Source organism: Pogona vitticeps, chromosome 5 (assembly GCF_051106095.1).
Source record: "Pogona vitticeps strain Pit_001003342236 chromosome 5, PviZW2.1, whole genome shotgun sequence".
Lineage (NCBI taxonomy): Eukaryota > Metazoa > Chordata > Lepidosauria > Squamata > Agamidae > Pogona > Pogona vitticeps.
Genome location: NC_135787.1, coordinates 188717451 through 188789539, shown reverse-complemented (window position 1 = coordinate 188789539; position 72089 = coordinate 188717451). Strand labels below are relative to the sequence as shown.

Below are 72089 nucleotides of genomic sequence, written 5' to 3'. Positions count from 1 at the left end.
AGTATACTCTACCTAAAAAACCCTGAAATGGGTCATCAGAAGTGGCTTGATGGCACACCCACTTTGACCCTCACTCAGAACTTTTGTTTTATACTTCTGGGCTTGTCTCCCAGTTGCAAAGACATCTCCCCACCCACCTGAAAGAGGTTCTTCTCTTCCCTTTGGACTTTAGGTGACCCTCAATTCCCATTTCAGATCTGAATTGTAGAAAGGCCTTGTTTTTCTCTATCCCCATCTCCACCCTGGCTTTGTTTACCTGCAGAAATGAATGAATCAAGCCCGGGAGGGGGGAGGGAGGGCTGGTAGAAATTCTTCTAGCCAAACTACACTCCAAGTGGAGGTCTGATTGACATGAAAATGTCATTCCAATGCAGTCCAATTCAAGCTGCCTCCGCTCCTCTATTGATCTTCTGATTATTTTCTCATAACTTAAAGGACAGGGCTTGTCAAACTGCCAGTGGTTGCTTGCCATTGTTTCCAGGCATGTCGGAAAGCTCTCCAAGAACATGAGGGGAGTCTGACAGTTATTATTACCTTTTCTTGCAGACATGACTGATAATGTTGCCCAACACTTACTGGTGCTAGAGATAAGGGATTAAAAGAAGAAGAAGAAGAAGAAGAAGAAAAAGAGAGAGAGAGGGAGAGAGAGAGAGAGGAATGGATGGAAACCTCTTACAAGACGATTGGATTTGGGGATGGGAGGGGGGGAAATGAAAGTCCCTGGAAGTTTCCATGTGTCTTGATAATTTAAACAGTGAATGCCTGGACCTGACAGATTATCTTGTGAGTGCCAGCAATGTGTTGGAACAGAATGAAGGATTCAAACTCTCTTGGAAAGCGGGAAAGAAATGCTGGATGCTTCAGTAATGAGCCCACTCCATTCTCCAGTGGGATGTAGCTATCTTATCAAGCAATCTGACATGAAATGAAAAGCCTCTTTTATTACCATGTGCTGATGGATCGCCAGCAGGTGCCCAGTCTATCCACCAGATGGATCGCGAACCTCTCTCCTGTATCTACTGATCAAACTAAATTGCCCTGGCTAGTCGACAGCGTGGTCACTGTAAATCCGTATTTCCCTCTCTCGAGTGAGTTTTATCATAGCACTGGTCTGGATCTGTTTCCACCTTGGGGTCAAGATGGGGTCTATTCCCACCATGGGGACAGTGGGAGACGATAGTGAGTTTGATGCTATAGGGATGATTAATCTTTTGGAGTTTTAGTCCGAGGTTTACAGGAGCTGTTCAACATGGGGAAACCTATGCCCCAAATTACATTCAGCACTATGGATAGCTCCCTAAAAGTTCAGACTAAACTCACCCAAGTGGATTCACAACCTCTGTGACATTCAGGTTGCAGGAATAGTTTGGCAACCAGGAACCACATTTCATGAGGATTTCGTGACTTGCTCAAGATACTGACTACTCTCATATAAATGATTACAGCTCCACATTCTTGAAGGAGTATCTTCTCCACTATTAAACTGAGCCTGAGGAATATCAAGGAGTCTTAACTTACTGTCTCACCATTTGCAGAGACTGAGCCAAGAGAAGGCATTCTCTGTAATGATGCTTCATTTTCTGATCTTGGGACTGCCCCAGAATGTCCCCAAAGTGGGATATAAGAATGAATGAATGAATGAATGAATGAATGAATGAATGAACGAACGAACGAACGAACGAACGAACGAACGAACGAACGAACGAACGAACGAACGAACGAACGAACGAACGAACTCTATGGAAATTCATGTTTTAGGGGCTCAAGTGTAGATCATGGGAAGAAAAATCCAAGTCAAAGAAATTCTCTGTGTGTTGCAGTTGAAATCATTTCTAGGATACCAGGCAGAGTTGGCCATAGCAGCTGGGGATTGTGGAGGCTGTAGTCCAAATCAGTTACTTGTAATAGCTGTGGAAAAAAGGTTGTGGAACACTTTTAAAAGATATAAATCTTAGGATAATGGTCCCCAACCTTGGGCTTCTAGATTTCCTGGACTAAAACTCCTAGAAGCTTTCACCACTAGCTATGCTGGCCAGGATTTCTGGAAGTTGTATTCCAAAAACACCTAGGGATCAAAAGCTGAGAACTATTGTCTTAGGCAATGAATAGTTACCAGGTTTTGGTTAAGCCTTTCCATGTCGGGCTAGCCACTGGGCTCTCTCAGTCAACAGCAAAAAGTTTTCATGATTTGGCCAGCACTCTCTGAGCAATTATGAACTTCCTGATTTTTGTTGTGCTCCTTGACTTTGACTCTTGACCCTCTTCCCTGTCATTAACTTTTACTTTGATTTGCACACCCACACTCAGCTGCAACCAATTTGGATAACTCTAGATTCCTGGCTGTAATCCAACAGTTGACTTTGGCTCTTCCCAGTCATATACAAAGGAAAGTAAGTCTCTTAACATTCACTCTGCATATTTATCCTTCCCAACTAATCTTGGCTGCAATTTAATTCAGCAACACCCTCCAACCTGTTGCACAACCTCACATCCCTTTCATTGACCTTTCTCACATGCATCAAGGTGAGATGCTTTAAAACAGGAGTTCTGGACCCTAGGTCCACAGATGTTCCTGGACTAAAACTCCCAGAAGTCTTTACCACTAGAAATGCTGGCCAAAATATCTGGAAGTTGTAGTCCAAGAACATCTGGGGACCCAAGGTTGGGGGGCAGTGCTTTAAACATTGAAATATACACCAACATCCTCCTGTTTTCCATCTCTAGAGTGACGCAAGAGCAGCAGCCGAGAAGCACCTGCATTCTCCCAAACTGCGGACAAGCGTTTGAATGGTCTGTTGGCTACTTCTCTCGGTCACGCTTTTCAACTGAAACAATTTCTAAATTAAAAGCCTTTCTCTTTTGACCAGCTGATTGCACCATATGGCACGGTTCTCTCTCAAGCATCCAGACTTCCTGGCATTCAGGAGTTCTCATGAGAAGGAATATGTGGTTAACCTTTGGTTAGCCTTTGCCACCACCGTATGTTTGAGATGATCTGACTTGCCAGCAGGACGTGCAAAGAAAGTGTAGGATTTTCAAGTGGGTTTCATGGCGTACATAAGCCACCCATCTGCTGAACCTGTTAGAAGAGCTTGTGTGATTCTAGGAGGGATAACTGAAAGCTAAAGCCCAGGTCATGAAAAGCAGTAAGCTTTATTCAGGCATTCTTGAACGGGTATAACAAATTCCCAGTGATATGAGGGAGGACAACCTTTTCTAGCTGTGAGGCTCTGCATATAGTCTAGAAAGTTGTGTTGCTGCACATACACACCCAGAGTTCTAGAACACAGGGACATATGAGTGGAGAGGTGACAGAAAAGGGAACAGAAGATGTAGAGGTAGGACTTCCTCTTTCCTGAAATGGTTGCTTATATCCATTTCATGAATGCCCAAATTGGATTATGATTCTGCTCAACTGGGGGCTGTATCAGGAAGTGATTTGTTGTTGTTGTGTAGTCGTTAAGTCATGTCCGACTCTTTGTTGACCCCATGGACCAGAGCATGCCAGGCCCTCCTGTCTTCCACTGCCTCCCGGAGTTGGGTCAAATTCATGTTGGTCTCTTCGATGACACTGTCCAACCATCTCATCCTCTGTCATCCCCTTCTCCTCTTGCCTTCACACTTTCCCAACATCAGGGTCTTTTCCAGGGAGTCTTCTCTCTTCTCATGAGATGGCCAAAGTATTGGAGCCTCAGCTTCTGGATCTGTCCTTCCAATGAAGACTCAGGGTTGAGTGATTTATGGATCATCATCATCTTAGAACCAGCAGCATGAACAACTTTGTCAGACCGTCTGGCACACGTGTGGACTGCCAAAAATGCCTGAATCTATGTCAAGTAGAAGAAACTTGAGGTGGCTAAAAATTTGGGGGGAAGGGAATGTAAATTTGAGTGTTAAATGGGAGGGGGTGGATTAGAACTGGTGGAAACGGTGCTCTCCCAAAGTTTCCAGAAACTTTTTGCCAGGAAAAAAAGCGGGCCAGGGAAGATCTAGACAGCCACATAAACTTCCTTAGCAGAAGACCTGTGGCTGATTGACTAAATTTTGTCCCTGCCCTTTGATTGCAGAAAGTGTTATGAGAGCTGAGGATGGATCAGAAGCAAGATTCGCCTTAAATGAACTGGAAAATTGTGCTTCCGACCGGAATTGCTCCCATTACATTTTTGAAAAACACTTCTTTTAAAACCTTGCATAATTCTACTGGAATCTTCAGGCCTTATTTGTTCATGTTAATGAACAAGTGTTTCCTCCTCCTCCTCCGTAATTGATGGTTTAGAACAGACATATGGACTTTTTCTTTGTTCCCTGATTGCCTGCGCTATTGTTGCAGACACCCTTAAATTGGTAGCCTTGCACTTCACTTCGCATTTCTCCCCTCCTCATGTTCCAGTTTCAGAGTCAGTTAAGTCACCTGATGATGCTGTTTAATTCGCTTGGAAATAACAGGTTTTGCAGAACGAGGGAACTGCTGCTAAGAAATTACCACCCGTTGAAGCAATTGGGTCTCTTTGGGGAGGGGGAGGATGACACATGAACATTTCTTATTTTAAAATTATTATTGTGCTCACTGCATTGCTTATTTATTTATCCATCACATACTGCGCTGAGATGTTGGTTTTCAACACCAGTTGGAAGCTGACATTTAACTGGTTTTGGCTGCAGCCTTGAATGTAACTTATTGAAATGCCTGTTCACATCGATAGGATTAAACTGTTTTAACTGTGCATAGGATTGCAGCTTTTGTGGGTGAAAAAAAAAATCCTGCTGATTGCAGTCAGAGGGTTGCTATATCCTTCGTTGGTCCAAATTGATAGCATTAGGTGGAGAGCAATGAACCAATGAACCATCTCAAAGAAGATCAAATAGGAATTTATCACACCCTAGAACTGTTCTGCAATTGGAGCTTGGGACACGAAACAAGGATATTTGGTTTCCCTGATGGGCTGTACAGCTTGCTGCATGGTTAGAGATGAGACAAAGTTACTTTTTTACCCTACGATATACCGCATATTGGTCTAGTACAGGGGTGGGCAATTAATTTCTAAAAGGGGCCACATGAAAAATCTGAACTGTGTTTGGGGGCCGAACCAACTTTACTTAAAAATGAAATAGTGATGTTATGATTGTTTTTATTTTAAACTTAAGCAACTGATCAACTTTAGACAAAAAGTTATAAAGGGTTTTGATGTTCAAAACTGCCCATGGGCCGGATAGGAGCGGCTCGCGGGCCATATGTGGCCCTTGGGCCAAACTTTGCCCAGGTCTGGTCTAGTAGGACAAAAATTCAGGCTTGCTGCAAGTACAGAGTTCTCCATGCTCAGGCAGAAGACAAATATGCCAGAGGTCTTGAAATTGACTTCAAAGGCTCTTTCAGCATCCCTCTCTCTTGCTGTACAGGTGCTGAAGCAACATTTCTGGTCTCTCCCTTAAACTGCCCTTTGAAGAACCTGAGCAAAACACTGCTATTTCCTTACCCTGTTCATGAGCTCCTGCTCTCAGGATCTCTAGGTGCTGCTAGCTCCACTCCTAATGAAAACAACTCATTTCTTCTTGTGCCGGTCACTCCTCAGCTGTAATGCCTCCCCAAGTACCATATGCCCTGATCAGAGCATACAGCTGCAATCAAACAAAAAGCCACAAAACATACAAAGTTACCAACAGTTCAGAAAAAAAACACATCAGGATCAAGGCTGCAAACACAGCTTCACAATTTCTTGTCATTCTCCACCGATCCCATGAAAAACACCCTTGTTTTTTCCTCCTGTTCACAAACTCCTACTCACAAACTCACAGGGACTGTGTGTTCACCTACAGGCTTGGCAGAGACTAGTTCCAAAAAAGTGCTATCATTAATTTCCCTGCTCTAGTGCTCCTTAGTGAGTCAATCTATCCCATATTTTGATTTCCCTTTTTTGAACTGTCTTTGGCTTGTCATACTGTCATTGTATTTTGCACCGAGTCTTGTCTTCTTATGGTACCTCCAAAGCATGAGAGCCTCAGTTCACAATGTTTCACATCTAGCAAGAGTTCAGGCTGGATCTGATTGAAATCCAGATGTTTGTGGACTTTTCAGAGGAGACTTTGGTCCAGATGGGTGGGGTATGTATAACTAACTAACTAACTAACTAACTAATTAACTAACTAACTAACTAACTAACTAACTAACTAACTAACTAACTAACTAACTAACTAACTAATTCTGTTGGTTCATGGTGTCCAGAAAGCTCCCCTACAACATTATATTTCAAAGGAATTGATTCTTTCTCCCTGTTAGTTTTCTTCTTTGTCTGTCCTTGGCCATCTGTACATTGCCATCAAGAGTGCCACAGCGCTAGAGCAGTACTAAATAAATAAATAAATAAATAAATAAATAAATAAATAAATGGGAGCGAGGGACTGGGGACCCAGCCCAGCAGCAATGTATATAGCCTAAAAAAATGACTTCATAAGCTTGGGTGCTATAAAGTAGTAAAGGATGCCAACAGTCCGCAAAACAACACCAAATCACTGGAGCATCTAGGCTTGTCTGCTGGTTGCCAAAGACAGAGTCCTACACCCCTCCATCTCTTGGTTGCCATCTTACCTCATTCACTGTTTTTAATCAGGATTCTAGGCTCCTTGACTTGGATCCCTTTCCATAGTCATCTGACCCTGAATGGCCCGTCTCTGTGACATCACAAGGGCCCACCTATGTGACTTCACTAGGGTCCTCCCTTTGGTCTCAGGTTTTGGTCCTGAAATCCTAGGAAACAAGATGCTATTAGTCTGGTTTCCCAACCTTGGAAAACCCAGTTTCTTTTGGACTGCAACTCCCAGAAGCCCTGGCCAAGGCTGGGAACCACTGCTACACACAACACAAATACAGTTTGTTTGTTTGTTGTTGTTGGTTTGTTTTTTTTTACACTGCTTTAATAGTCATGGCTGCACCCTACAGAATCCTAGGATTTTACTACAAAGATCTATTATTTTGCTCCCCCTTTAACCATTATGGCTCCAGACTATGGAATTCTAGGATTTATAGTTTGAACTCTCTGCTGTAGTTCAGGGATGTGGACCAGAGTTCTGTAGCAGAGAATTCAAATATCTCATCAGACTGTGAACCCCAAAATATCATGGGGTAGAGCCATGACAAGGTGCTGCACTACCAAACTGCTATGTCTATGTAGTTCACACAGAGTCAAGAGTCTCAGTATATGACAACACCTGTCAGGGATGGAGACTCGAGTCACAGGACTTGCTGTCAATTTGGACTCAAGTCACACTAGCAACTTGACTTGGACTTGACTTGGATTGTTTTTTTTAATGACTCAGACTCGACTTCTGAGTCGGAACTCACCCACACCTCCATTTTGGTTCTGGAGAAAAAAGCTTGCTTTTAATAGGGACTTGGACTTGGGGCTTGGGATGTGGGACTTGGTACCAATGACTCAGACTTTGGACTTGGTACCAATGACTCAGACTTTGGACTTGGTACCAATGACTCAGACTTTGGACTTGGTACCAAAGACTCAGACTTGGGACTTGGTACCAATGACTCAGACTTTGGACTTGGTACCAAAAACTCAGAATTGGGACTTGGTACCAATGACTCAGAATTGGGGTTTGGTACCAATGACTCAGACTTGGTACTTGGTACTAAAGTCTCAGAATTGGGACTTGGTACCAAAGACTCAGAATTGGGACTTGGGACTTGGGACTTGGTACTAAAGTCTCAGAATTGGGGCTTGGTACCAATGACTCAGAATTGGGGCTTTGTACCAATGACTCAGACGTCAGACTTGGACCCAAGGACTTGACAACATCCCGGCCAAATCTCAGCCATGACTTTATCTTTTGATCCTCAAATCCCCTTACAGAAGCATATTTAGCATTAAACTAGCGACACAAACCACCACAAGCACTTAGCTCTTCATTTGACACAATGCCAACAGTGCTTCTGTTACAGTAGTTTGGACCGCCAAGTGACAGCTGTGTGGGGTTTTTATCCCGAGCTCACTTTCCTGGTGATTTTGTTTCCATATTTCAGCTGTACGGTGGAGACTAAGCGTTCCTTGCAACTCAAAATATCTTTGACCCCTTTAATGACAAGGTGGCAGCACAAAACTAGTTGTATACCTTCCCCTTCCCCTTTTTCCCCCCTCCTAGCTGTCTTTGCTAGGCCTCGGAGAGTCCTGTCACCATAGCAACGTAATGACAAGCTGCTCAATTTTAGCCAATTTTGGTACATTGTTTATTTTTTCTCCCCAGAGAATGAAGAGCAAATGGGACCCAAGACACTTTGTGCTTTGTTTGTCTTGTTAAACAAAGTTTGACTAATCTATAAAACAATTCCCCTACTTCTCCTCACCCACTGTCTCACACCCCTATTTCTGCCCAGAACGTGTACAGTATTCCATATTCCATGAGAAGCTGAGGATTGTTATTATTTTAGCAACACAAGATCCAAATGAAGCAACATCCTTCATGTATTTTACTGGGAACAAGGAGACACAATTTGAGATTATGCTTCTCTTTCCAAGCTTGGAAAAGTTACTTTTCAGGCCTGAATCCAATGGGCGGTTGCAATGAGAGTAGATGCAGGGAATCAAGGAGATATACTGAAGTCCTGAAACACTGATCAACAACTGGTTCAATGGGTCTACTCTAGGTGGAACCTTCAAATGGATTTAAGTTTTGGACTGCACCTTCCAGGATGCCAATGTGGCATGGCTGATGACCACATGGACTCAGATATTTTATGAGAGCTGGGAGCATTTGGAAGGTAGAGAGACATAACCATACTCTGATATACCCTCCAAGAATTCTCCAGGCATAATTATCGGGTTCCAGCTGACAAACACATGCCTTAATTCCAGTTGACAAGGCCATGCTCTCATCCTAGACCTCTTTTTCCTGGGAATAAGCCCACAATGCTTCTTGGATGGGGGTTAGTCTTGCTGCCCTTTATGCTATACAGAAGATGCTGCCTGGAAAACTACAGTCCCCAAGAAGCATTGCTGAAGGAAATTAAGCCCAGAAGAAGGCCTAGAAAGATGACTTGCCCTTGTCCGGGTGAGTGAAATGAAGGTGTCTACAGGTATGTCTTTGTGGGCTGGAAAATGGTGCACCCTGTATATCTATATGAGAAGAGAAGATTCCCTGGAAAAGACCCTGATGTTGGGAAAGTGTGAAGGCAAGAGGAGAAGGGGACGACAGAGGACAAGATGGTTGGACAGGGTCATCGAAGCGACCAATATGAATTTGACCCAACTCCGGGAGGTAGTGGAAGACAAGCAGGGCCTGGTGTGCTCTGGTCCATGGGGTCATGAAGAGTCGGACACAACTTAACGACTTAACAACAAAGCTATATCTATCTATCTATCTATCTATCTATCTATCTATCTATCTATCTATCTATCTATCTATCTATCTATCTATCTATCTATCTATCTATCTATCTATCTATCTATCTATCTATCTATCTATCTATCTATCATCAGCCTGCCTGCCTGCCTGCCTGCCTGCCTGTCTATTATTGCTCAGATTAAAAACTCCATTATAAGATACAGACACCCAAATGAGCCATGTCTTTGGACGAATTTGTAAAATGAATCAGGAATCCTAGTCAACGTCCATGAGACACAAGGTAAGGAAGAAAGAGGACAGAGCCACTCATGGGGCAGAGTGGAAGCTTTCCAGAAATCCCTCATGTTCAATTGGGCTTATGGGCACTTACAATTGTTCAAAGAAAAAAGACACGACAGAGCTAATATCACATTGGCTGTACTGATATAATTAGAAATATGTAGAAGGGAGGGGAAAAATACACCCTATCCAATATTAATTGAGAAGTTATTTTCCATTTCAAATTACTTGGAATACACTGAAACATGCTGCTCAATGATGTGTAAAATTGTATACACACAAATTATTGTATGCTAAACAATGTTTTCTTGTGTGAAACATTATTAACTAGTCCCTTTTTTTTACTGGAGGAAGGAAATCATTTGACTTGAAGACAATAGCTGGGACGACAGCTTATGCACAATAATAAATATGGAATCAAAGCCTAGTGTATAAAATGAAATTTTTCAGAGGAGAGAATTAAATGTTACCTTTTCCTCTCTCCGTCCCACACACACACACAAAACAAAACAACAACAAAAGAAATCATTAAACAGAAAGGTATTCCCATGTGTAAATTTTTGTCTAGCCTCCAGAATGTCTACCAAACTTTCTGCCATGGCTTGTTTGGTCTACCTTTCTGTGGGCCACTGGTTGAAAGAATATATGGGAGCAGCAGAGCACAGTAGGTTAGTGCTGAGCTTATGGCTATTGCATAGAAGTAACTACTCCAGGAATCTGTAATTAAATAAAATCTTTATTGCACCAGGAATAGTAGAGAGGCAATGAGTGAGATAGTTTTTGGTTTTGATTTGTTTTGGGTTCTTTTCTTTGCTCTCTCTTGGAGAGATCCTGTACCTCCCTTGTGGGAGAAGTCAAAAAAAAAAAAAAAAAAAGGGCTGGGAGCTAGCAGGCATAAGAGGCACAGGAGAGGGCCTTCTCTGTCACTGCTCCCAGACTTTGGAACTCCCTCCCATTGGAGGCCAGGCTGGACCCATCTTTGCTGTCCTTCCGGAAGCAGGCAAAGACCACTCACTGAAGGAAATCTTACTTGAAAGCAAGCTTCCCTTCAGTGACTGGCCATCATCAAACATGATGACCCATGAACCATGAATTGCACACCAGTGGCCCAATGAATCATGAATCAATTTGTTGGTTCATTGGGTCTTTATTTTTAGACAGCCCATGGGGCTATTTAAAAAAAGCCCCAGTCTGACAGCCTGCCCCCACCCCCTTCCCACTGCCACTTACCTCCCCAGCTGCCTCCTCCTGCTCTACAGCGGCTTCCACGGAAACAGAAGCTAGACTGCTGGAACCACCATTTCACTTACATCAGGCTAGCTTTTGCAAGGAGGAGCGGGGAGGGCCTGACTGAGGCAATTGCCCAGCTGTCTTTGCAAAGATAACAGGGGCGAGGGATCACCTGGGTCCCCCTTCCCACCTGTAGCAAACTGCCCAAAGGCACCCACCCTGCTTATGCCCCAAAGAAACAGCTGATCCGTAGGGGCATCAGCAGATAGGGATAGATGAAGAGAGGACTATAAAAGGGTTATATTTGTTTCTTCGTATTTGTCGAGGTCTCTGGACCCGAAGCAACGAATATCTGACAAATCAAGAATATTCGTTGAATATCCCGATTCATTTCTATATTCATCCCCATGTCTAGTGCTGATGGAACATGTTGAATAGGTGTATTGCTTAATTGTATTATTATTGTTGTTGTTGTTCCAACTTATATTCTGTCCATAGTGCTTAGAGCACTCTCTGGGAAGTTTACAACATAATTAATCAAAGAACATTCCCCCCCCTCAGCAAGCGGGGTACTCATTTTACTAATCTCATAAGGATGGAGGGCTGAGTCAACCATGAGCAGGCTACCCAAATCTGTAGGGACTGAACTCAGGTTGTGAGCAGAGTCTTTACTGTAGTACTGCAGTTTAACTATTGCACTATGGGGCTCACTATTTGTAGAGATTGATCTAGAAATCCTACATAAACTGGCCTGGGTGTCTTTCTTGGAGACTCTGCCTTTAAAAGTAATAAATCTGTCTGAGACTCACTTTGTGCCTGTTTTTTTGATCCCTAGTTGGTGAACGGAGTTTTGTGCATTTCTGTAGATGTATAACATGGAAAAATATAACTCTTGTTTTCTTGTGTGGACTGGTAAAAGTTGTAGCGTTTGATCAGTCATTTATGCATTTGGAATGAATCTCCTTGCTCCTTTTATTTTCACTTTTCATGTACATTTAGATTCACAAAAAGAAAAGAAAAATAACCATCTGATATTGTTACACTTTTAAGTTCTATGAGGCTATTTGCTTACTATTGATGAGTCTTGAAAACACAATTTCCCCCCAAAAAGTCTCTTCTTATTTGCATTCCTATAACAGACAACATGAACAATTATAACAACAACAACATGCTACAATTTGTGTCCCCAAAGCCATGGCAACAGCACCAATAAAGGAGTTGCTGGTAGAATTTGCAAATATCAAATGTTCCTTTGATTTAAAAGTCAGACAAAAATCCAAGATATCTTCCTCAACTGAGTTGGGTATCTGTAACACAAGAGAATCTTCAAAACCCTAAAACAAAATATCAATATAATTGTATGCAATTCATAAATTCACTATGTAGATTCTCCCTCCAACACAAATATATAAAAAGTTATACCTAAAGCAATTTGGCAAGGGTCTTAGTAGTCCAACTGGCAACAGCAGCTCTAGCCATTACAGCTTTCCCACTCTTTGAGATTCAAACCTCTTAGTCACATCCCTTCTCTTTCATAGTTGCACCCAAGGTTCCTCCTAACTTGCAACTCCACCTCCCTCTGTGCAGCTGTCTTTCTCCTCTGCGCAACTATTGCATTCAACCTCTTTGGTTCCAGTTGCAACAGACCCCTGCACATGGGGGGGGAGTTGCATGTGCATAACAGATGATTCTCAAAGATGATTATTCATAAACTGTGAAGGTGCATCTCCTATCCTAGAAAGTCTCCCACACCCTACATTTCTGAGACAACTAAAACACATCTCCTCCAGTTTTTCCCCCTCTTCCACCCCTCTCTCTTTCTTTTTTTTTTTCTGGCCATATTCATGCTGGTTTCTTGGCATTGTACATCATTACACTATCTCTCTTTATTCAGTGCCTTGAAATATATTCTCTCAGATGTCAGGATTCAATCAAAAAGGGCTTGAAGTAGGAGGTGGGGTGAGAAAAATAGATGAAAATGGCATTCTGGCTAATTTGAATAATAATCAAATCCTTAATGTGAATAATAATGAAAATGCTATTTAGTTTCTGATTTAATTCTAAAAATTTTGAATACATATTACTGGTTTAATTGTCTTGCCAGGAAGGAATACATTGTACTATTATTTTCAGGGTTTTTTTTGCACCCACATCTTGCACAGTGTGGAGAGAGGGGGGAGAAAGAGAGAGATCATGGAATAAGCCATTGCCGTTTGCTTTCCCATTTTATTTTAATCTTAATTGGTTTAATACCGCTAGCTTTTCTGCTTTGCTGAAGGAAAAGCAAGAATCTTGTAACACAGACCGTGTGCCCCTTCATCTTATTTCATCTCTTGCAATTATAATATAAGAACTTTCCCAGTTTCCCTATAATCTGCTTCGTGTCACTACCCTCTGGTTGTTTGCTTCAATTTAATTTGATTTTTTAAACAAAGGTAAGTCAAATCTTGCCCTTCGTAATCACCTTTTGTTTAACCCCCAGTTTGATTCTCCCATGCTTCCTTGTTGGTCAATAATAAGAAATTGAGGGAGGGCAGGAAATCTTCCATCCCTTTATTTTTAATTGAAAAGGGCTAGATATTGTTCAAGTCATCTCTCTCCACAGATTGGTGGCTAGTTCAAAGTGAATGACTATGTTGAGCAGGGATGCTTGGGGGTTTTGGCCAGCTCACATTTCTGAGCGTACAGACCTTATTTGCATGGCCCTCACTCAACTGTGGGTAGGAACACATTTTTTTTCTTTGATTGGAGCATTTCTTCAATTCTAGAATTAACTACGTCATGAAGAGGGCAAGAGGAGAAGGGGACAACAGAGGATGAGATGGCTAGACTTAACGACTAAACAACAAATGAATACTTGCAAATTTTCTTATTCTTGACCAAAAAAGGGGTATCTCAAAACATTCAGATATTCTATGCAAAAAAATTATCAAGCATTAAGAGATTTTTGCTCCTACATCACAGAGAAAAAAGAGAAATTCTGGCGGTTCCAAAAGGCAATTAGAAAAAAAAACCATATAAATTTTTCATTGACTTGGTCACTTAAGCCCTGGCGGTGACTTCAGAAGTCTTGAACAAGACTATCAATGAAGGGTCTTTTGGAAGTCATTCATCCCTAGGGTTAACATAAGGTGGAAGCAAACTGGTGGCAGGTAACAACTCCAATATCCCAGTGTAGCATCATGGATAGAGAGACAGATTAGTTCGCTGGAGAACAGGTTTCAAATCCCTGCTCAGCCATAAAAACTCACTGGATAAGTAGAACTGGTGAAACAACTCCTTAAATATCTCACTTACCTCAAAAGATCTATTAGTGTCACTATAAGTCAATTCCAAATTGAGGGCCCTCACTAATGGCACATAACAACAAAAAAATACATTTTTAATTCAAAAAATGCACTTGCCATTTTTTCTCAAATTAAGTGTCAAAGTACAAAAAATGCACTGAAAACGAATGATCTGGCCCAGCTTGGATATACTTAAGAACCTTTCATTCATTCATTCATTCATTCATTCATTCATTCATTCATTCATTCAAAATATTTGTACCCGTCCTTTCTCCTTAAAAAGGACCCAAGGTGGTTCACATCAATACATGACAATGTTCGATGCTAAAACAGTGAATATACAAATACTGAAAATGATCAAACAAGTACCATTTCAAGAAATGTTAAGCAAAAGCAATACCAAAAAATGCATTCAAAGCAGTAAGGCATGCAATCCATTAAAAAAAAAAACCCACTCATGCAGACAGTCACTCAGAGAAAGCTTGCCTGAAGAGAAAGGTCTTCGCCTGCTTGCAGAAGGACAGCAATGATGGGGCCAGGCTGGTTTCCAGTGGGACGGAGTTCCAAAGTCTGGGAGCAGCCACAGAAAAGGCTCTCTCCTATGTCCCCACCAAATGCACCTGTGAAGCTGGTGCGACTGAGAGAAAAGTTTCTTCTAATGATCCTATCAGTCGAGCGGGCTGATAAAAGGAGATGTGGAGATAGCTTGGGTCCAAGCCATTGAGAGCTTCATAAATTAGAGCCATCACATTGAATATGGCCCTAGTGGTTAGACGAAGAAGGCAGCCTGGGGGGTTGGTTGCTTTTGGGGTTTTTTTCCCATTTTTGATGGGTCTTGGGGGGTTTGGTTGCATTTGGGGGGTTTCCCATTTCTGATGGGTGTTGCATGCTTCCCTTGCTTTTTCCTTTGTTCTCTGTGCATTTCTGAACTGCTCTGTTTGTTTTCTGTGCATTTCTGAACTGCTCCCTTTGTTCTCTGTGCATTTCCGGTCTGCTCTGTTTGTTTTCCGTGCATTTCCAATGGGTCTTGCACACTTGATTGCTTTTCTCCCCTCACCTCGTTCGGCCTGAAGGGATTAATCGGGTCTCCAATGAGTCTTGCAGTGATTTTTTTTGGTGATTTTTTTCCTTCGGCCAGAACGGATTAATTGCATTTCAATGCATTTCAATGGGATATGATGCTTCGACTTACAACCATTTTGAGTTACGTCCATCTTCTGGAACAACTTAAGTTTGTAGGTTGAAGCACCACTGTACCATTTCAAGAAATCTTAAGCAAAAGCAATACCAAAAATGCATTCAAAGCAGTAAGGCATGCAACCAATTAAAAAACCCCACTCAGGCAGACAGTCATTAAGAGAAAGTCTACCTGAAGAGAAAGGTCTTTGCCTGCTTGCGGAAGGACAGCAAAGTTGGGGCCAGCCTGGCCTCCAGTGGGAGGGAGTTCCAGAGTCTGAGAGCAGCAACAGAGAAGATCTTCTCCTCTGCTCCCATCAAACATGCCTGTGAGGGTGGTGGAACTGAGAGAAAGGTCTCCTCTGATTATGTGAGCAGCCACATAAAGAGAAACATAGATTTTGAGATAGCTTGCGCTATATAGGGGGAGTTAATATGATCCTTGTAACCAGCCCCAGTCAGCAATCTGACTACCTATGAGAGTGAAATAACCCAGATTTACATCCCCTAGTTGTGATACAGCTTTAACTGAAAATACATACCAAATGCTGTATACCAGAATATTTATTCATCATTTTGAAATGCTGCCTGGTTGAAAGAAACCCAATATGTCTAAAAATGACAATAATATCTCCATAAAATAGGGCACTGTGAAATCCAATCCTAAAAGTCACAAATAAAATTAGAAATCAACAGTGAATGCATATAATATCAACCTGATGTAGAGTTATGAATCCCATCCATTTTTTACTATGCAGTGTTCAGCAGGCAATGCATATTTTCTGGGGGGGAAATGTGTGTAAAACTGTATGTCTTGTCGGAAAAAAAATCTTTTAAGATGTGTAGATTTTCCTACTGGTGGGGAAATGAGAGGTGTATGAATGGAGCTGCAAGAAACTAATGAATAAAAATATGTTAAACTGCAAAGTTCAGGAAATAGATGGACCTATACTTGTTAATTTGAATATTTATATCGTGCCTTCTATCAAAAGATTTAACTGAAGTAATTATAATAAAATGTTATACTGTTTAAAAGCATTAAAACCAGTTTAAAGTGATTTCAGCAAATTTGTTATTGTTGTTGTTATCATTTAGTGGTGTCCGACTCTTCGTGACCCCATGGACCAGAGCATGCCAGGCCCTCCTGTCTTCCACTGCCTCCCGGAGTTTGGTCAAATTCATGTTGGTCACTTCGATGACCCTGTCTGACCATCTCATCCTCGGTCGTCCCCTTCTCCTCTTGCCTTCACACTTTCCCAACATCAGCGTCTTTTCCAGGGAGTCTTCTCTTCTCATGAGATGGCCAAAGTCTTGGAGCCTCAGCTTCAAGATCTCTCCTTCCCGTGAGCTGTAATTCAGCAAATTAAAATACATTAAAATTGTTTTAAGATTTTAAAACATTGTACACAGCATGTGTTCCAATTCCCAATTCCAATTTTCAGCCTTTAGAATCTAAGTATCGTTTGGCCATCTTGTGTCTAGCCATAATGAGTGTATGTGGCAGACACAACGCGGTGATCCTTCATTGCCTTCTGCACCTTGGTGCTATAGCAATGCTACTGACACAGCTGTGATTCTCCATAGCTAACCCAGCCTAGCATTGGTTGCCTTGGGCTTCTGGCTGGCAATGATGTTGCTGCTGTCCAAACTCAAGTGGGTTTTAGAGGCAAGTTCCTTCCTGAATAGAGATGGGCACGAATGGAAAGCTGGTGTTTTGTGCTGGTTCGTGGCTAACCAGGAACCACCATGAACCCCTGGAAAAATGAACCCGTTCATGGTTTGCTTCTCCAGTTCGTGCCTGCTGGGAATTCCTGCTGCCTTGATTCCTGCCACTGCGGGTGGATGCTCAGGGGTGGCAGCAGACGCCTGGCACTCACCCATCAGCTGGGCCCACTGCCTGTGAGAATGGCACCCATATTGGTGGCGGCAGTGGTGGCACAGGAGATAGATGGAGGTGACGAGAATAGTGGGAAGGGGTTGGGCAGTCAAGTGAAACAGCAAAGAGGGGTGGAATTGGCATTTCCTTTTGCTTCAGCAAAATGGGGTTCCCAAAATGGGTCATGCAACGAATCACGAACCAGCCCAGTTCTGTTTTTTTGTTTGTTTTTGGTTCGTGGTTCGTTTCATGACCATCTCCAAAATCCTCCAGGCCAAGATCAACAACCTGAAGTTGCTGCTTTCTCCAGGAATCAGGTTCATGATCAGCTGCCTGATACTTGGTGGGGCTGAAGCACGGAATGCTGCTACTCTCTAAAATTAGCTTGGAGAGTAGACACCACTGAAAGACAGGGATAAAAAAATCTACAGTAGAGTAAAAGAAATGGAAAGAATGAATATTGAGATGGTTGAATGACCACAGGACTATGTTGCCCAGGATTCAGCCACGTACAGACAAAAGCTGGACATGCTGGCTGAAATCCTGTTGCTCAGTTACAGAATGTGTAACATTTAGAAGCATTTAGATTTCTTAACTTATGGCATTTGGGTCCAAACATTCTGCCATTTGCTTAGCTGCGCAACAGGATTTCAGCCACTATATTTTATTTTCATAATAATAATGTTCAGCACTTAGCAGAGTTATAATTACAGTAATATAGACAACAAGTGCAACTTCTATTAATTATCTTGGGTATTCAGATTGAACTAAATGCAAATCAAAGAAACATCAGCATCCAATATTCGAAATGTTGATAAAGACAAAGAAAACATAGCAAAATTTTGTAGAGAATTCCAAGCTATCGCAAGAGCTGTAAAGCAAGACTACACTTCCTAAAGGGGGGATTGAATCCTAAAACAGGGAAGGGTTGCACAAAGATTTTGGCAGAAAATATGGAGAAGGAATAGGATATGAACGTGGAAGATGAATGATACAGGTTTGTGGAGAAAAAATTTGTCACAACTAGAGATGGGCAGGAACCGCTGTTTTGGTGCTTTGTGCTGATTCGTGCTGATTCGTTTAGTGACCAAATAAGTGTTTGGCACCTCAAAGCTCTGCCTCACCTGGCAAGCGCCCACTCAGAGCCAGTGGCCTGGCTTTCCTGCCCTGCTTCCTCCAGGTGATGCCTCTAAGTGAGCGCCTGCCAAGGGAGGCAGGACTTTGAAGCACCAAACTCCTTTTCAGCTACTAAACGAACCGGCATGAACAAACCAAATGTCATGTCCATCTCTAGTCATCACTGACCCTAACTTCGAATGACCACTGAGGAGTCTGGAAATCTCAGTAAGTACTGATGAGACTAGACATGGGGACGAATGAAAAAAAATGGATCACGATATTCGCCAGAAATCGCTGATTCGTTAAATATTCATCCCTTCTTATTCATGGGTTCCAGAGACCCCCACAAATATGAAGGGATGAATATTTCCCAATTTTTATTTGTCCGCCCTACGGGGGGGGGGGGTAAAGCTATCCTACGTCTTTTAAATTATGCCTACTGGCCTGCTGATTCGTGAGCCAATAGGCAGCCATCCACCCCCACAAGCTGAGGCACCATCACTACTCCCCCCAAAAATGCTATAGAGGCATTTGGAACATGACTGTTTTAGAAAAGTCTCAAGTTTGCAATCACGGCCTGTTTCGACTGATGTTTCAACTTAGGATAGCATGAACCTTTTACTGTTATGTCTGCTCAACGCCACATAAACGGGTGCTCCCTTTTGCAGCATTAAAAACACATGTGGCTGGATGGAGCAATCGAATCTGGCCAGCGGGGAAACATCTGTTACCTATGGAAGGATTAATAACTCAACCCTAGCCAAATCAACGATGGGCTTTATTTAATAAAAGCAGAAGCAATCACGTCGCCACTCTAACAGGGCAGCGGCCCAAAGAGTAATGTTCCACCAGTGAGCGAGGGTGTTTCGCTGGCTCAGATGGGCTCTCGTTTTCTTTCTGAAGCTGGCCATAAATTAAGCAGAGAGGGGAGAATGGCTCTAAAAGGCGCAGCTCAACGGAGCACCAAAAATTGAACGCCTGGGCTTTGAAAGACGGGCTGCGTTCCATAGAGTGCACCATTCAGCCCCATTTAATATCTTGGATAAATGACCCAGTTGAGCAGTTAAAGGTAAAGATCTATTTAACACGTTAACAGCCTGATCCATTAGGTGTGAGTCATCCCCCTTCTCGGCGTAGGCCCTCTTCACTGGCATGGAAAAACCCAGTGCTTGGCTTCTCATGGAAATCATAGAATCATAGACTAATAGAGTTCGAAGGAGTCTATAAGGCCATTGAGTCCAACTCCCTGCTCAGTGCAGGAATCCATGTCAAAGCAAATACCTAAGAACACTTCTTGCTCCCAGGGTGAGCTGAGAATTGAATGGCTGCATTTATCTCTGCCTAATAACTGAACTGGTTCGGGACATCCACTATTTTACTGTTATGTCTCCTCAAGGTCCCATAGCATCAAGACCCCGTAAGCTGTTGTCTGCTTATGCAACATTAAACACAGGTACAGTTTCACTGGAAGTGCTCACTGGAAGGACAGATCCTGAAGCTGAGGCTCCAATACTTTGGCCATCTCATGAGAAGAGAAGACTCCCTGGAAAAGACCCTGATGTCGGGAAAGTGTGAAGGCAAGAGGAGAAGGAGACGACAGAGGATGAGAGGGTTGGACAGTGTCCAACATGAATTTGACCCAACTCTAGGAGGCAGTGGAAGACAGGAGGGCCTGGTGTGCTCTGGTCCATGGGGTCACGACGAGATGTCCTCTCACAGAATGTCATTCTCATTTTTGAAAAATATATTTGGGCATGAAATACTGCCTCCTCCTGATGAGAACTGCCCAACCTATTCGGTCTTCTTGGGTGAGGAGATTGAGACTACTGACCAAGAGATAAGCCTGGAAACAGAAGACTAGAAACTGGGCCTTCTCAGTGGTTGCCCCTCACCACTGGAACGATCTCCTGCCTGAAATCTGTCTGTCCCCTTCACTGGGGATTTTTAAACAATCTTTGAAGCCCTGGCTCTTTAGGCTGGCTTTTCCAGAACTGCCATCTGAATAGCGGGTTACACTCTCCAGATGTTCCGCCATCTTACCTTTTAACTACTTATGTCTATGTCAATTTTATTTCACGGTGTACACTTTATTTTTTATTTTCATTTGTGGTTAAACTGCTGTACTACAGCTAAAACTGTGCTCACGACCTGGGGTTCAATCCCAGGTAGCCGGCTCAAGGTTGACTCAGCCTTCTATCCTTCCGAGGTTGGTAAAATGAGTACCCAGCTCGCTGGGGGGCAATGTGTAGCCTGCATAATTAACTTGTAAACCGCCCAGAGAATGCTTGAAGCGCTCTGGGGCGGTATATAAGCAGCATGCTTTGCATTTTGCTTTTGCTTTGATTTTGCTTAATGTTGAGTTTGTATTCACCACTGATGATTGTAATTTGACAAATCTTTGTCTTTCTTCTTCTTCTTCTTCTTTATCATCATCATCATCATCATGATACATGTCCCTCCTGTCCTCATAATGATAGGATCAGCATGCTTCCCTGATTCCCTAAATCTGAACCAGATGTTTTACCTTCCATAGGCTGGCGAACAAACAATAGATAATAATACGGACTAGAACATCTTAACAACAGAAGATGTATTACTAATGGGTGCTTTTTATATTACTCTCATGGCAGAATCCTACTTGCAAATGTGGTGTGTAATACTTCCACATTGCTTGAGCAAGCTCCAGATTGTGGTTACACAAGCTGGAGACCATCCCACTGACACAACCAGGGTTTTCTGTCATTATAATGTGTTAGTATATACCTCCCTTTGCAAGTAGCAAGAGAGGAGGAATTGTATACGTGGTGGACAGTTATGTGCACTATAAAAGACAAGGGAGATATTCATGCTAAGCATGTTGCACTACAAGGGAATGGTCTAAGAGTAATCATTTTGGGTCCATCCTCCCCTATTTTAATTTGATCTTGGCCCTTCTTGGTTGATGGAATTGTTAAGGTTAAGCAAAGAGGGATTGACTGGGCAGATCTATGGAGTGGTGAATATCTCATTAGGTCAGAAGGTGGGGTTTGCTAATTTGAAAGAGGTTGTGAAGTACCCTCTCCTGAATAGGACATCTCTTGACCCAGAAAACGTCTTCCCTGTGACAAGCGTTCCCCTTCCATACAAGGTGCTTGAGCGATTGGCAGCCAGATGGTTTCATATATTCTCGGATGAAGCAGAACATTTTAATTTGGCTTCACGCTGAGGTTTCTCACACGAACAGCTTCGGGTTGCCTGTGCTGTTGATGTTGTTGTTACATGCCATCGAGTCATCCCCAACTTATGACAACCCTACAAATGAGTGATCTCCAAAATGTCATGTCCTCAACAGCCCTGGTCAACTCTTCTCAACTCTTGCCTTCCGTTGTGGTTGCCTTTACGAATAACGACTCTCTCTAGAAGAAGGATGAGGAGAGGTGTCCTGTTGATTATCCTGAGCCTTTGAGCTGGTTTTGATGCCCTTGACTTTGGTATCCTTGATGCCCTTGACTTTGGCATTTCCCGGAGACCAGGTCTGCTTGATGAGAGAAGGAGGCATTTGGTTCCCCTTTTCCCTACAGTGCTGGATCCAGGGAATGGGAGTGTACCTCTTCGGCTCATGATCCTTCAGTTGTGGGGAGATGTAAGCGCAATCCATTCTATCCCCCATGATGTTCAATACTAGTATGAAGATGCTGGATGAGGTCATCAAGAGTTTTAGCAAAGGGTACCTTCAATAAACTATTGATACCCAGATCTTTTTCTCCTTGCCATCTGATGGAGAGAATGTGCACACACTAAATTGATACTGTGCCAATTTATGGTGTACTATGCTAAATGAGGGTCCACACATTGAAGTGGAATGAGACAGGACAGAGACTCAATGGGTGGTTTCAGCGTCTGGTTGGGTGGAGGAGCATTCTGGCCTGATTGGAGAGCCACTTGCTTGAGGGTGCACCGTTTAGGAGTACTCTTGTACTTATTTTTTCTCACTGAAGGCCTTACTGACTCCATGACTCAGAGTGTTTGAGTCCAGCTTGGCTAGCCCAATAGTAAGAGTGTTTCCTGTAGACAGATAGTTCACACACTGGTAACTTCCCATTTAGACTACAGTAATGTGCTCTATATGAGGCTGAATACATTCATGATTGTTCTTGTTATAGCTCTTACACACCAGTGGCTTGTGAGCAGGCATTGGAACTTAGAAACATTGCTTGTTCATCACTGATCATTACTGACTATGAAAAATAAATCATGCATACAAAAAAGTGGTCCTTTGCTCACTCCATGCCAGTTATGTTGTGTTATCTGGTTCAGCAAAAACAGCCACAGAAAGTCTAGTGGTACCTTGAAGACTGGCGTGATTTATTTAAGGTAAGCTATTCTACTTGTTCTGTTCTGTTCACTGGAAGGATAGATCCTGAAGCTGAGGCTCCAGTACTTTGGCCATTTCATGAGAAGAGAAGACTCCCTGGAAAAGACCCTGAAGGCAAGAGGAGAAGGGGATGACAGAGGATGAGATGGTTGGACAGGGTCATAGAAGAGACCAACATGAATTTGACCCAACTCTGGGAGGCAGTGGAAGATAGGAGGGCCTGGCGTGCTCTGGTCTATGGGGTCACAAAGAGTCGGACATGACTAAAGAACTATACAACAACAACAATTCTACTCATAGATCAAACCAACTCCTCTTGGAGTTTTTACAACCTCGCATGCTGCTTGTAATTCGTTTGGCTGGGAGGGACCTTTCTGGCCTAGGGTAGCTGTCAATCTATCCAGCAGTAACCAATTGTTCCTTGAATTCAATGGAAGCTCTGCCTCTCTGCTGTTTTTATTCGCCACTCCTCAGTTGGAAGTCAGTTGAGCTGTATGCTGTTCCCAGCAGAATGCTTTCCTTTGTTTCACCAACAAATGTCTCAGAGTGAGTTATTGAGATCAGTTAATGAGAAAGGGGTGGTCTCTGGGAAACTTGTAGCTATTCTGCTCTGTGAATCTCTGTACTCCTACTGTGGAGCACAAAGAATTTTTACCAAAAGCACAAAACTCTTCAACACTCCAAAATGAATTGATGGATGGTGCAGTGTTTTAAATATCTAACCTTGGAGCCAGTGGTTGGGAGTTTGATTTCTCCTTGGCAGGGGCTGGACTCAGGGCAGATGATAATGATTATAACATGCTTGAGGACACTTTTATGGTGAATGCAAAATCTGTCCTTCACCACCCAAATTAACTGGCCTGCCTTCATGAAACGGAGACCCTATGCATATATGGCACATTTGATGGTGGATTTTTGCATAGGTATATTGTTAGTCTCCGTTAGATTAGAGCCATGGAATCAGTGGTTCCAGTGTTAAGGACTGGCTTAATAAATCTGATTCATTCCAATCTACCCTAGTTGGCACAAACATCTGGATATAGTGTAAGGTTCTCCCTGCCCCGTTCCACTGCGCTATACATCTCTATACATCCCAGCCCCCAAAATGATGAGCTTTTGGCCACACTGCATAAAAGCGACATGCTAATTTGTGCTTTGCAGCTAAATTATATAAAAGCCCAACAATCTTATGTAACCACCGCTTCCATTCCTACACCCTTGTCTATTTAAAAATCCTGACGAACAAGGGGAAGATGTACAACCGAGTATGGGGATAATGTTCCTTGCACTATTAATTACTTAATACACCTTTTGCTATCATCTCTCTTGTTAGTCTTCTTTTCAAGTTAAATAATCAATCATAACACATTTAATCTCTCATCAGTGGAAGCCACTGAATGCTGGTAATCATTTTTTACTGCCCTTCTCTGGACCTTTTCTCTTCCTAATTTATATATTTTTGAAGATGACGTGATCAGATCTGAATGCAACATTCAAGGTGGGTGAATAAAATTGATTGGCATAATGAGTTGGTATTTTCTACCCTTATCTTACTGGAGCCTAAGATTATTACAGCTTGTTTTAAGTGCATAATTACTCAACAACGCCATGCAGACAGCTATCAGAGGTACCTTGTGGAGAATGTGTGGGCAAGTTGGTACATGGCAGAGATATATGAAACAGAAGTACGGGGTCAGCTACTTGATCAACTAAACAGCCTAATCTCATCTCATCTTGAGAGCTAAACAGAGTTGGATCTGGTTGACAGATGGATGGGAGACCACCAGGAAACATTATGTGTTGTATTGGATCAGGGTCATGGCTTGGTGGTAAAACATATATTTTACATGAAGATTTCAGGTCTAAATCCCCAGTGTCTCCAGGTGCAGCTACTAAACATGCTCTAGAAGGCTCAACTGGCTCTAGTTCATAAGCTATTTATAGTTGCAGTATAGAACTGCTAGATAGCTTAGTGGTTTAGCTATCTGGCTATGGAGCAAGAGGTTGGGAGTTCAATTCCCCACTGCGCCTCCTTGACAGGGGCTGGACTTAATGTCCCATAGGATCCCTTTCAGTTCTGCAGTTCTAAAATGATTACGATGCTGATAATTATGAATCATCACCATCATCCAGAACATGTCTGAACATCTCTGATTTGGGGATTTGCACAGAGTTAGGCCCACTTAGAACTTGGGTGGGAGACCATCAAGGAATGCCTCGTTCATTTCGTTTAATCGTTTAGTCGTGTCCGACTCTTCGTGACCCCATGGACCAGAGCATGCCAGGCCCTCCTATCTTCCACTGCCTCCCGTAGTTCTGTCAATTTCATGTTGGTAGCTTCGCAGACACTGTCCAGCCATCTCATCCTCGGTCGTCCCCTTCTCCTCTTGCCGTCGCACTTTCCTAACATCAAGGTTTTTTCCAAGGACTCTTTTCTTCTCATGAGATGGCCAAAGTACTGGAGCCTCAGTTTCAGGATTTGTCCTTCCAGTGAGCACTCAGGGTTGATTTCCTTTAGAATTGATAGGTTTGTTCTCCTTGCAGTCCAGGGGATTCTCAAGAGCCTCCTCCAACACCCCAATTCAAAGGCATGAGGAGTCTGCCCCAGAACAGTGACTCAGGAGGACAACTATAGCTCATAGCTGGGGTGGGAAAGTCTCCTTAGCATTTCTGCTGATATAACTGATTACAAAGCAGCTCTTGTACCACATGCTTTCCCCTCCACTATCCCCAAGGGTGAAACATCAGTTTGCCTCTTCTCATGAGACTTTCCAATCAGTTCTCTCTGCCTACAATTTTCCCTTCTCCTTTTCTCCAGTGTCTCAAATTCCCCTTTGCCTGCCCTCACAACTCTGTCCTATGTGTTCAGCCACACCTGTAGTTTGTCTCTCATTGCTGGGTCATGCTGGAGGACTGCAACTTTCGTGCTGAGGTGCCGTTTCCAGCTTCCCCTGTCATAGAATCAGAGAAAAATTGAATTGGAAGGGGCCTCTAAGTCCATTGAGTCCAGTGCAGCAATCCCAATCAAAGCAAATCCAACAAACGGTTGTCCAATTTTCTCTTGAATGGCTCCAGCATTGAAGTGCTCACCACCTCCCAAGGTCTTTGGTTCCGTTGTCATACTGCTCTAACGGTTAAGAACTTTCCCCTGACATTTGACCTAAATCTGGCTCCCTGTAGCTTGAGCCCATGGTTATGTGCTCTTGATCATACTCTTGGATGATCGAGAGCAGATCCTGCCCCTCCTCTGTATGGTAATAACCTTTCAAGTATCAGAGAAGCGCTATGATATCTCCCCCGAGTCCTCTTTTCTCAAGGCTAAACCTGCCCAGTTCTTTCAGTGTTTCCTCAAAGGCTTGGTTTCCACCTCCCTGATCCTCCTCGTTGTCCTTCTCTGAACTTGCTCCAATTTGTTGACATCCTTAAAGTTTCAACAAGTCCTGCCCAGGGCTCTTCAGTAGCTATGTCAGGATGGAAACAGATGAGAATCTCTGTTGCCTTGGTCCAATAGACCAGTAATCTGAACTTTTCCTATGTTTCTATGTTCTCTCCAGAAACAGCTACAATAAAACTGCTGGGGGACACCATGGCCCAGGGTACTATGGGCCATAGGATACTAAGCCATTGTCTTTTGACTACTGACCAAGGCCTGGAAAGGAAAAAAACAAAAAGGAATGACCATCACCTTAATGGCCTTACTCTGCACTTCACAGCCGCATAGCTCAGAGCTCTCGGAAACTGAAGGCTTAGCTTGATGTCTTTGGACAGGACCAGCTGAAGGCTAGGGTTAAATTATCTTTCCAACCAGATGCATTGGCTAGCATGGCCAGTTATTGGGATCATAGAAGTTGTAATACAAAACATCTGGAGGATGCTTGCTAGGAGAAAGTTGAGTTAGTCACCTTCATCTAATCCAGTGGTCCCCAACCTTGGGCCTCCAGATGTTCTTGGACTTCAACTCCCAGAAATCCTGGCCAGCAGAGGTGGTGGTGAAGGCTTCTGGGAGTTGTAGTTCAAGAACATCTGGAGGCCCAAGGTTGGGGATCACTGATCTAATCCACCTCAGTCTACATTATTGCTTTCATTATTTTCAGGTCCCATATTACGAGGGAGGGACCATTTTCTTCCTAAGAAGTTGGTCATTGATGTTCCTTACTTTCCAACAAAGACGTCAGAGAAAAAGCATCATGCTCCAGCTGTGTATCAACTAATAATAATAATTAAGTGCTGTCAAGTCAATTCAGACATACGGCAACCCTTTTCCAGGGTTTTCCAGGTAAAGAGTATTCAGAAGTGGGTTATCATTCCCTTCTTCTGGGACTGTGCAGCTTGCCCAAGGCCACATAGCCTGGTTCTTCTCCCTGGAGGTGCAGTGCAGAATCAAACTCCCAACCTCTGGCTCCACAGCCATATATCTAAATTGCTGAGCTATCCAGCTCTTTTTCCCCCCGATAAAAATTGTCACAGTTTGCAGTGTTATCCATGGAAACGTCTTACAGTCTCAAATCAAGCCTCATTTGATGTTCAGAGTCATCGGAAACAACTCCCTTTCCGATGTTCTCCACAGGAATTAAGGATCATTTGATTTACAACATGTTCTGTGCTTGTCTTTGCCAATCTGCCCAGCTACTAGTCCTCATTCAAGAGGACGGTAGCCAACACACCTGTTCCTCCCTTTCAGAAGCAGGGTCCTTCAGATGATGGCCCATTCCTTTTTTCCAGGAAAATGTCCAAAATCTAGCAAGCTGATTCCTGTTCAGACACAGCCTGTAGCAAATGCCTGCAATCCATTTTCCTAAAGCTCATTTATATTTGGGATCTCTAAGAACAGATGGAAAGAAGCAAAGCTAAGCTAAATGAAAGCAAGTTTGTTTCATGGTCATCTCCTCCTACAGCCATTACCTGGAATCAAAGAAGCCTAAATAGTAATAAACGGCCCTTCCCAAATCTTCTATAATATTAATATTCAGTAACCAGATTAGCTTCTCAGAATACAATTGACACAGACTCTACATTGGATCTAAAATAGAGTAGAAATCTGGGAATCTCAAACTCCCACAATGGATCCAGAAGGCAGAGTGTCTTGGTAGAGTGTGAAATTTTGGCTGACAAACCTGTAGCCATGTATCAGAAAGTACTGGAACCTACAGAGCAGAATTAGCTTCAAGTCTTCCCAGAGTAGACCATCCCTTGTTGGTTCTCCTCAACTGGAACTTACAGTTTCAACAACTCACTCTGATACATTTGGTAAGAGAAAGAATAAATGATTTCAATTTACTCACAGCTCTGATTTTAAAAATGCATATTGTAGAAAAATGACTGTTTACATGAACAGGCCTCATTAACTCCATAGTGACTGAATGACTGAATATGACTAACACTAACCTAGTACTGACTGAAAAAGGAGGGCAAAAAATTCTTAAGTATTTTTAAGATTCAGTTTAATCCTGAAGCTGAGACTCCAATACTTTGGTCATGCCATGAGAACAGAGGACTCCCTGGAAAAAACCTTGATGTTGGGAAATGTTGGCAAGAAGAGAAGGGGATGACAGAGGACGAGATGGTTGGACAGGGTCATCGAAGGTACCAATATGAATTTAGCAAACTCCGGGAGTCAGTGGAAGACAGGAGGGCCTGGCATGCTCTGGTCCATGGGCTCACAAAGAGTCAGATACGATTTAATGACTCAACAACAACAAGTTTTAAGACGTTTCAGAGAATTCCCCTTATCCTTGCCCTGTGATTCTTAACTAGATGTTGTACTGGAACTATAAGCTGAAAACGCACCTCTAGCTCTCACCAGCTGAGCACCTAATCTTTTTCTTTCTCTGAAAATAAATTTAGTGATTAAAAATAAATATGTTGGCTGGCAGCGTGCTTCTAAACCTGACATTTTAATGCAGGAATAGAATTACTCACATGTAATTAATAATGGTACATCATTAATATTCAAGGAAGGTGCCTCCACTGTTTTACAGGTCTGGAATATTAAGGATTCCACATGAATTTTTGCCAGTTATTACCCTGGAGCATCTGAAGTCCTTCCGGGGGATAACTTATTCTGCTTTATGTATACATAAATGTCCTTTAGGGTTCTTTTTTATTTCTTTTTGAAGCCATATACAAAATAATGAGGTCCCTAAAGAAAGCCATGAGTGTCTCCTAAATAACTAAGGAAGATCACCATACACAGCCTTATGAGCCCTTGTGAAAACAGCAATTTGTTCATTAATCATGGACGTAAAGCTTCATCATTAGAGAATTCAGCCGGGCTCTGTCTGTGCAGCACAGAAATACCTTCAGCGTGAAAGAAAGCTGTGAGGAAAAGTGGAATGGAATCCACGTCGTCTTTTTCGGGCGCCAGAACAAATTTCTCTTTCACCCCCCAACTTCACCTTTAAACTCCGATGTGCTCATTACGGCTCATTTACATACCTAACCAACATCTGAAAACAAAACATCCTATCAAATTAATGAGGAGGAAATAGAACACAAGCAGGCAATGTCTTCTCATCAAAAACCCTCTCCACAAAAATTTGTCATGAGGAAAAACTCCACCGTTGCTTCATACACGTTATTTTATCCGTGAAATGACTGGATTTTGCTGCTTTTTGAGGGCCAGCTGCTACTTTATTTCTTTGCCAGTTGACACGGTCACTTCGTTCCGGGAACAGAGCCATCCATGACGTCTGCCTTCTTTTATTATCAATATTATTAATCTTCCAATGTTTTATTTGTCTTGATTGGCAAACTCGTTAGCCATTGGAGGCTTGATCCATCTGTATCAAATTAACAGACAGCAGTAGAGATGGACATGAAATTTGGTGGTTCGTGCTGGTTCAGCCGATGGCCCAAAAGTTGTTCTGTGTTTGGGCGGCCTGCCCCCTTTGGTAAGCACCCACTTGGAGATGGTGCCCCAGCCTCCCTGACCCGCCTCCTCCAGGCGCTCCCTCTGAGTGGGTGCCTGACAAAGGGGCGGGGCTGAGAACTTCAGAACACCTGTTGAGCCGAGGGCCGAACCAACAAACCCACCAAACCGGTAGTTCATGCCCATCTCTAGTCAGCAGCCATAGACGTGTGCAAAAATTCGTTGGGCAAAGTAATATAATAATCACCTTAGAAGTGCAGAGCTGGAAGGGGACCCTATGGATCTCAACTCTGTTGGTTTCCTGATGTTGTGGAACAATTACCGCTTTTGCACTGCTCAAGGACTGAGAGAAGGAAGTCAGCTCTCTGGTGTCTTGATGAAAGCTTGCACATTGTATGATTTCTTATTATTTATAAATGTTCTTAAATTTGTGTTTTGCAATGGCCACGCGGCTTCCCCCTTTTATTTCAACGGAATGGTGAGGCTACCAAGAAAGAGCCCCCCATCCCGTGTACGAAGAAGAAGACGCATGGACTCTCAACCGAGCAGGGCTGCAACCACTAGGTAATATTTTTTCTACTTTACTCTGACCTCAGTGGGCTAGACCTAGTGGGCTTGCTAAATTGTACCCCAATTTCCAGATGGAGGAAGATGGGTTTTCTGCATCAACCCTGGTCAAACAGGAACATGTCTGTTTTGAAGAAGAGCCCAATGGAGAGGAGATGGAGGGGTATGTGTGTGTGTGTGTGTGTGTGTGTTTGTGTGTGCGTGTGTGCGTGCGTGCGTGCGTGCGTGCGTGCGCACACACAGTTTCAACATGTTTGCCTCCAGAGAGAGTTCAGCTTCATTGGGCGATAGCCTTTGCTCTTCTGACTTCTGCTGTATAATGTCTCCTGCTGCCATGGAGTTCTGCAGGCCTGTCTCTTGGGAAGGAGGCAGAGCAGCAAGAGGTGGGAAAACCTGGGATGGATTTGGAAGCCCTGGAATGGAATGGTTAAAGGAACCTCCGACCATTGGTCTCCATCTCAGCCTTCCACAACTCTTTTAGCAATTCATGAGGACACAAGGGGAGAATAGGTACATACCAGCAGACCTTTCAAGAATTCCAGCAACTGGCAGATACTGCTGAATATCTCAGTGTTTTTAGATATCCGGCTGCAGTGCCAGAGGCTGGGAGTTCGATTCCCCCACTGTGCCTCCTGGACAGAGGCTGGACTCAATGATCCATAGGGTCCCTTCCAGCTCTGCAGTTCTAAGGTTAGGATAGCCTGGAATGGGACCAATGCCTTAAATAATAACCTCCATTCATCCACATGGCTCTGCTGCCTGAGAATGAGCACAATGTAGTTTTAATACATCTGCTGGGTACCACATCAGAGAAGGATGCTGTATCTATAGCTCGGTTTTCAGCCATGTGATGTTGAAAGGTCTGGAGACAGTGGCTTCCACCAGAATTGAGCAATCACGGTGTACACAACACTTCCAAGAATGATGCCCAGAGACCCAACTGCTCTTTTGATAACATTTCAAAGTTCTACTTTAAGTCTACATGTAAGCATCAATATTGTGTGTGTGTGTGTGTGTGTGTGTGTTTGTGTGTGTGTGTGTGTGTGTGTGAGAGAGAGAGAGAGAGAGAAACTGTGTGTGCCTGTACAATTGATTTCTCCCCCTCCTTTGCATTGCGATGCCTGCCAATCCAAAAATTGTTTTCTCTTTGATCATTCAAAGTGTACTTTAGAAAATAGATTTTATAGGTATTGATTTTTTTTTCTTCCTTGCCATTTTTCTTTCTTTCTTTAACATGCCGGCTTGTTTTTAATAAGTTATGTTTGCAATGCAAGCGTCTGTCCATCTTCATGGGAAAAGAACATAATTTGAAAGGTAATCCCAAACTTTTTATATTATGATGGTTGTTGTAGTTTTTTTGGGCTCCTTGGCCGTGTTCTGAAGGTTGCTCTTCCTAACGTTTCACCAGCATCTTCAAAGGACAGGAGTCAACTCTGTGCTCTGGTGCAGTTTGTTTGGATAGTTGAGTATTTATAGCTGTGGGATCCGCTTTTCTCCTTTTCAGAAGATGGGTGATTATGGTGAACAGCGTGTTTTTTGTTGTGTCTGTATTGTTGTGATAAAAGGGAGAGATTATCTATCACTGTGATTGATGGGTGTCATTGGCTGGTCTTTTCTGTGCAGTGATCACCGATCCTTGTATCTGGGTAGAATTTGTTGACATTTTGCAGGCTATATTTTTTAGTGCTGGGAGCCAGGCTTTGTTGAGTTTTAAACTTTCTTCTTTTTTGTTGAAGCTCTACTGGTATTTGTGGATTTCAATGGCTTCCCTGTGCAGTCTAACATAATGATTGCTGGTGTTGTCCAGGACTTCTGGTAAGCCTATGGTGCTGGCTGGGTAGCTCAGTGTTTTAGGTATCGGGCTGCAAAGCCAGAGGTTGGAAGTTCAAATCTCCACTGAATCTCCTGCGAAGTAGAGCCAGGCTGTGTGGCCTTGGGCAAGCTGCACAGTCATAAGTCAGAATTTACTTGATGGCATATGATGATGATGAATTGAAGGCCATGGCTTCCTTCTCCGAGTCAGTCCATCTCATGTGAAGTCCATAGACTTCTCAAACTCAAATTGTCAAGGCGGTTGGGGTTATGGAATGAGCATCCCCTTATCTTACTCATAAACCCTGTGCCTCCTGCTGACCATCTCAGTGTCCTCCAAGGTTAGATTCTCCCATGACTTTTCGGAAAGTGCTCAATACACTGATGCTATGACCATCCTAGTTTTTATGGGTATTCCATGCTAAATCATAGAATCATAGGGCACTGAGATAAAGGAGGACTATAAGAGCATTGAGTCCCCTTCTGAATGCAGGAATCCAAGTTAAAGTAGACAGCTTCTGACCAAAGTTTAGTAAAAGTAAAGGTTTCCCTTGACAATTTTTGTCCAGTCGCGTTCGACTCTAGGGCGCAGGGCTCATCCCCGTTTCCAAGGCATAGAGCCAGTATTTTGTCCGAAGACAATCTTCCGTGGTCACATGGCTATTGTGACTTAGACACGGAACGTTGTTTCCTTCCCACTGAGGTGGTCCCTATTGATCTACTTGCATTTGCATGCTTTCGAACCGCTAGGTTGGCGGGAGCTGGGACAAAGCAATGGGCGCTCACTCCGTCACGTGGATTCGATCTTATGACTGCTTGGTTTTCTGACCCTGCAGCACAGGCTTCTGCAGTTTAGCCTGCAGCACCACCACGCCCCTTGTAAAGTTTGGTAAGTAATACTAATTTTCAGAGTAAGTACCTCTTTCAGCATATGTAATAGGATCGATGTGTGTGGGAGGACAACTTCTTGAAGATCAGGGAGCTACCGGCTGGATAGCTTTGTGGTTTGATATCTACTTGTGGAGTCAGAGGTTTGGAGTTTGATTCCCCACTGTGCTTCCCCGACAGGGCCTGGACTCCATGATCCCAACAGTCTGCCATTCTGTTGCTATTATCGCTGTTTAATGGGTGGGAGGCGACTCAACAGTTATATGAAATTGCATGGGTGTGGTTTCACTCTTTTTTAAAACCTGATTTCCCTGTTTTTGTTTGTGAGATGCCATCAAGTAGCGACCTCCAAACGGTACTGCCATTTACACCCTTCCTCAAGTCTTTGGCCTGTAAATGACAGGAACCAAGGGCTTTCAAGGCAAGCTAGATGTTCCACACGCTCCCCCCCAGAAATCTGAAGATCAGACCGCTGATTCCTAATCTGTCATACTATCCACTACATCATGCTTGGTGCCTGCCACACTCACTCTACCCCTTGAAAAAAAATAAAGCAATGCAAATAGCAATTTTTTTGTCTTCTCCCTAACATACTACCTTGCAAAATGGCTACCAATCACAGAAAGAGGTGCTTCTCTCCAAGAGACTCCAGGACTGGGGTTTCTGGGAGAGCTCGGACTTTTCACCGATGTTTGAAGAGGCATCAGTTTTGGATGTCCTGTTTCTTTTATTTCAGGCAAAATCCAAAGAAACAAAACAAAGACAACAACGTCTGGTACCTTAAAGACTATGATATTTTAATGTAAGCTTTTGTGGGCACGTCAGTCATAAAGAAACAATGAAATGGCACGGAATGTAGATGAAATCTCAGTTTCACATTCTAAGCGTTCATTGGCTACATGCAGCATTTAGGCTTATGTTCGTTTGAGGGTCCTGTTGTAAAAATTCTTCAAGATCCTCAGTTTGAACTGAGCGCTTTGGGCTTCCCCACTTTACCTGAAGTCTGGCTGAAAATCAATAATCTTGCTTTACTTCAGGTAAACCAGAACCTGAAGGACATGCTCGGCTGACACTATGGCCCAATCCTTGTATCGGCTGGATTCATGAGGAGATGTGGAAAAAAAATGATCTATTTATTCACTTATATTTTTGCCTTGTCTTTCCAATAGAAGCACGAGACGACAAATGTGAAGGTAAAAATACCAAGCAGCTGCAACTACTCTGTGTGTAAACAGCTTCCTCGGCTGAGTAGCTTCTTGTATTGTTCTTATTGGACAATATATTTTCCCAGGTATCTAAAAGCTAATGAATTTGACCCAGATCCGGGAAGCAGTGGAAGACAGGAAGGCCTGGCGTGCTCTGCTCCATGTGGTCACAAAGAGTTGGACACGACTTAACGACTAAACAAAAAAAAAAGCTAATGATACAACATTCTTTAGAAACACTTTTTCTGAAGGCCGATTATTCCCAGATTTCCCCGTCCCTTTCTTTTCAAAGACTGAAAGATGTGTTAGACAACGGCATCCCCATCACTTTAATGGCAGTTTTTTTTTTTTTAAAAAAAATCTCTCTTTGTTACTTGGAAACCATTAAAATATTGAAATGTCTATAAAAGCAATGAAATTATCACAGAGGTATATGGTGATATTTAATTTTCCCGCAAGTTAAATATCACTGATAATTAACTGTTAGAAGTTTATTTTGAAATGACATTTCACAAGAATATCAGACCTTTACAGCATAATTAAAGAATTTCTCATTGTAATGGTGTGCAAACCTTCGGATCCATCCTCTTCAGAGATGATTCGGTAGGGTGGTAGAAAACGTTCTCTCGCCATCCGTTTTTGCCATTTGTTCCCATTGCTTGTTTCGCTTTAAACAAGAATGAGCCGAGCATCTGCTGTTCTCTCCAGTCTTTTCTGTATTTCGTATCCTGACACAGAAGTGAGTCTAATAGGGAGGACGTTTGAAGCAGCCTGATGATAAACTTAATGTCACTGCAAGCTTTTGTCAGTTTAATTGGGATATTAATCAACCAAGTTGATTTCTCAGAGAGCTGCAACATTTAATTGGAGGGCGGGAAGTTAAACATACTTGTTTATTCTGCCAAGGTTACTTGTCTTCTGGTTATTACAAATATTTTTACCCCGCCTTTCTCCTTAAAAAGGGCCCGAGGCAGCTTAAAGGCACTGAAAGGCAATATTCAAAGCTGAAAGCAGTGCTTTCATGGCCGGGATCTGATGGCTGTTGTGGCTTTTTCGGGCTCTTTGGCCGTGTTCTGAAGGTTGTTCTTCCTGACGTTTCGCCAGTCTCTGTGGCCGGTGAAATGTCAGGAAGAACAACCTTCAGAACACGGCCAAAGACCCCGAAAAACCCACAACAACCACTGAAAGCAGTGAGTTTACAATGGTGGTTTCACGTCATCAAAAGACAATATTTAAAGCCATGAACAATAGATATAAAGAGGTAGCTTACATAATCAAAAAGCAACACGAAAGCTAAAAGCAGTAAGTACCCAAACTCTAAAAAGGAACGACAAATACCACTTTGAGAAACACAAGCAGCAGCAAAAACCCAGTCAAAGCAGTAACCCACAACAATTCATCCAAAAATCGCACCCACATAGCCAGTCACTGAGGGAATGTTTGCACGAACAGAAAGGTTGCCCACAGAAGGACGGCACCCTCGGTTTTATTCTGAGGAACAGAAATGATGGAATAACCAATGTAAAAGGAACGATTCCAGAGGGCATATGCTGTGGGGTTTTTTTAAAGTCATGACCTTCAGACATGTGATGAACTGTGGAACATTGGGAGAAACAATGAGAGAGATGAACATTTGGGAACCTAAACGCCTCACATGTTCAGTTGGTGCGCAGCTATGCTAACTGGCCACTAGAGGGGGACAAAAAGGTGTTGTTGTTTTTTAAAATCTTAAAACTGCTGCATTAAAAACCACACCAAATTCCTCATACGTTTTATTAGAGCCTGTTTGTGTGTCTACGGTGTGTTGTGTTGCTAGGAAACTACTTACGGGTCATCCTGTTATTGTCTGTGTTGTCAGCTTGATTGCAGTGCTTCACACGGTGTGTCTGTAGAGTTGAACGCCAAAGAGTATCGGTGCGAGCTGGCCTGAAAGCTTTTTAATTTAGCAATTTAAAAAAATATATAAACGACCTTGGTGCCAGGTTTGGAGTAGAAGAGAAGCAAGGCCGAGTGGAAGAAAAACAGGCAACGGGGGAAGGGCTGGCTTGTTTAGTGCAAAAAAAAAAGTGTGAAGGAAAAAAAACTAAGAAGGATGTGCTTCAAAATCCAGAGAAACCTCATTTTGCTCAATGTAAAGGCCTGTTTGCACTCTTTGCATAATCCTGCATGAACTGCATGCTGGAATAATTGAGTGGCCATACCCTGGTGGCTTTGGTGTTTCAGAACATCCTTCTACTTGCGCCAAAGTGCAAAAAGCACCACTCTCTGCTCTGGAGGGTCCTGCAGTACTGAAGAGTAGCTTCAATCATCAGTCGAAATGGAGACTGCAGCTAAGATATGAGAAGAAGATTGAGACTTTGAAGGACAGCAATGAAGGAACTAGAAGAAGCATAAGGGCGTGTCCCTGAGAAAACAAGACCAAGATCATTCACACGGTTGTGTTTCCGATCATATGGATGTGAAAGCTGGACAGTGAAAAAAAAATGGCAAGAAAAATTTGATTTGTTGGAAATATGGTGCTAGACTTGCCAATGTGTGGGACTGAAAAAAAAAAGAACATGTCAGTCCGAAATAAAACCAAGCCTGAATTTTTGTTTGGAAGTAAAAATTACAAGCCTGAGGTTCTCCAGAAGAGACTTTCTGGAAAAGACTTTCTTAGGAAAAGTTGAAAGCAGCAGGAAAAGAGGAACACCAAGTATGAGAAGGATGGATTCTAGAAAGGAAAGCACAGCCTTAGGTTTATAGGAGCTGACCAAGGTTGTTGAGGACAGAATATTTTGGAGGTCACTCATTGATAGTCACCCTAAGACAGAGGTGACTTGATGGGACGTAACTACAACATTATCTGAAAGATTTCCATACATTACACTGCTATTTTAATTGCTGAGAAATTGTAACTTTTAAAAGCTACCTTTACATTTTAGGGATGCTTAGCCCCACTAAGAAATGGAGGAGGAATCTAACATGGTTCAAGGTCTGTCTTGTCCTCCTGCTTCTGATTTGTTGTGGGTAGTCAGGCAATAATAAGGTGGTTAGGAAGAGAATATGGTTTGTACCACAGGTAAGCAACCTATAGAATTCAGTTTTTAAAAAAGGATAACTACACAGTAACTTTTGAGAAATGGGGAAGTAACGAGTTACTTTTAAAATGTGTTGCTATATCTGTAACTAAGCTACGTGATAAGAAGTGGAACTCTCTGAAGTAACAAAAACTACACTCTGTAGTTTGCAATTTAGCTTGCTTTTGATTTGTGGTTGGTCATCACCAGCTTCATTTGCATGTCTGACTGTGAGCACCAGCTTCATTTGCATGTCTGACTGTGCTTTGAAGGAATTACATGCCTGGATGGAAATCTTGCTACCACAGAAAATAGACATCTCCTTTATTGTGCAATTTTGATGCTAACAAACTGGGGAAGTCGGATGATTAGGAGGGCAAAATACTTTTTTAAAAAAAGTAATTCTCTAGGTTCTGTCAATGCCCCCTGACTGAAAGGAATATTCATTCTGAACCAGTGAAGTGTGAAACCCTTTTGCTGAAATTGAAAAGTTTGCCACCCAAACAGTTTTGGCTGTTGTCAACGATCCACAGATGGTTCCACGTACCATTTTCTTCACAGAAATTGCCTTCAAACACAAGAGGACGTGGCTAGAAAAATGGTATGCTTCAGGACCAACACTTCCTGCCTCAACGACTTCATTAATCTTTAAAAGATAGAATGATTTGCACAAATGCATCTGCTTGAATGCAGTCATCCCACACTATTTCGGTTGGAGATGATGAAACCAAACGAGGTATGAGCCTGACACCTGAAATCTGGTAGCCACATTTCAGTAGCTTTACCTGTTGAAAACTGCTCTTAGCTGTGGGAAATAACCAGGGAACTGTTGCCAGGCCTGCCCAGCGACAGTTGATAAGAGAATTCTCTGATAAAAAAGACACTGCAGACTTTATCTTGTTAGTATTCAGGTACCGGTAGTGAAGAAGAAGAATATGGCTACCTTCTTCACCCCAGACGCTTTTATTAAGCATGCAAAACAAGCAAAATTAGCATAAGATAAGAATTTGGCCATAGAGGTGTCGTGTGGTTATCAGTCTTAAGGCATTCCACGCTTGCGCACAACGAGAATCACATAACAATGGGATGATTATAAGGAGAATCACAGGAGAATGCATGATTATACTAAAATAATGATTATGTTAAACATCACTGATGTATCCCTAAACAACCACAAGATGGAGCTCTAAACTCCAAAATCCCGACATTCCCTCCGTTTTTATTTCATTTTGGATGAGCAAGGTGCTGCCAGTTATAGACATCAGCAGGCTCCGAATCCAAAGAATGACGTTGTTGATGGAGGGGAACATCCATGGCATCCCATCCTGTAGGTGGTGCATCAAGGGCAGGAAAAAATTCTTCATCATCTCTAGAATGCAATACATGATATTTGATTTGATACATTTGCTTAGCAGATAAAGACATTGATTTCACAGATTTGCGGCAGCACTTAAGGAAAACATGAATCAATGAAGGAATACATTGCAAAAAACAGCAGATGACAATAGCAATGATCAAGAAAATGATACCATACATCAGGAGCATGCGAAGCCATCCGAGATCTGGAAGCCAGGACCACAAAAAATCCCAAAAGCCAGTCCACGGGGAAGTGTAAATATTATTGGTAATGGCAGCATGTAAATCAGCTAATTCATGTTCAATTGAACGATTCAAATTATGAAAGCGAACAATACATTGAGTACCTACTATTTTGCAAAAGCCTGTATGAGAGCGTGCAAGCAAATAATCAAGAGCCAAACGATGCTGCAATTGGATTTGTTGCAACTGTTCTATTTCATTCTGCAGATCTCTAATAATTTTCGTAGTAGCATTAACTGTTTTTTCCAGGCGACAAGTCAGGCCCAAAATGCTATGCCTGTTTTCTTGTGCAATGATGCCTGGATAGGATCCTAAGGTGAGCATACCTGTAACTGACCCTCCTCCAACACGGCCTGCATCAGAGGATGACATTTGTGCTCGCACTATCACTTCATCCTTGCAATGAGGACCCAATGGTCCAAAGTGACGGTCCTTGTGAAGATTAACTGACCGTCTCTTTCTCCTCTCACTAAAAGATGAATTAGAATAGGCAGGAGGGGAGGAAGTAGGATATGGAACAGAAAAAGGTAGTGTGGAATCAGAAACTACATCATTAGTAACAGTCAGAGGATCGAATACTTGTACAGGGAAGGTTAAAAACCCTATACCTGCACAAGCGCCAGAAAGATAACCAGGATGAAAATTTGTCGCATACTGATCAAAAAAGAACCATAAATTCGGATCTTTTACAAACATGTGACCACAGATTGAACCTGATCCTGTAAAGTTAGCCTGCATGAAAGGAAAATCAGGATAAATGTCAGCCAAGGTGGAATGTTCCGTAGAGACATTCACAAGGCCAGTGGGATTAAGGGAGGCATTCATATAACCAAATTTGCCTCCGTGTTGTGCTGAGAGCCAGAATTCATTGTTACATGCTGTATAATTTTTTAAAGCTTTAAAGCGGTGTGCAGATTGATTGAAACCTGGAACCTTGGTATTCCAGTTCCCTTTATGTGTACAACAGAAACACAAACCATGAGTATGGCGAGTGAATTGAAACCATCTAACCTTTGACATCTTAGGAGTAGGAGGAACAGCATGGAAAAGAAGTTCAGATTGACCAGGTTCTGAAATACTTTGCAAAGAGGCAAGAATCAGGGTTGGATCATTAATAAGAGCAGGCAGCAGGCTCATGGAACCCACAGCTATAGGGGATTCATACACAAGAGAAACATTCTGTCCATGAACATCAAACATATACCGAGCATGTTGTACCCAAGAGTTACCCCCCGTGCCCGGGGCAGAAATATATGGAAAGAAGAACAGTTCAAGCAGTCCTAAGAGTTGGATTGCGGAGGTCCACGCCATGGCCGAACACATCTCGCTGGAATCCAAGCAGCTCCTTTGTCCAAAGCGACCGCGGCGGATCCTCTTCCCCAAGTTATCAAAGGAACCGGGCCCTGCCACTCTGGATTTGGCGGCTGGCGGTAGGAGACCAGTGGTCGAGGAAGCGGCTCTTCGGACCTGAAATGAAGTTCGACTGGAGTGTGAGCCCTGTTATGAGGGAAAAGCAAGAAATTTAAGGTATACAGAACTTTTGCAACAACCATTGGAACATCTGCCACAGAAATCCCTTTGCCGGAGGTTTGCTTCTGCAAAAGAGATTTAAAGGTTAAGTGTGCTCTTTCCACAATCGCTTGCCCTGTGGAATTAAAAGGAATTCCATGCTTCAGTTGGATGCCCCATTGAACACAAAAATCTTGAAAGGCAGATGATGTATAGGCCGCTCCATTGTCCGTTTTTAAAACCTTTGGACGGCCCATTACAGCAAAAGTTCGGATGCAATGCTGAATGACATGTCTTGCAGTCTCTCCACGAAGCGGAGTAGCCCAAATAAAACCAGAGAATGTATCCACAGTCAAATGTAGTTTAGACAACGGAGCTAAAGCCTGCACTTGTGTGACGTCCATTTGCCAAATTTCATTTGCTAGTTCCCCCCTGGGATTAACAGCATCATACTGTAGGTTTAAGGGAGATCTGCTGCAGGCAGGGCAGGCTGCTACAATGTCTCTTGCCTGTGTCATGGGGATAGAAAACATTTTGTGAAGAGTTTTCGCAGACTGATGAAACATTTCATGTGAAGCAAACGGATCAGAAAAAATATTGAAGGCACATGCATTCTGCTTGAGAAATGAATCAGCAACAGCATTCCCTTCAGTTATATATCCAGGAAGTTGAGAATGAGAACGTATATGTGCAATGAAACAAAATGTTGTTCTGCTCTGAAGTAACGATTGAAGCCGGGAAAAGAGAGAATACAGGTTCTTATCCATACAAGGAGAGAGATAAGAAGAAGGCAGATTTATGAGGAGTTTATAAACATATTGTGAGTCTACAATAAGGTTAAAATCATCATTAGAAAAAAGTTCAAAGGCTAATATGACAGCAGCTAATTCTGAGCGCTGGGCTGAAGATTGCGTGTCTGTGAAATTCGATACCCATTGTCCTTCATGATCCTGCCACACGACAACACCTCGAGAAGGCGAACCATCTGTGAAGAGAGTGCGTGCATGGGGGAGAGGCTGGGGAGAAAAACAGGAGGTTAATTTATAAGAAACACAGGAAAGGAATGTCAAGCGTTTGTCTTTTGGAGGGTTAGGCAAAATTTTTCCAATGAAATCTGCAGAGGCGATTTGAAAAGAATGTGATGTTTGTAGCAGCTTGTCAACATCATCCTGTGAAAAAGGAAAATAAACAGAGTTAAGATCTGTCCCTGACAGTTGGCAACATCTGGAGCGAGCTTTGGCAAATAAATCTGCCACTGCGTTGACCCAGGGGTACAAGTTCCTTGAGGGAGTGTGGGGCAAGTGCAGCCATTCAATAATTGCAATTCTATCCTTCTTGTCCGGAGCATATAGGACTGCAGTTGGCAGCAGTGGTGTAGCTAAGATAGCACATGAAAGGAGAGTGTCTTTTGTGGGCAGACGATCCACAGCCTGCAGACGAAATCTTTGAGAGATCAGCTGTAATGCGGCTTTCATAGATGCAGTAACAGGGATTACATCAGCAGGAGAGGTATGACCAGCAAGTGCAGCAAACAGTGGTGAGAGATCATTGGTAGACAGTGCCAAAAAAGGACGTGCCCAATTGATGTGTCCCAAAAGGCTCTGAAGTTCCATTAGCGTAAAGGAAGAAGGTATTTTAAGCTGTGGTAAAGCAGGGATGGATGCTGTTTCAGACAGCTTGTGGCCCAAATATAGAAATGGAGGTACTGTTTGAACCTTATCCGGGGCAATACAGAGTCCAAATGATGTTAATGTAGCAGTGAGGAACTCCATATGCTGTGAAGTAATTTCTTTAGCAGATATCAAGATATCATCCATATAATGATATACCAGTATGTGAGGGAAGGCTTTGCGGAATGGTTCAAGGGCTGTAGCAACAAATAATTGACACAAACTGGGGCTATTTGCCATTCCTTGTGGGAGGACACAAGGTTCAAAACGTGGGGTTGGACGGTCATTGTTATACACTGGAAGTGTAAATGCAAATTTTTCCCTGTCCTCTGGGGCCAATGGAATAGAAAAGAAACAGTCTTTGAGATCAATGACCCTTAAGTCAAACTCAGTTGGTATCATGTTAGGATTAGGCATACCACATTGCAATGGTCCCATAATTTGCATTTTTTCATTGACTTTTCTTAAGTCCTGTAACAATCTCCAGTTGCCAGACTTCTTTTTTATCACGAAAATAGGACTATTCCATGGACTGGTGCTGTACTGAATGTGCCCTAGTCTGAGTTGTTCCTGAATAATGGCCTCCGCCGCTCGCAACCTCTGTGACGTCATAGCCCATTGTGGAACCCACACAGGAGTAGTGTCCATCCATTTAATGGGCAGAGCGTGCAGCGGCGCTGAGGGGGAGGCCCTTACAATAAATTTGTATGAATAACAGCTCCGAGCTGAGACAGCAAGTCTCGCCCCCACAGTGTTATCGGAATGTCCATGACTAAAGGCTTCAGTTGCACAGCCTTGTTTTCTGACTGAAAAATGATACTGTGAGCGCTCTGTTCTGCAGCAGTAAAACCTCCCACACCATACACTGCAGCTGCCTGTTGCAAAGGTAAAGATGCTGGCCAGTCCCGTTTTGCTACAACTGTAACGTCGGCTCCTGAGTCCAGCAAACCACGGACAGCTTGTCCTGCCATTGTAATTGTTAACAAAGGTCTTTGATCAGAAAGAGCAATAGTGGCCATAAGCAAATTATCAGGCACTTTCACAGGGGTGGAGGGCTTTTCATTAGAAGCATTTGGAAGCAAAAACATCTTTCCAATTCCCATCCCCACCGGGAGGTGTAAGGGAGCAGATGAACGAACATGAATCACAAATGTGGAGGAGTCAGAAGGAAAAAACATCCCCGGAGTGACCTCCAAATTAGAGTTAGGCTCAAGTGGCAACAAAAGTCCCATAAAGCCTGAAGGAATTGGAGCAGGAATGCCAACTAGCACTGGAGAATTTATCCCTGGGAGGTTTAAAAACACAGGATCTGCAACTTTGACTATGATGCCGTTGTTTCCAGCTGTCTGAGCAGTATCCACTGACCACCCCCAGTTTGCAGCCTCTCTACGATTGCATATTTCTATCCAGTCTTTAGCAAGTGGTGGTATGTAGTCTTGGGAGCCAGTGTCCTCATTTGGGGTAGGATTATCCTCATGTGGGGCCCCTAATTCTTTTCCTGGGCCTGGGGCTGGCCCGTCTTGGCGTTTCCCTGATTGTTTGGGCGAGAACGGCATTGATTAGCCCAATGAAATCCTTTATTACAAAGGGGACATTTTCTGGTAGGGCGGGCACCCTCTTTAGGGGCGGATCTGCAATTTGCCCGAAAATGCCCCTCCTTTCCACAAGCGAAGCATTTTTTGCCAGCAGCAGGGTTTGCTGCAACTTGTACTGCAGCGGCAAACAGCTGTGCTTTATGGGCATGAGAGCCTATATTTTGGCATACCTTCAGCATGTCCTGAATGGTGGTATCAGCTTTGCCATAAATGGATGCCAATGCCTGCTTGCACTCCTGGTTAGCGTTTTCAAATGCCAATTGCTTTGACAGCATTGTGCGAGCTTTAAAGCTCTCCACCTGTCTATCCAGGGCTGTTAGGAGGCGATTGACAAAGTCCACATAGGGTTCTTTAGCTCCCTGGTGTATGCCAGCAAATGTGGAGACAGACTCTGCCCCTGTCCCTGGTATCTTTCTCCAAGCTTTTTGAACAAGCTGACCAGTCTGAGTAAGGGCTTGGTCAGTTAAAGCAGTTTGTTGCTGTATTGTAGTAAAGTTGCCTTCTCCTATTAACATATCCCTAGTAATTGGGATAACAGGATTAGCCCTTGCATTCTTTTCATGTTGCTCAGTGGCAAGGTGCTTCCACTCCTCTATGCAGAGGAGTGCTTGAGCTGGGGGCCATAAGGATCGGATGAGCAACTTCCAATCAGCAGGAGTTAGGCGCTGCTCAGATAAGTTCTCCAAAAGTGCCTTGGTGTATGGTGCATGAATTCCATTTTCCTTAGCACTACGCTGCAGCTCCTTTAACATCTGATAGCTTAGGGACTCATAACGAGCAGGTCCCAGCGCCCCATCAGCAGCCGGGGGTCCCCTGATTATTGGGAAGGCAGAAATCATGTCATTGCCTGCATCTCCTGAGTCCATAAGTGCTGCAGCCAGAGTTGCAGAGAAATTTTGGGACACAGGGACTGAAACTGTGCTTGTAACCCCCCCGTGCTGAATGTCAGTTGAGAAAAAGTCCAGGGGATTGGAGTCCTCATTGTCCTGTTTATCTCTGTCTGGAGGCTTTCTTGGCAACAGCCATTCCTGCTCATTTGGAGGCGGCAGAGCCGAAGGAAGAGGTGGCGGCAGAGCCGAAGGAAGAGGTGGCAAAATTTGAGGCAATGGAGGTAATTGTCCACCCCCGCATTCCAAGTGCTGATTGAATAAGATGTTATTCGGTGTCAAGTCTTTTAAACAGGCTCTGACTTTACACCAAGTGAAAAGCACACGGGAGTGAACTTTTGGATTGCTTTGAAAGCTCGTGCCAATTTTAGTCCATTTCTCAAGATCAAAAGTACCGTATGCCGGCATCCAAGGACAAACCTCATCAATTGCCCAGATAAGGTTTTCCACCTCCTTTTTTGTGACTGAATGCCCATTTTCCGTCAGGAGATGAAAGAGGTCGTTGCAAAATTTTTGTTGTTCATGAGACAATGAGGACCCCATTTCTTTGTGTTCTTACTTGACCGATAACACTCACCCGGGATCTTTTTAAGATGTAAGCGCGCAGAAACCCATGCCGGGCGTGGATGAGAACGAAGAACCTTTCGTCGAGGAACCTTTCGTCGGTCGTTGAAACCCGTGTGGCCTCACACGGGGCACCAGATGTGGGAAATAACCAGGGAACTGTTGCCAGGCCTGCCCAGCGACAGTTGATAAGAGAATTCTCTGATAAAAAAGACACTGCAGACTTTATCTTGTTAGTATTCAGGTACCGGTAGTGAAGAAGAAGAATATGGCTACCTTCTTCACCCCAGACGCTTTTATTAAGCATGCAAAACAAGCAAAATTAGCATAAGATAAGAATTTGGCCATAGAGGTGTCGTGTGGTTATCAGTCTTAAGGCATTCCACGCTTGCGCACAACGAGAATCACATAACAATGGGATGATTATAAGGAGAATCACAGGAGAATGCATGATTATACTAAAATAATGATTATGTTAAACATCACTGATGTATCCCTAAACAACCACAAGATGGAGCTCTAAACTCCAAAATCCCGACACTTAGCCAAAGCAGTCTCATAAACACCAGTGGCATTTCTCCATGTGGAGGAAGTTTATGTCCTGTCCCTGAACAAGCATTGTTTTGCATTAAAAATATATCAGTTGTATAAATTTGCAGTTCCACAACCAGTAAAGCTATGGCTTTTCCCACTGTTGAATTTTCATGTGGTAAAGAAACAGAAAGTGATCATGAAAAGCTTGGGGATCCTCTGATTATGGGACTATTTAAAAGATCTTGAAAACTTGCCTAGCTTTTAAGAACTCTCTCTGTGTGTCTTTTTTCCAAAGAAAATTAAAACCAAATGCTATAAAAACCCCTCAGTAAACATTGAGTGGTTGTGTCTTACACATGGTATGCCAAATGCACCTTTGAGGGATTCCTGATGGAACCGTCCAGTATCCCCCTCTGATGCTCGCTAGTGTGGGTTAGTCCCCTGGGTGGGAATAGACACCAAAGGGAAATGCGCTCCATAAAACCCTAACTGTGATTGGCAGATGTTTTCATCGGGTCATGCCTACCCCCACAAGCAGTAGCGCATTGAAGGAATAAAGATCTAGAATCCGATTCACGATACATAGAGGGCACTGTTGCAATAGGTTTCATAGACCCTGTGCGGTGACTTTCCGTGTTGTGCATGTGGGATACATTTGCACATGCTCAGCGGAGAATGGCATGAGGTTACTTTAAATGGAAAAGCGAAGGTGTGTATGTGTGTCATATTCTCCTGAATTTCTTGGGTCTGCCTATACAAACATGGGCTCAAGCCAAAAATCCATAAATCTGCAGGTAATGATATTGTTTGCACATGAAGTTCTTCTCTTGCTAAGCACCATATCTTTTAATTAACCTAAGGGGGTTCTACATAGACATTTAGGCCACTGCTTAGTCCACTACAAGGGACAGGTTGGTTCACTTCTGAAGCTGGCGGTCAGATGATATATTTACTGGAGTGAACCAGCCTGCTCCCAGAGCAGTCCTACCTGCACTTTTCTGGTACTACTACTACTACTACTACTACTACTACTACTACTACTACTACTACTACTACTACCACCACCACCACCACCACTACTACTACTACTACCACTACCACTACTACTACTACCACCACCACCACCACCACCACCACCACCACCACTACTACTACTACTACCACCACCACTACCACTACCACTACCACTACTACTACCACCACCACCACCACCACTACTACTACTACTACTACTACTACTACTACTACTACTACTACTACTACTACTTTCTTCTTCTTCTTGGGGAGGACTGTTCCATTTTGGTTTGTTTCCAGCATGTGTAACTGTTGAAGCTAATGTATTCTTGAAGGCTTTCACGGCCGGGATCTGATGGTTTTTGTGGGTTTTTCGGGCTCTTTGGCCGTGTTCTGAACAACCACCAAGTTGAAGCTTCCTGTTTTAATTTGCAGGCTGGTTTCTATTTCTCTGTACCATTAGTGGCTTAAACAGACAGTTTAATTGCTTAATGATATGGGGCAATTGGGAAATTAGAAACATCCCCTCTTTCTTTGAGGAGCAGAGGGAGAAACAATGTCTTTTAAAGCCAATCAGGGAAGTGCTCATTCTCTGCCCCTTTTAGAAAACATTAGAGAAAATGTAGAGAAAATGTTAGAGAAAATTGAAGGCTTCTTCGAAGATATGGGAGGAGATCGGATGGGGGCAAGGAAGGAGATTCCTCCCCCCTTTCTTTATAGCTTTTCTGTTCCCAGGAAAACAAGTCAGCATCCCAGCCCATAAAGAAAACAAAAGAAAAACTCCCACCCTGCCCTCTCCTGTCTTCTCTCATTTCTGGCAGCAAGCTTTCATTTTTTAAAAAAATTAAAAGATGGTAAGGTAAAGTTAAAGGTTCCCCTTGATATTTAGTGCAGTCGTGTCCAAACCATAGAGCCAGCATTTGTCCGAAGACAGTTTCTGTGGTCACGTGGCCAGCGCGACTAGACATGGAACGCCGTGACCTTCTCACCGAGGTGGTACCTATTTATTGACTCGCATTTACATGCTTTTGAATGGCTAGGTTGGCAGGAGCTGGGACAAGCGATGGGAGCTCATTTTGTTGCATGGATTCGATCTTACAACTGCTGGTCTTCTGACCCTGCAGCACAGAGGCTTCTGCCGTTTAACCCGCAGCGCCACCACGTCCCCAATTTAAAAGGTACAGTAGACCAAATAAGGTCATCACACCATGTGGATGGATAGCTCAGTGGGTTAGGTATCCAGCTGCAGAGCTAGAGGTTGGGTGTCTGATTCCTCAACTGTGCCTTCTTTACAGGAGATGGACTCAGTAATCCAAAGGGTCCCTTCTAGCTTTGCAGTTCTAAGATGATGATGATGATAGATACAAAGATTGCACCACACAATGTATGCGAACTCCTCTGGATCTAAGCAACCCTTTTTATACTTGAACCAGCCTGTGCCAACCAAGCTGCATAGACAAGACCGAAGGGATCCGGAAAAATATGTTGTTAGTTGCCAAAGAGGATGTTATAACCCTAAGGGGCCAGTTGTCTGCTCTCCCTGGAAAAGTATCATTGTCATACTATGCAGATGTGGGATATAACACAGCAGAGCGTCTCATATTTAGAGGACTTGCAATCCCAAACTCTTTCAAGGCGGGCGGGCTGAGTACTTGTTTTATCTTGGAACGCAGCTGGATTTAGTCTCAAAGCTATTTGCCATGGCCATTACATGAAACCCCCATGGAGAGAGGCAGTCTATCTTGGGAGAACAGGTGTTCAGGACAAGCAACTGGTTTAGTTTGGAGCCTTCTAACCCTGCTTTTGAAATTATGGAGCCGAGCCATCAGCTTAGTCAGAACCTTGGGCTGAATCCAGCACAGCCATTCTAAAACCAGAATCCCAACTTGCTTATGGAAGCATGTAAAGACAATCCTGAAAGTATCACCCCCCCCCACCCTGGCTAGTCATGAGCTGGTTGTGAGGATGAGTATACAACTACTTGCATGATGGAGGAGCTTCCAGAAACGAAAGAGCACAGCACAACTCCTTTTAATGCACATATGAAGTTTTCTCATAGTTGTTGCTAGTGGTCTCTGTGGTTGCATAGTGGCTCTGTTGCTAGTGCTTACATAGTGCCATCAAGTGGTCTCTGACTTATGGCAACCCTACAAATGTGTGCTCTCCAAAACATCCCATCCTTAACAGCTCTGCTCAGTTTATGTAAACTCAACCTTTGGGAGCCAAGCCATCTCGAATGTGGTCTTCCTCTTTTCCTGCTGCCTTCAACCTTTCCGAGCATTATTGTCTCTTCTAGAGAATCCTGCCTTCTCGTGATGTGCCTAACGCAGGACAGCCCCAGTTTCAACATGTTTGCCTCCATAAAAAGTTCAGGGTTGTTCTAGGACCCAGTCGTTCATCTTTCTGGCAGTCTAGGATTTCAAGGAGTCATAAAACTATGGAGCTGGAAGGGGCCCGTAAGGCCATCAAGTCCAACCCCCTGCTCAAGATAGGAATCCAAATCAAACCAGATCTGACAGATGGTGGCCCAATTTTCTCTTCAATGCCTCCAATGTTTTTTCATAGTACATCCTTGCCTAACCATCTTACATATTTAGTCTCTTAGCACCATCTGCATTTTAAGCAGGAAAAGGATAAATCAATTCTTGGGAAATGAAGAAGCATCTTGTACACCTCCTGAATGGAAACGTTTTGGCGCTTCTTGTTTTCAGAGAAATCTGAACCCCGTGTCTCAGGCAAAATACTTTCTCCTTCATTCACGACACTAATAGTGATCGGTAACGGTAATGCTGAGGGGGAAAGTGTTTTGTATTGTCAAGAAATACGGGGGAAATTGTTCTTAAGTAGTTGCCAGGATTTTATTGTTCAAACTCCTTTGCCACACTTACACCGCAGAATGTGTGCGCACCCGTAGCACATTTACTTCTCTCTGAACAAGCTTTGCTATAGCAACACACTCCACAATATCATAAACATCAGCCTTCTCAGAAGCCCAACACACAACGACCTATACAAATGCAAAGGTCTCTAATAGCTAGCAATGACTCTTTATATTCTCTCGGTGAAAAAGAGGGTGGGGTGGGGAATCATAGGAAGGATTTACATCATGGCCCATTAAATGAAAGCAACCAACCACACCACACGCAGTTTAAAAAAAGGGTTCTATTTTATTTTATGCATTTATTTACAATGTTTTTATTGAATCACTGTATATTGTATTTAGAGGTGGCACTGCAGGTTAAACCGCAGAAGCCTCTGTGCTGCAAGGTCAGAAGACCAGCCGTCGTAACATCAAATCTATGTGATGGAGTGAGCTCCTGTCACTTGTCCCAGCGCCTGCCAACCTAGCAGTTCGAAAGCATGCAAATGCGAATAGATAAATAGGTACCACCTCGGTGGGAAGGTCACAGCATTCCATGTCTAGTCGCACCGGCCACGTGACCACGGAAATTGTATTTGGACATACGCTGGCTCTATGGCTTGGAAACAGGGATGAGCACCGTGCCCTAGAGTCGGACATGGTTGAACAAAATGTCAAGGGGAACCTTTATATTGTATTTATATGAAAAATCTTAGGTAAAAGCCAAAAAAATATAAACTAACTCGTTTATTTTCTCCTAGACATTCAGTCATTAAGGGAAAGCTTGCCTGGAGAGAAATGTCTTTGCCTGCTTGTGGAATGACACCAAAGATGGGGCCAGCCTGGCCTCCAGTGGGAGGGAGTTCCGGAGTTTGGGAGCAGTGACATAGAATGCCCTCTCTCCTGTGTATGTACTATTGTGAGGGTGCTGGGACTGAAAGAAATGCCTTCCCTAATGATCCTAACACCTGAGAAGGCTCATAAAGGGAGCCATCGTCTTTGAGATACCTTAGACCCAGGGCTCAATACACGAAAGACAGGATTTTGAATTGTGCCTGGAAATGAATTGCCAGCCAGTGGAGCTGCTGTAACAGGGGTAACTGAGGCTTGTCCATCATTTCACCCTTACAGGTCAGAACAAAGAACTTTAGCCATTTTCATCCCACTGGGTGAGATTCTAAGAGTTTTGTGCTTTTTGTGTGTGTCTCATTCATGCATTTTTCTTTCACCTCCCCCACCCACCACCCACAAGCATGCTTTTCATGCAAAAAATAACAATGGGTGCAGAAGAACCTAGTATTTGGTGCTGAAAAAAATTCGCATTTTGCACAGATAGCCATTTTGTGCAGGAAAGCTTTGTGTTTTGTGCAAAATGCAGGGGTTTCAATGCAAAATGAAAGCTTCTTTTTTGTACAAAAGTGACTGTTCCTTGTTAATCCTGTGCAAAATCCGGTGCTGTTTTCACTCCTGTGCAAAAGTGCCGTAAAGCAGTGGTCCCCAACCTTGGGCCTCCAGATGCTCTTGGACTACAGCTCCCAGAAGCCTTCACTACCACCTCTGCTGGCCAGGATTTCTGGGAGTTAAAGTCCAAGAACATCTGGAGGCCCAAGGTTGGGGACCACTGCCGTAAAGGTTGTCCATATTTTCATTGGGATGTCTCAATGTGTCAACGGCTTCTTTTTCAACGAAGACCATTTTCCTACAGCCCTTGTTTTCCCTGTTCTAACCATACACACAAATATATGCCCAGTTTTTAAAAACATCAGATAGCATCCAAAAAAAAGAGTTTGTTCTAGATCCCAGAAGGAGGGTTTTTGTGTAATTAAAACCATATTTTTTTATCGCACTGGCAATAAAACTCATCAGAAATATAAACATCTCGAAGCAAAATGTCCCAACGTTCCTCTTGTGTGAATCAGAGAATCTTCCAGCTGCGGCAGGCAGTTCTGAGTGATAGATCATAGGCATGGGTCCCCTGTTGCAATTTGTTTGATTCTTTAGTGGCCCAATAAAAAGTATCACCCACTCAGTTCTGGTCACCACAATACAAAAAAAAGAGCCTGAGGTCCTGGAAAGGGCGCAGAGAAGAGCAGCAAAGATGATAAGGGGACTGGAGGCTAAATCCTACAAAGAACGACTAAAAGAACTAGGTATGTTCAGCTTAACGAAGAGAAGACCGAGGGGAGACATGAGAGCCATCTTCTAAGATCTGAGGGGTTGCCACAGGGAAGAGGGCATCGATTGATTCTCTGTTGTGCCTGAGGGGGTAGGACAAGAACCCAACGGTGGGAACTCTTCAGAGGGAGATCCATCCTGGAAATAAGGAGGAATTTCCTGGGAGTGAGAACCATGAAGCAATGGAACAGCTTGCCTCCCGATGTGGTGGGTGCCCCATCGCTGGAGGTTTTCAAGAAAAGATTGGGCAGCCATCTGTCTGGGATGGTATGAGGCCCGCTACAGTCCTTGAGCAAGGTTTTGGACTAGAAGACCTCCAAAGCCCTTTCCAACCCTACAATGATTATCATCATCATCTTAGAACTGCAAACCTGGATCATTGCGTCTGGCCTTTGTCAAGGCGGCTCAGTGGGGAATTGAACTCCCTACCTCTTGCCTAAACCGCTGAGCTATCCAGCAGTTCTTCTCAGCTACATGTCGAACACGTGCTCTTAGGTGAATTACAAGAGCCTCGTGGCGCAGTGGTTAAAATGCCGTACTGCAGCTAAAACTGTGCTCACGACCTGGGGTTCAAATCCCAGGTAGCCGGTTCAAAGTTGACTCAGCCTTCCATCCTTCCAAGGTCGGTAAAATGAGTACCCAGCTTGCTGGGGGGGCAATGTGTAGCCTGTATAATTAAATTGTAAACCGCCTGGAGAGTGCTTGTAACACTATGGGGCGGTATATAAGTCCAAAAAATAAATAAATATAAATAAATAAATAAATAAATTTACACCACCGAAAGTAGATTAGGACTTCCTGTTTGAAGCACTGTTGGATCCGATAAGTTCTGCAGAGCTGTATTCTCGAAGGCTTTCATGCCTTCGCTTCATGCCATCTCCAAAACCACTTGGAGAGGTTCGGTCTCAATTGGGCCAAGAAATATTTGACTACAGATTGTTGGAGTTTTATTTGCGACCTCACATGCTGCTTGTTGTGTGTTTTGACTGGGGGGGGGGAGAGAGACTGTTTTGGGCTGAGATAATTATATATGTCCGGCACTAACCAATTGTTTTTTTTCTAGCCTTTGATTTCAAAGAGAGCCCTTCATGTCTCCCTCTCTTTCTTGGCTTAGTGGCAGTTGTTTGTTTGCTGTTGATCTGTTGGGTTGGTTGCAAAGTATGCGTGCCATGAAGAAAGCAGTATGTACAAGTCTGAAATTTCTAGCAACTGTAAGTAAAGAAATGCTATTTATTCTTTCTCCTACAAATGTTTCTGAGTGAATTATTGAGACTATAATTGCCAGTTAATGAGAAAGGGAACTTGCAACTATTCCCCTTTGTGGATCTCTGTAATTCTACTGCATAGCAAAATGAGTTTTACCAGAAATTCAAAATTCTGCAACACAGATCAGCTTGGGAGCTACCCTGTTTCCCCCCAAAATAAGACCTAACCTGAAAATAAGCCCTAGTATGATTTTTCAGGATGCTCGTAATAGAAGCTCTGCTCCAGTTAAGTGAAACCCCGCCCTCCACCTTTGTGCAGCAACTAGATGATGATGACACGACTGTATTTGAATAAATGTAGATGTTTGTACATGAAAAACATGAAGCATCCCCAGAAAATAATTTTTAGAGCAAAAATTAATATAAGACCCTATCTTATTTTCGGGGAAACATGGTATTTGCATAGTCCTAATATAATCCATGTGCAACTAAGTCAGATCTAATTGTATTCATTTACCAAATCATTATATACTGATGTTATTACCATTTTACTGCGCTTTTTAACTGAAAAGATTTCCAGAGTGACTCAAATGGTCCAATAAGAACTTAAGGAGCTGTCCTCACCAGAAGGCTTAAGATAAAAAATGGGAGGGGGAGAGAGAAAGGAGAAAAAAGGCAAAGAAATAGGTCTTGAAGTGATTAAGTACATGTAACGGAACTGGAAACAATTCCAGGAGAGAACAGCCAAGGAAACTGGGCTCTCGGTCAAGCTGATGGAATGGTCCTGCTTCCCATCTCTGCCTCGGCCGCTGCCTGCTGGAACGCCTAGTGCGGAGGGAGAGGAAATCACAATGAAGCTGCCATGGGCATGACCTTCTTCCACCAGAGTTGTAGGTTGTTTCGATCCCCCCGGGCCTTCCTCCAGACAGCCAAAATCCAGATGGCGCCACTTTTAGAGGCGGTCCATGACTGGAGAGTATTGTGCACACACGCAGACACCATATTGTGCCACCACGACACTTCCCTAAAAAGAAACTGAAAGTTTGTGCTTTCAAAGGGGTGGGGGAGGAAGATAGAATAGACAGGGAAAAGGAAAATAAATATGTTCTATATATTGAGACTCGGAAGGGCAGCAACGGAGGAGTTAGAAAAGATCATCAGGTGCAAGGATGTGTCATTGGAGGCCAAAACCAAGATCATTTATTTATTAATTCATGAATTTCATGTATACCCTGCCCATCTACTAACAAGATGCTACTTTGGGCAGCTAAGAACAATTAAAATATTACAACCCAATACTACCTACAAAGACATAAACAGAGAATGAAGAAACATTAAAAACCCAAGGGATCGCCCCCAAAAGACAGAAACTTGGAAATCATCCACACTCTTGTATTTCAGATCACTGTGTATGGGTGTGAAAGCTGAAGTTAAGAAAGCTGTCAGGAAAAAAAAAACTTGATTTGTTTGAAATATTGCGCTGGAGGAGAGCTTGATGGATACCCTGGACTGCCAGAAAGACAAACCAGTGGGTCCTAGATCACCTCAAGCCTGAACTCTCCCTAGAAGCAAAAATGGCAACATTGAGGCTTTCATACTTGGGGTCCATCATGAGAAGACAAGATTTACTGGAAAAAGCAATAGTGCTGGGAAAAACTGGAAGGCAGGAGGAAAAGAGGAAGACCCAATATGAGATGGATTGACTCCCCTAAAAGAAGCCACAGGCTTGACTTTGCAGGAGCTCAGTAGGTCTGTGGAGGACAGGCCATTTTGGAGAGAGCTCATAAGGGGCTCTATAAGTTGGAGGCAACTTGACAGCACACAACAACAACAACAACAACAACAACAACAACAACAACAACAACAACAACAACAACAACAACAACATATAATGACTGGGTGAGGGGCAACCCTCATAGGAGACAGCTCTTGGTGAAGAAGAGCAAACGATGGGACATTCCTGACATGCAGATGATACATCCATGTGATATGGTTGCAGATGAAGTTCTTTTATTGTTTCTTTTATTCTTTATTTATTTATTACTTACTTTATTCTTGTATTATAATTTGTTACTGGTTGTCTTATGTAATATTTTTTGTGTTATTTTATTGTATTTATGTCATACTGGAAGCCGCCTAGAGTGGTTGTATAGACCAGATGGGCGGGATACAAATCAAATCAAATCAAATCAATCAATAAAATAAAATAAAGTTAGTTCTGGGGGGAAAGGAGGCAAAAGTTCATCATCATCATCATCTTTGAGCTGCAGAATTGGAAGGGAATCTATGGCTCATCGAGTCCAGCCTCTGTCAACGAGGCACAGTGGGGAATCGAACTCCCAACCTTTGGCTCCATGGCCGCATCCATAAACTGCTGATTTATCCAGGACATCAGTTCTACAAAGTGAGGAGCCAAACGTTAATGAGTAAGGATGGGGCTTTCGGAGATGGAGGATTTCCAGTCGCATAATTTGGCATGAACTCCCGAGTCGAATTATGGGAGTAAAAGCCCCCAACCCCAGGAAGAGTTAATGCGGCCCCTCCATACTTTCCCTGCACCACTGCTTCTTCAAACAGTAAAGAAAGTGTCCTGCTACACTGTGTGTCTTGTAAGGATCTCTGCGACTCGCCCAGATCCAGGGGAGGGCAAGTCCCAATGCCCAGTGCACTGTATCAAGGCAGCCTCCCACAGAACCACCTCTCCCACGGACCTCTTTTATGTAGCAAAGATCTTTGAGACTCCCAAAGGGAAGGAAGGAGATTTTCTCACCATTTGAAGCAGTCGTGGCATGGGAATAACATGAAAGTCGAGAGGGCTCTTCTAAGTCCTAATGGTCTGGGGCCTTTCATTTCCATAATTCTGCCTGGGGGGGGGATGTTCTGCTGAAATGATAAGGCTGGAAATCCTCAGAGATCTGAAAGTCCCATCTCTACAAATTGGTTCTGGCCAAGCTGATGGAGAAGCAGTTGAGACTCAACTTTCTCACTGCTCAACAGGAGCCCGGGCTTACCAAGCCATGCCCTGTTTTGGGCAGAGCTGCAGACCCTGGAGAGCTGGTGGCACATGGACCATCTCAAACCAGCGTGGCCATGTCCCTGTGGCTCTCACCCAGAGGAGGATGCTGGGGCAGAAGGCTGCGGGGGTGGGGGTGGAGTCCTCCTTCCCATTGGCTTCTCATTGGCCAACAGGGAAGGGAATGTCCCCGCCGGCTTTACACAGGCCAGCGGGGAAATTCAAAAGTTGGACTTTGAGGCAGACAGATCGAGAGGCAAGAGTTTTAAATCTGGCCCTCCTGTCCAGCATAAAACTGGGGCAAGGGACCACTCTGCTGCTCTAGGAGCAGTTTGGGGCTCTGGAACGGACCCAGATGGTATGAGCATTGCAAACAAGAGCCTCTTCATCCAGTATGTCAAACAAATCTTCCCAGTGGCAGAGCCACGGTTTGGGAGAATTGGCCTGGCCTTGCCATCCAGTGGCAGAGAGTCATGGATTGGCCTACGCCCGTGTCGTCTCCAAAAGATGGCCACTCCTGGTGGAACATTCAGCAGCTGCTAAAACAGACAGTGGCAGGCATCAGGGGGCTTTCAGACCTCCTGATGAACTGGATCCAGTCCCCCCAGTGCTGGCCAGGGACTGGTGTTGTAGCCAATAAAGATGTAGCTTTTTCTCTCCAAAGACGTTGTATGCTGTATTCTTTGTGTGTACGTTCAGACCGCTCGGGGGCCCAGTTCAGCCATAGGGAGGGTCTGCTGATGATGTCAATTAAGGAAGGGGAGGAGTCAAAAAGCAAGCGGTTACTATTGAGAGAGACAAAAAGCAGACGTGGAAACGGTTTAGTGGAATGCCAGCTGCTAAGTGTTATGCAACTTACATCATGCACGAGGCATCTAAAAATTAGCTTGGTGAGAATTTTAGACCAAAAATATTGTGCAGAGGGAGGTCCATATGGCCTCTGTGTTGATGACTTTTAGATAGACCCTAGAGTGTTATCATTTGATATTTTAGTAGTTTTATGTTTAAACTCTTCTGTTTAAAACTAATTTTGCTTTCCTGTTGGTTTTTTGCATTTTATATTCTTATCTTTTCTCTTTCTCTCTCTCTCCTTCCTGAAACTGTTCTACTGGTGCTATTATAATGTTCCAGCTGTCTGAGTACTTTATAGTTTGTCGTTTTCTGGTTTCTAATGACACTATGAATCCGTGAGCCCATTTTATGTTTTAATATATTGTGAGCCACGTTGGCAGGGCAAATCACTGAGTGTCAACCTGTAAATTTCAAAACACAGCAAAATGAACAAGGTGGGCTCTTGCATGCTACGTTCTCCATGGGTCTCCTTAATCTGAGATAGGTAGAACTTTCTTAGGTTAATTTATTTTATACTGTGTTTCCCCCCAAATAAGATGGGGTCATATTAATTTTTGCTTCAAAAATGCACTAGGGCTTATTTTCAGGGAATGTTTTATTTTTTTCCCATTGTACAACCATCTACATTTATTCAAATACAGTGGTGCCTCACTTAACGTGTGCCTCGCTCAACGATGAATTCGCATAACAATGGCCTTTGCTGGAAATTTTGCCGCCTCACCTAGCGATGATTCCTATGGGGGATTTTTGCATAACGATGTTTGGGACCTTGCTTCACTTAACGATGACAGTTTTAGGTCCCCTGTTTCGCTTAACATTTTTTTTGACAGCCCTGTTTTTGCTATTTTAAAAATATTCTAAAATGTTTTAAAAATGTTTTAAATGCTTGGAATCATTAGTGCACCTAATAAAACCTTCGTTAAAGTAATTTGGCTTTGTTCTGAGTCTTTTTGAATTTTTGGTGATTTTTTTTCACCATTGAAATGTATTGAATAGGCTCCTATTGGAACAGATTAACCGGTTTTCAATGCATTCCTATGGGAAATGGTGTTTCGCTTAACGATGTTTTCACATAACAATGTTTTTAATGGAACCAATTAACATTGTTATGCGAGGCACCACTGTACAGTCATGTTATCTTCTGGTTGCTGCACAATGTTGAACAATGGTGGAGGGTGGGGTTTCACTTAACTAAGGCTTATTTTTGGGGTTGGGCTTATATTATGAAATGGGGATGAGCACCACCCCCTAGAGTCGGACACGGCTGGACTAAACATCAAGGGGGACTTTTACCTTATATTACGAGCACCCTGAAAAATCATAATAGGACTTACTTTTCAGGTTAGGTCTTATTCTTGGGGAAACAGGGTATTTCTTAAACTTATATACCATCCTGTTAGTGTGATGCACTATTCTGGGAGGTTTACAGTAGTAAATGACACATACTATAAAATACTAACACATACTAAAAAGCTGAAACATGAAGCAAACAAAAACAAACGGCACAGGCTGTATTTTATCTTCTTGGATAGGAGGTACATTGTGGAAAATGGGGCATGTACTTCACATTCTAAATTTTCCTGCAAAAGGAAGTGAATAGGGGGTATTTGTCCATTTCCAAGCCAACACAAAGCAAAGGGAAGATAGGTAAAGGTAAACGTTCCCCTTGACAATTTTTGTCCAGTCGTGTTCGACTCTAGGGGGCAGTGCTCATCCCCGTTTCCAAGCCATAGAGCCAGTGTTTGTCCGAAGACAATCTTCCGTGGTCACGTGGCCAGTGCGACTTAGACACGGAACGCTGTTACCTTCCCACTGAGGTGGTCCCTATTTATCTACTTGCATTTGCATGCTTTTGAACCGCTAGGTTGGCGGGAGCTGGGACAAGCGATGGGCGCTCACTCCGTCGCGTGGATTCGATCTCATGACTGCTTGGTCTTCTGACCCTGCAGCACAGGCTTCTGCGGTTTAGCCCGCAGCGCCACCACGTCTGGCAGTAACAACAACAAAAACACTGCTTTTCTAAAGTACATAAACAAAGCAAGTATCTCCATGTTTTGTACTAGAGTAAGAGATCCTGGATACTCCTAGAAACTGAGTTTTCCTGAAAAGAGGGTAAGCGGTCTCCCAGCACCTGGTTCACACCAAAAAAGACCCCTTTGCTTTGTTACCACCATGGCCGTTTGAATGACGCTACCCACAAAATGGCGGAGGCTGCAAGTGTAAGGGATGAACCCAAGAAACAGACACAATTTAGCATCCATTACATTCCCAGCTCTGCCTCCTCGCCTTGATGATCCATAAGGCCCCTTCCAGCTCTGCAGTTCTAAGATTATTACAGTATATAATTCTTTGCCAAGAATTCAAACATTTCTTTGTCTCACTCCTTACATTTCTAGATGCATTGTGATAACAACAACTTATCTGGAATAAGTTATCTGTGAAATGGCTGGAGGGGAAAAACAGAAACAACAGGTAGTTCTTAATGCTCACAACAACCGAGCAAATGCTTTAGCACTTAAAATGTTAGCAACAGCCCTAGGATCAATTCTCCTCCCTTGTAGTTTTACATCCTGGTTTTTCAAGGCGTATAAAGCCAGCCAAACTGACATTCTATTCAGATTATTATTATTATTTTCCTCCCTCAATGAAAGTTTATTTCATTTATTTTTCTTTATGTGCTGCTTTCTTGAACAAAGTAGGTTCGTCTCCGATGCTTCCCGTAAACAGGAAGCTAATGATTTTCTTCCGAGTATAATATGTAGATAATTAAGTTAATGTTTCTCTGCAATCGGAGTGTTTTAACTGCCTTCAGACAATATACATCTCTCTTTTTGCGCTCAATTCGTGTAGTTAATTTAACCGTGCGGCACAAGTGCAGAAAGAAATACGATGGTTGGCATAATTTCCGTGCCATGTTCATCATTAGATTTCAGAAACCATTCCTCTAAATCCTCGGCTTCGTAATTTCCTTCATAGCTGGGCAATTTAGGTACTTTTCTCCTACTCCCGATGGTATTAAATGTCTGGTTTAAGTATGAAGGATTTGTTCACAGCTTCTTCTGCTTGTTAAAGTCTAAGTTGTACTGCATAAACTTCTGCATGACCGGGTAGACGTTAACGAGTGGCAGGCTACGGTGTTGACTTCCTGTTACATTTTAAAGAGGATTTCCCCTCCCCCACACAATAATTACCTCACAAGTCTTGCAGTGGGGTGGAGAACCTTTGGCCCTCTAGATGTGCGGGACTATAAATCCCATTAACTATAACCATTGGCTATGCTCGCTCAGGCTTTGAGGAGTTCAGGTCAAAAGCATGTGGTAGGTTAAAGGTTCTTGACTCCTCCTTCAGACATCAGTTGGCTCTCTTAGAAAGTTATGCAATATGGTGGTTGGAGTGTTGGATCTGGAGACTGAATTCATTTTTTTTTATCAGCCATGACGTTCACTGGGTGAACTTCGGGCAATTATCTTACAGGATAATATACATACTTTACAGGGCTGTGGTGAATCAAAAAGGAGGACCACCATATATACAATATTCCTTGAGGTTTTGCAGCAACCAAGGTAGCCAGCCATCTTAGCTGTTGGAGTAGCTTCTGCTCAACAAAACATTTCTGCCCTTGATATGAAGAAGTGTAACATACAACGAGGCCAAAGAAGCCAACACGAGGAAGTGAGCTTTCTCAGCCATGGGCCCTTCCCTCTGGAACAAGCTTACTACAGAGGTTCACTGGGCACCATCCCTCGGTTTTTAGGAAGCTAATTAAGACTGGGACTGCTGGCTGTATACTGTAGCTCAATGATTTAGATATTCAGCTGTGGAGGCACATGGTGGGAATTTGATTCTCCACTGTGCCTCTGGTGAGTATAGCCAGCCTGTGTAGCCTGGGGCAAGCTGCACAGTCCTAGGGCACCGCTCGAAGAAGAGAACAATAAACTGCTTCTGAGTACTCTCTACCTGAGCAAGAGCACAATCTTGTCTCCATTTGGGCCCAGTGCTCTTCCACTTCTTGATACATGACCTGGATGAGGGGATTGATGGAGCACTCATCAGATTTGCTGATGACACCAAGATGGGGGGAATTGCTAATGCTTTGGAAGATAGACTCAACCTTCAGAAGGATCTAGACAGACTTGAACTTTGGGCCCTATCCAATAAGATGCAGTTCAGTGGCAGGAAAAGTAAGGTCCTGCACTTAGGTAGGAGAAACCAGATGCACAGGTACAGGATAGTTGGTACCTGGCTCAACAGGAGTACCTGTGAGAGGGATTTAGGTGTCCTGGTGGACCAGTGCCTAAAGATGAGTCAGCAGTGGGCGGCAGCTGCCAAGAAAGCCAACAGAGTCCTAGGCTGAATCAACAGGGGATATCATCAAGGTCATGGGAAGCGATAGGACCACTCTATATATACCACGCTGGTGACGCCACACTTGGAGTGCTGTGTCCATTTCTGGTCACCACAATACAAAAAAGAGGCTGTGGTCCAGGAAAGGGTGCAGAGAAGAGCAACAAAAGTGATAAGGGGACTGGAGGCTAAATCCTATGAAGCACAACTCAAAGAACTAGGTATGTTTAGCTTAATGAAGAGAAGACTGAGGGGAGACACGATAGCAGTCTTCCAATATCTGAAGGGTTCCTAGAGGGAAGGGCATTGACTGATTTTCCATTGTGCCCGAGGGTAGGTCAAGAGCCCATGGGTGGAAACTAGACGTGAAGACAAATATAAAAACAAATCAGGATATTCATTAAATACTGTATCCCTGATTTGTCTGATATTCATTGCTTTGTATTCTTGGGATCTAGAGACTCCAACGAATACAAAGCAATCAATATAACCCTTTTATATTCATCCCTTCATTCCCTATCTGCTTAAACCCGTGTGGATGAGCTGTTGCTCAGGGGCATAAGCAGAGAGGGGTTTTTCCCTTCAGGCGGCTTGCTAAAGTCTGTCCAAAGGGAATTCCACCCCAAAGGCTAGGAGATGGCTTGGTTTCCCTTCCCTTGTCTTCCTAACCCTGATGTGCTTTCCTACTTGTTTTGTCTGTTTATATGCCTTGTTTTCTGTTCCGCATCTTATTTTGCAACTTATGCCTCTTGGGGGTTTTTTAGTTTTGTTTATGTGCTATATTTATTGTGTTTTTATCTTGTTGTAAACTGCCTGGGATAGTGCACAGCACTAATGGGGCCATATAGAAATGTAAGAAATAAATAAATAAATAAATAATTTGTGAAATAAAGGGCTACTCTGTTGATTCAGCTGAGAATCAATGGCCAACATCAATCTGGCAATTTACACATGCATAAATGAAACAGCGTAAGTCATGGTAGCAAACTAATTGCTAATTAATGAGTGGCTGATGGTGTTCCTAGGCTTACATCAGATCAGGCATGCACCCAAGAAGGAAACTAGCACCCCATTAATTAGCAATTCATATCCGTGACTTTCATTTTTTTTCACTTACACAATCTCAAATCACTAATTGGATTGCTTTCATTCTAGATTATTGTTACTTTTCAAGGATATTTTAAGGTCTTTTAGAGACCATTTGAAAGGAATTTTGCTGATTTTATACAATTCTTTTATCTGTCCTAAGTGGAAGAAGAGTTATCTTTGGCTTTCTCATTTTAATCTCCAATAGTGCAATATTGGAGGCAGCCACTAGGGGGAATCCAAGAGTGTTTCCCTCTAAAATATATATAACTTTTCCTTTTAAAATGCAACATTGCTGAACCCTTCAAATAATAAATATATTTCAGAAAGCATTGAGGGGGGTTGATTGCATTTTTAATGGTCTTCTGACATAAAAAAAATTGTGTGTGTGTGGGGGGAATCCCTATATTAAGTTTTAGCTCACCCCAAATATATGGCTTGTTTTTGTTGTAAACAAACAATCCACTATCAGAATACTTTCTGCCACTTAAAATAGGGTTTGGCATATCTCTGGCATTGATACTGTTTTGAGAATGTTTGGTTCTATTTATTGTTTTATGGGATAATGCTACTAGTTTGACACTCCCCGAACTCTGGGGACTTGGTAACTGACAGCAAATAAAACACTCGCTTGTCTTTTGCTCTAGGATGGAATTTTCCCTGTTGGTGAATAAAACATTTTTATTTTAGAGTTGTTGTTTTTCTAACAGTTCTGATGCTATCTGAACCATAGGAGAGTGGCACACTGGGGACAACGCCAGTGATAAAATGTATCCCCCCGGTGCATGAGAAAGCATTCCGACTTTTGTGCACACAGATCTGAAATATATGGCGGCTGGATGTCAAACCTTCTCCCAGAGACCAAAAGGCCTTTTAAAAGAACTTGGGAAACTAGGACAAACCAGCTTTCCAGCTGATCTAACATAACATAATATCTTGCCAGAAAGTTGTTGTTTTTTTTAAAGGTTGGATCTGCACAAGGAATAAGAAGCAATAAGCGTGGTTTCTTATTTAAAGCAAGATGAGCATTCTGTGCAGGGGGCAAAAAGCAATATGTAAACAGGCCAGGACAGTGGTTCCCAAACTTGGGTAACCCAGATATTCTTGGACTGCAATTCCCAGAAGCCTTCATCCCCAGCTGTGCTGGCCAGGAATTCAGGGAGTTGCAGTTCAAGAACACCGAGGTTACCCCAGGTTGGGGGCTGCTGGATAAGGGATTAGTTCCAAAGGAATGGCAAGGATTGAGAGGTGCAAGGGCTAAACCTAGTCCCCCGGCACAGGGGAAAGTCCAAAGGAGCTAAATAAAGGTAGTTGTGTGTTACTGGAGAAGATGCAGGGTAGTTCAAGAGGCTCCATGCATGCTTGGGTCACATACGGTGGCCCTACAAGTTTCTTCTGGCATTTTGTCGTAATTGTTTCAACTTATACACTGCTCTATACTGGTGAAGGGATGTGGTGGCGCTGTGGGTTAAACCACAGAAGCCTCTGTGCTGCAAAGTCAGAAGACCAGCAGCCGTAAGATCGAATCCACACGACGGAGTGAGCTCCCGTCGCTTGTCCCAGCTCCTGCCAACCTAGCAGTTCAAAAGCATGCAAAAAATGCGAGTAGATAAATAGGTACCACATCAGTGGGAAGGTCACAGTGTTCCGTGTCTAGTTGCACTGGCCACGTGGCCATGGAAATTGTCTTCAGACAAACGCTGGCTCTACGGCTTGGAGACAGGGATGAGCAACACGCACTAGAGTTGGACACGACTGGACTAAATGTCAAGGGGAACTTTTACCTATACTGGTGAAAGCTCTCTCTGGGCACTTTACAATTTAGTTCATCAGTCAATTCCACCCTAATTTCCACTGATTCAAATGACCTTATTCTAACTGCAAGTAACTTTAACATACACTGTCATAACTAGAGATGGGCACAAATCTAAAACAACAACAACAAACCAACCAACCAACCAGGAAGTTTGTCAAAACTCCTTGGTTTGTTGGTTCAGGTTCGTCAAAAGAGACAAACCAAAATGAACCAAACCAATGAACTTTTAGAACAATTTTTGATTCATTTAGAATTTTTTGTCCATTTTCTCCCCCCTTTGCCACCAACCGCCTGCTTCGACCAATCAGAAGCACCAGGCAACCCTGGAAGGGAGGTCAGGCAGTCAAACACGTGGCTCAGAGAGAGCCGCTTGTTCTTATCTGTAAGACTGACCCACAGGAGGCATTTTCACCTCAGAGCTACTTCTCCTATTACCCTCCAAACCAGATTAGCTCAGCTCTCCAGCAACACATTGCTTCCCTTCCAGGTAGCCTGCCTCTCCCCCTTCCCACTGACCACATAACCACCTCTGTACATCAGCTCACACTTTTAGTGTGACATTGTCCACATGGTTTGGGGAAAGGCCATTGTCCGTCCCCAGTCTACCTCCTGATGACCAACACCCTCTGTCAGGTTCCCTGGCATGAACCACTGCTAGAATTTTCCCCAAGCCAGATGCTGAAGGACACTGACCTGATGGGACTTGCTTTGAGGATGTATTACTCGTATGTTCACAAAACTTGGAGAGGTTGTAGAGGAGAGTCAGGGGAAGTTTTGCTGCAATTTTCGTGTACCCAGGTGGCTGTTGGGCTGTTCTAGGGCTCCCAAATTTCTGAACCAAAAAGAATCAAGTTTGTGGTTCGTGGACTTCAATGAACCACAAGCCACAACAAACCACCATTTTGCTGGCTTGTGCTCATCTCTACTCATAACCACAGGATGCTCCTTGGAATCAATTAAAACCATGGAGAAGCTGATTCACTTAATCCCATTGATTCAATGAGACTACTCTTGTGTGAGTTACTATGTAAAGCCATAAGATTTGGGCCAGTATCTGACTGGAAGATTGATCCTGTGTGTTTACTCATAGTATCTTTCTTAGGGGTGGTGCTAGATGATCTCAATTTTTTAAAAAAAATCCATTACAGCAGCTAGTGAGTTCTGTATATAACAACTTCTATACTTTTCCCACTCAAGCAAACTGGTCGCTTTCTATCTTTTCCTTCCCCTCATCTTCTTGGTCTATACTCTCACCAGGTCTTTAGATTAGAAATTCCCCATTTAGTGTCACCGCCACCTCTATGTTCAGTTTGTGCCACTTCTTCCGTGGTCTCAATCTGCTTTTCTGTTGCTCTCGTTCCTCTCTCCCTGACCTCGGTAACCTCCGAAGCGAATGAATCTATTTTTTGCCTCTGAAGATCTGATCGCAGATAGCACTGTTATTAAGAATTGCTTTTTCTTGCTCTAATAATGACAATTCAGCCTTCGAGATATTGTCCTGGGGCCCCACATTGTTCTCTACACTAAGAATTCTAATATGTTGTTTCGGAAGGGTTGAGAAGTCAAAGTTAACGAGTCGGACTAGCCACCAAGAGTTAAACGCGGATCCTCGTCTCTTAACAGGAGTACTTGTGCTCAAGTTACGCTTCACACTGCTAGGCCACAAGAACGCTATCAGCCGAAATTGAGCAACATTTATCTTGGGTCTACAGCTCCCAGAATCCCACATTCGCTCACCCTCCGTGCTAATGGATTGTGGACACTGTAGCACCAATCACTAACTCTGCAAATTTTTTCTATTAGCTGCAAAAGCTGAGGTTTTCTCCCAAATTAAGCCACCCCAGTTGCAAGAGGGGAAGTTGATGGATTGTTTTAGCAACGGTGGGTGGTGCTTGTAATGAGTGTGCTCAAAATGCAAAGAAAGGCAACGAAATATACTGGCATTTGTCATACTTGTCATTGTGGCAACTAGCAAATGTTCAGTATTGATAAGCATATTTGCACACCTTCAAGTCAATTCAGACTTGTGGTGCTTCTTTCCAGGGTATCTAGGTAAAGAATACTCAGAAGTGGTCCACTGTTCCCTTTTTCTGGGGCGTCCTAGGACTATGCAGCTTGCCCAAGGCCACATAGGCTGGCTCTTCTCCCAGAAGCCCCACTGGGGAAATGAACTTCCCACGTCTGGCTGCACAGCCAGAGACCTAAACCACCAAGCTATCCAGCCAGCTATGGTTGGATGGCAGTAAAACAAAACAACAAAAACTAGTGTGTCTTCTCAAAGGCTTTCACAGCCAAGCTCCAACGGTTGTGGTAGGTTTTTCGGGCTGTTTAGCCATGTTCAACCATCTGAATTGGGCCCTTGAAGCAAATGGCTAGTCCAAGAATGAAATCAAAAGAGCCATCAAACTGAGAAAACAAAACCAAACTGAAGAGGAAAAACAGCTACCCACAAATAAATTATTTCTGCCATATATCATAGGGGTCATGGACCGCATGGGGAAACTTTTGAAAAAAAATGCAACCTACAAACAGCATTCAGGCCCACTACAAAAATACAACCAATGTTACAGTCAGCAAAGGACAAAAGGGACCCCTCACCACTGCAAGAATATACCGGGTACCTTGCAGTTTTGGCCAAGTATATATTGGAACCACAAAACGCAGCATTCACACCAGAATCAAAGAACATGAGACACACTGCAAACTAAAACAACCAGAAAAATTGGCAGTAGCTGAACATGCCCTGAAACAAGTTGGACATGAAATTCTATTTCAAAATACTGAAGTACTGGACAACACCAGCAATCATTATGTTAGACTGCACAGGGAAAGCATTGAAATCCACAAACATCAGCAACAGCTTTAACAACAACAAAAAAGAAGAAAGTCTAAAACTCAACAAAGCCTGGCTCCCAGCACTGAAAAATACAGCCTGCAAAAAGGTCAATGAACTCTACCCAGCCACAAGGACCGGTGATCACTACACACAAAAGACTAGCTAACAACACTCATCAATCACAGTGACAGATAATCTCTCCCTCTTATCACAACAGTACACCCATACCCAAAAACAAAAAACAAACATCCTGATCACCATAATCACCCAATCTCCTGAAAAGGACAAAAAGCTGATCCCACATCTACTAATACTCAGCTATCCCACACACTACAGAGTGTGAACAAAGACAGAGTTCTGACTCCTGTCCTCTGAAGATGCTGGTCACATAGACTGGTGAAATGTTAGGAAGAAAAAACTTCAGAACATGGCCAAACAGCTCAAAAAACCTACAACAACCAGAAACTAGTATCCGTGTCAACATGGGGTGTGGTGATAATGATGGAAAATTCTAGAGAGTATCCTGGGAAGGAGTGTGTGAGCACTGGGACTGTGAAAAATATTTGTTAAATTCCAAATCCTCAGTGATTTGCTTGTGGAAGAGGACTCAACTAACCCTAGGGCAAGCAGAAGTCCATGCTGCTTCCCATGCGAAGATCTCTTGCTTTCACAACTGCGAAATGGATATTGCTGGGGGCAAACTTGGGGTGCCCTAGCTGAGGAGTCCTGAGGCTCTGTATCCACCAACAGTCTCTACAATTTCTGTTAAATGTGCCTCCCCAAAATGAATATACTTTCCTCTCAACAAGCCAAGCGTGTACAAACAAGGACTGTGTGATTGTTAAGGAACATGTGAGCAACCCATCCAGTGCTTCTGCTGGTACCCCATTGCAGACAGCGCCTTCCCAGCATTTCTCACTTCTTAAGTGTCCAGGAACCAAAGCAGGAGTCTTCCTATTTTTCTACAAACTGTGAAGTTATTGCAAACTGTGCAATTTCCCACAGAAATCTGGGCAATTTGTGCAAAAGATCCTTCCCACCTCTGCAAGAACAGTATCAACATGAATGGTTCTTGATGCCCTCACTGGAAAGGAGGGGAATGAAGCAAATTTGCAGAGAAGATTAGCAAAAAATAAAAATAAATAAATAAAATTTAAAAAAAATAAAATAAAATTGCATTTCTGCTGGGGGCCTGAAAATCAAATCCTCCCAAACACACAAAAAACCCCTCTCCCCTTTCTCAAAAGCATCCACAATAGTTTGCACCTGCACACATCCAGAAAAATCACTGACACATCCATTGAAATTTTGCACCTGCTTGGATTGCTTGGTTGGTCATTTAGGGGAAACCATTTTGGTTGACTGGCTGGATAGCTCAGTAAGTTGGGCTTCTGGCTGCAGAGCCAGAGGCTAAGAGTTCAATTCCTCACTTTTGCTGCTGGGAGAAAAGCCAGCTTGCATTGCCTTGGACAAGGTATAATAACCCATACACACATACAAGATGTGTGTGTGTTCAGTGCATCCTTATGAACTGTCAGTGGAATATATGAACTGCTGGATAGCTTAGTGGCTTAGGTCTCTCACTCTGGAACTAGAGGTTGGGAGTTCAATCCCTTCTGTGCCTCCTTGACAGGGGTCAGACTTCATGATCCATAGGGTCTGCAATTCTAATATTAAGATTATTATTATTCAAAAATGCCAAGCATAATCAGTCAGAAAAGCATAACCTTGTTGGATTATATAACAGATATAAGCTTTAACCAAAAACCTAAGTATCTGTTAAATATTGGCACAGTAGGTATGCTGTTCCTAAGATTGCCATTTTTTTGTAGCTCTGACGGTGTCATTTTTGAGATCTACAACTGTTTATAATACAGTGCAACATTTCTTGACACTGTTCCCAAAGGCCTGATGACTATGAAACTGAAGTGTGTTTCACCCACAAGTGAGATGTTTCAGTTATTGTGGTGGTGGTGGTTATAGTGGATAGAAGGATGGGCTAGGACTCAGGAGACCTAGGTTCAAATTTCCAACAGTCCATGAAAACGAACGGGGGCATGCCACTGGTAAAAAAACAAACCACTCCTTAAAAAGCTCACATGCTTTCCAAGTCCTGTTCTGGTTCCCATAAATCAGATGCAACTGGATGGCACATCACAAGTTGCTACTTCCCCATTATTTCAGCTTCCACTTAATGAAGCATTATCCCTTTCTACACCATTAATTCTGCCTCGTGTCTGCCACTTGGTTTATGCGCTCTCAAAAAGTCTGAAGAAAAATAAAATTAAACTGGCCAACATGTCCCGGGGGAGAGGGGGGGAGGAGAGAAGGGAAGAAAGAGAATGAAATTTAACAAATGGAAACCAGTTTCCTGAACCCCAAATCCTCCATAATAGCACCTCATTATGTGGAAGCCCAGAGGCACCCTGGATAGCCCAGAGGAGACTAGAGGGGCTCCTGCTGGCAGATGCTGCTTAACAAGCAACCTGCAAAATCTGAGGCTGCCTTCTGCTTTTAAGTGGGACCCTAGTAAGATCCCAGACACCTTGCAATACATAGCCTGAACTCCAGCAGGCACTGGGTTGTAATGTAAAGTGAGGCAACTCTCTCTCTGTGTGTGTTTGTGTTTGTGTGTGCAAGCTTTGGTTTTGACATCTTACAGAAATTAATGAAGCCACTGGTGATACAATGGCTGTGTCTTCCTCTTACCACGCCATTTGATGTCCCGATAGTTAAGCAACGCTTTGCTGAAAATACAACAAGCTTTTAAGATGGCACAGCCGTTCACATGGGGAAATGATCATAAACAGCCCAGGAATGATTCATTACCCTGCCGTCCTCCAAAGACTCTGTTTTAAAGCAAGGGTGAGCTAATTATTCCAGCGGATTCCCAGTTATCAAAGGCCAGTTTATATAATGAGATCTTGCACTAGTTCCAAAAGATGCCATCAAGTCAGACCAAGCCGCTCAGACAACAGTTTTAAAGATGCTTACTCCAAAGTGAGTTCTACTAAGTTTACTACTAAGTAAGCAGGTATGGGACTGAGAACTGGACCATAAAGAAGGCTGACCACAGAAGAATTGATGCTTTTGAATTGTGGTGCTGGAGGAGGCTCTTGAGAGTCCCCTGGACCGCAAGGAGAACAAACCTATCCATTTTGAAGGAAATCAACCCTGAGTGCTCACTGGAAGGACAGATCCTGAAGCCGAGGCTCCAATACTTTGGCCATTTCATGAGAAGAGAGAATATTCCCTGGAAAAAAACCCGATGTTGGGAAAGTGTGAAGGCAAGAGGAGAAGGGGATGACAGAGGACGAGATAGTTGGACAGTGTCACTGAAGTGACCAGAATGAATTTGACCCAACTCCGGGAGGCAGTGGAAGAGAGGAGGGCCTGGCGTGCTCTGGTCCATGGGGTCACGAAGAGTCAGACATGATTTAATGACTAAACAACAACAACGGGACTGTGGCCATTCAGCATGTGCCTACTTGATACATGCTGACTCCTAAATTTGCTTGGCTCCTGTGGTCAATTCATCTGTGACTTAATTTTTTTTAAAATAACTACAGCCTGAACCCAGTGATTCCAAATGTTCAATTTTATGTTCTCGCCAAACCAGCATTTCAAAAAATGTTCTCTCTCTCACCCTTCCTACGAAATATGCATTTTGAACATATTTTTTTGTGCCGGTTGAGCCAAGAACATGTTCTGTACTGTGTCAGAACATTTTTGGAAGCCAACAACCTGGTGGATATTTCAGGCTGCAATCGTTCACAAATGTTCTTGAAGGCAGCTCCACTGGAACCGGTGTGGAGTATTAGACAGAGTGTCGAACTACGACTGAGGAGATCTGGGTTCAGATCCTACCCAGCCATAGAAAGTCATCGGCTAGTATTATTGGTAAACCGGTCCGTAATTGTCTCACCTGCAGAAGTAATATGAATCATAGAAGAAGCAGCCTAACTGACATGCAGTGAGTTACATAAGATTTCACTGTTGATCACCATGTCTATCTGGAAACTATGGATCATGTCAGTTTCCAACGGTTGTCTTCTTTTTGCATACAAGAACGAGAAATGACAAAGTGGTGAGATATTCTGTCCAGTTATTGATGGTAGTCTGAGCACTTGGGAGGATATCTGGTTTTGCACAAATTGCAGACTTGTGCAAATTTACGATTTATTTATTTATTTATTTATTTATTTATTTATTCATTCATTCATTCATTCATTCATTCATTCATTCATTCCCCGCCTATCTGGTCATTTCAACCACTCTAGGTGATCCCTACTTTTTTGCATGCACTTCTAAAAAAATTAAAAATATAAGAGGGGTGGCTTAAATCTCTCTGACAAATCAGCCAGCCATGCTGTATTTGCTGTATAGACATACAGTGGTGCCCTGCAATACGACAAAACCACAGTATGACAACTTTTTTGCAATCACTATAGCGATTGCAAAACAATGGTTCCTATGGGAGAAATCTGCTTTACAATGATTAGGTCCTTGCTTCGTGAACCGTTTGTTTGCAAAACGACGATTTTTCCGGCTCCGCAAAATGGCTTCCCTTCACAAAATGGATGTTTTCCGGATAGAAGCTTCACAAGACAGCAATTTAAAACAGCTGATCGGCAGTTCACTATGGGCAATCTTTGCTGGACGATGAGGTATTTCCCCATTGGAACGTATTAACCGGTTTTCAATGCATTCCAATGGGGATATTTTTTTCACAGGATGACAATTTCACTTTACAGCAATTTTCCTGGAACGGATTATCGTCATCATGCGGGGCACCACTGTAATCTGTTGGAGTATTTACAGCCTTGCAGGCTGCCTTTAGTAGGTTTGACCGAGAGGGACCTTTCTGGACTGAAGTTAGTCAATCTGTCCAGGACTAACCAAGCTTTCTTTCTTTGCCTATGAATTCAAAGAGAGCTCCACCTCTCTGCTTTTTTGCTCTTTCTCTCTCTAGAGTCTGTTGAAGTCTTTTGAAAGCAGTTTTTAGTTTGCCGTTATCTGTTCATCTGTAAGTAATTTTTACTACTAATGCCAGTTATTTAAAAAAGGGAGTGGATTAATCTGGGGAACATGAAGCTATTCTGCCCTGTGAATCCCTGCATTTCTGCCCATTTGTCTTCCCAAAGGGAAGAAAAACTAGTTTTACAGAGGGACTGGTTTTGCACAGAGGCTGTATTGGCATATTGAGACTAAGACTATAAATATTTCTCCTCTCATTGTCCCACTGAGAATAAATTATTAGGATTAGGTTGTTTGGTTTTATGAACTACAAACACCATAATTCTCCAGTCTACCTCTCTTACAGGCACCTTGAAAATACCAGCATGTGATGCCCCTGAGAGAAAAGGAAGACTTTGAGACCTAGCTAGGCCTAGCTCAGCCCAAGCTTCCTCTTCAAAAAGAACGCTCCCAGGTAGCCCTTGGGCAGGAACAGGAAGCTTGGGCAA

General features: G+C 43.2%; 2 long non-coding RNA genes across 3 annotated transcripts; one reads left to right on the top strand and one right to left on the bottom strand.

Annotated features, from left to right (window-relative positions):
* The first annotated feature begins 37691 nt into the window (after positions 1–37691).
* On the top strand, positions 37692–58277 carry LOC144583179 (uncharacterized). The gene is made up of 3 exons (XR_013536829.1): positions 37692–37801; positions 50429–50466; positions 52587–58277. It is a non-coding gene; the product is annotated as an uncharacterized LOC144583179 (long non-coding RNA).
* LOC144583178 (uncharacterized) lies at positions 37957–45424 on the bottom strand. 2 transcript variants are annotated; one of them, XR_013536827.1, is made up of 2 exons: positions 44903–45424; positions 37957–40161 (listed from the first exon to the last, which is right to left on the bottom strand). It is a non-coding gene; the product is annotated as an uncharacterized LOC144583178 (long non-coding RNA). The 2 variants fall into 2 exon arrangements; XR_013536828.1 differs by having other exon boundaries at positions 37957–40131.
* Positions 58278–72089: the final 13812 nt, after the last annotated feature.